The sequence below is a fragment of the Anabrus simplex genome, chromosome 12, assembly GCF_040414725.1.
Source record: "Anabrus simplex isolate iqAnaSimp1 chromosome 12, ASM4041472v1, whole genome shotgun sequence".
NCBI classification, from domain to species: Eukaryota; Metazoa; Arthropoda; class Insecta; order Orthoptera; family Tettigoniidae; genus Anabrus; species Anabrus simplex.
Genome location: NC_090276.1, coordinates 30,369,621 through 30,441,709, shown reverse-complemented (window position 1 = coordinate 30,441,709; position 72,089 = coordinate 30,369,621).

The window sequence follows — 72,089 nt, the reverse complement described above, 5'->3', positions numbered from 1 at the left end:
ATCTCAAATTCGGATTGATTGCGGAAAACAATACAGCCTGCCTCACACAGCCCGTTCCTAAATACTTCCTCTACAAAAATACAGCTTGTCTCAACACTCTTTCTCCTCGCTTTCCAGCGGTATTACTTCCATCTATCTCGTCTCCACATACATATCAATTCATCGCTCTCAATTCCTTTTCCTTCAAGATCCTTTTCATACATCGATCCCCTGGTGAAAACGACAACCATTATTAAACACATCTCTTACCTTACTATTATTAAGACTTTCGAACCTCAAAAATCCAAGAGCACACATCGACCTTTCGCAACACTGGTATACACGATGTCTCAAAATTTCTTTCCCATTAACGACTGTGACTCTAACAAATTTTATTGACATTATCTAAATATGCTTACGATCCTTGTAAAAATAACTGGTTAAATGTAATTTAACAGAGAGGAATTTCCTTATCCCGCGGTAAACATTATTATTATTATTATTATTATTATTATTATTATTATTATTATTATTATTATTATTATTATTATTATTATCGACCAGCATTTCTGAATGCAACTGACACCTGAAATTACAATATTCGCCACGACAAATTTACACTTATAACGTTCACAAATCCGCACTTTGAATGATATCTCATCTCAACACAAAATTTTAAGCGTCGCATTTGCCGTTCTTGACATGAACTTTACACACTGAAATTTTCACACGCTGACCAAAATTTACAACGCCTTTCGCCTGATAATTACGCATATCACCCGACAATCATCTGGAAAATTTGGTTAGGACAGACAGTAACTAACTAACTAACTACATAATATAAAATAGACAGACCTGCACATTGGTGACATTCTCAGCATTCTGATTACATCATCACCAGCAACCTCGTACTTAGCCACTCATTTTCACAGATAACATTTTCATTTTCAAAAACTCACTCATCCAAACACTACCCTTCACACACACGAGATTAAAATTACCATATAAATAATGCACTTTCTCTGTAACTTGCACCACGAACTTCCCTCGTTCTGCAGTCGACTATAACTGTCTGATGCGTTTCCCAGAGTGGTTTCTCTCCCCGTTGTTTCAATAAGAACAGGTGTTCGGCCGATAAGGGAGTAGAACTATTTTGAATCGCTTCCCCCAGACCCTCTTCACTTACAAGAGTACACGAAATGATAAAAATAAAATCTGCTGTGTATTTTTCAACCAGCCTACACCTTCCCAGTTCGTCTGCAAACGTTCACAGCTTCTCCAATCACTTTTCTTCTTAACTAAGTATATGGACCTTAGCCACGAACATGTATTGAATTATTGTCGGTCAATCTGGCGCGAATTTCTAATGACGACGGGCACAAGCTCCCGCGGCTTCAAGTTCCAGATCGACACTGAAAAATCTACGGTGGAGGGTTTCTTTTATAATTTCCGGAAGGACGCTATCCCCTCTATGAGGCTTGGTTGTGAAATCTGCCAAATTTGCTTCTAATAGACCAATTTTGATAAGATTTGTCCCAGAACTCCGGACAGACTTGCACTTATGTTCGATGTTAATTTTATAATTTTTCTACACTCACAACAGGAGAAATAAATTGTTTCTGCCCGTGCGTTTCGCGCGTTTTCTTCTGCCTATGACCTTGGCACGTGTAACTAGCTCGCTGATCTCACGCTACCATGTACTTGGGCTTAACTGCACTTAAAATTTTCCCTGGTGTCTCTACCTTCACAGAGGGTGCATGAATAATTTTGCTTATTTATTTCATTATTTACTACATTGTCCAAATCCCTCGTTGTGCAGAATTCCATTAATTTAAAGAATTGTCGGGCACTCGAGCCCCGCCGAGGTGTCCCGGCAATCCACGAGCTCGCCGGGAAGGAAGAACCTCCCCACGCAACATCGGGCTCTTGGGAGCGCAAAATGGCTGCCCTCAAACATACAGTAGTTTCTGAATACCAAATAAATATTTGAGAAAAATAAAAAAATTTTCTCACCGTAGAATTATGGGTTCATAATCCACCTACAACGACGAAATGTTTACCCAGAAAGGGGAAATATTTAAACAGATATATTCCTTCAAAATTCTGAATTGTACATGGGAATTTTGACACAAATGAACCATGATTCTACGTAAAATTTCCCAGCCGATCTCACTCTTGACGTAGGGCTCTGTTACTTTCAGGTATTTCCCTGTTTTCTTCTTCCAACAATAGGATTGCGTTACAGATGTCATCAACAAAGTCTTCTCTTAAGAATGAACATTGTAAACATTCAGCGTCTTCCTCTTCTTTACTCCCGCTGCTTGCCTGTCCTTGGATTGGTGCCTCGACCTGTCTTCCTCTCGACGTGACGATCATATTTACGGGTTGTACTTCTTCTTCTTCTCCTTCGGTGACCATTTCCCCAGCTGGTACGGCTGCGTCATCCTGTAGTGGAATTCTTTCTTCGGCTCTATGATAAACCTTTAAATTGGCTGCATCATCATTGAATTCGGAGTTGCTCGGAGTCTGTTTCTTGATGTTACTGATGTTATGTGCGTCATTTGGTTGTCTCTCCTTCAGAATCTGGGATGAAAGACTCTGAACCTTTTCCTACTGGGAATTTGAAGTTGTTTTTCTTCTATCAAGAGCCGACATTGACTCCTGCTCAAAATCTGGCGCAAACGGGTTCAGACCGGAGTTTCGTTGGTCTTGCCTATGTGCCTTCTGGAATTCCAAACTTTCAGCCCCGAAACAATCGGTGTTGACGTCCTGGCGCTGTATAGCCCCCTGCCATTTTTTCCTTTCGTGGTCCTTCCTTAACCCGTCGGTGTACTGAACACGTTCACGGTACCGTTCATCCTCATCACGGCGGAAGTTCTGGGTTCGATTATTTCCCCAGTCCCTGCGGTTATTAAGTCCATTCCTGAAATTCCTCTGGTTTTCTCTGTCCCCATCGTATCGCCTCCAGTAAGGGTTCCTCCTTTGTGGATAATTCCAATTACCCCTACGTCTTTTCCAATCCTCATTTCGTGGATGCGAGGGTTCCCAGTTATTGCGAAACTCACGCCTCCGCTCAGTCGGCTTTGGTTTCCCCTGCTCAGGTGCCTCTGGACTTCCCTCTGGAACCTGGCTAACAGTGTTTACATGTTGCTCGTGCGATCGTCCCCCTCTGGGTGCTATTTGATTATGGGTATGATCCAATTGCCTAAGGATCATTTCTGCCTGCATGGGGGTCTCTACCTTTGATGCAATGAGCATCCTTTGTACTTCGGGAGGTAACTGCTTTTGGATGGCCTGTACCAACTCTTGCTCCGAGGGCGGCGCCTCAAGTTCTCTGAACTTTACCATTTGTGCAATAAAGTATTCACTGAACTTTGTAGGGCCTATTGCAGTATACCGACGTGAGTATAGCTCTAATCTAAGACTCTGCTGAATTTCCGTACTCCAAAATTTATTGAGAAACGCCCTCTGGAATTCATCAAAGGTATCAAAGTGGTATCGGAAGCCTTTAAACCATAAAAGTGGTGCCCCCTCTAAATATCTTTCAGCTACCCTCAACTGACGTTCCTCAGGAATCTTGGCGTCCCGGATGTACTCCCTGAGATCCTTAAGGAATCCCTTCGGCGTGGTATGTGGACTTCCATTAAATTTCTTAGGCTGGTCCTCATGTAACTTGATCATGTTAATAACGTTGGTGACCCCTGAGCTTTGAGATCGACTGGTATCTACATTCGAGCTCTGACCGTTATTATTCACATGATTGATATTTGGCAACTGACCACTGAGGTCAGAGTTAACAGCTGTCGAGGTTTGACTTAATACTTTGTCCACCTTGGACTGCATATCTACCACGCTGCTAATCCAACTGCTCACTTCGCTCTTAATGAATCCAACTTTCTTGTCTGTCTCTTCCTGGGCTGACGTGATTTCCCTTAAGTCCTGTTCTATACTAATTTGCCTGTCATTGAATTCCCGGGTGTGTTCATTTTTCATTTCAACTAACTCCTCTTGAATTTCTTTAATTAAAACTTCGGAGTCCTCATTAGCCACTTGGAGTTTACTAATTGCTTCCTCATTAACTTGCAACAGTTTCTTCTCCATGGTTTCGGTTTTTGACAATACCTGACTCTCCAATTCCACACTAATTTTATCTACCTTGTTGTTCAGTGACTGAATGTCCGCAGATAATATTTGACGTTGTTCCTCTATTATGGTTAGCGTTTTCCCCTTTTCCTTATCACTGGAGATCCGCATCTCTACGACCTGTTGTGTAATGTCGTCCTTAAATTCAACCTGACTGTCAATCAGCTGTTTATGCGCCGCCTGGCTCTCCAGTAAATGCTTGTCAAGTTCCTTCCTCATCTCATCCTGACTATCACATAACCTACTGTACATGTCGTGGCTTTCGTCAAAACGCTTGTCCATATCGGTTTTTAAACTGTCATGGATTTTGGAAAACTGTTTGTCGAAATCGTTCTTTAAACTGACCTGCACTTCCGCAAATTGTTTATCAATCTCATTCCTAATTTCCACTTGGCTATCATCAAAACGCTGGTTGAGTTTACCTATCTCACCCCTAACTTCCTCTTTAAGTTCGGTGCACATAGTGTGTGTCTCCTGAACTACGTTCTTCAATCCAGCCTTCAACTCATCACTAGACTCTTTACACCTAGCCTGGGTATCCTCAATACTACTCTTTAACTCCTCACGAGTGTCTTTCAAACTCGACTGCAACTCCTCAATCTTACCATCCAAACTTTCATTATGAGCCTTCATGTCCTCTCTCAAATTCTCACTCTGGACTTTCGCGTCCTCCATCTTACTATCAAAACTCTCTAACATTTGCCCTTTCGTATCCTCCATCTTACTATCCAAACTGTCTATCTTACTATTTAAACTCTCATTTGTCTTAATATTTAACATCTCATTATGAACTTTCATGTCTTCCATCATCTGCTTTAGCAGATCCACGGTCACCTGACCTTCCATCTCACAATACCACAAAGAATACAATAATGAGTACGCTGGCTGTTGATGCAACCAGAATACTCCAAACTACTAAGGAAAGAATTCACTATCTACTGCGTTTCCACATACAAACGCTATTACAATTTAATACCGAAAATGACAACATTCCAACAGTTGTCTTATAAAATTTTGTTTAGGTGGCTGATATCACAAATTATTTAATAAAAAGAAAATTCTGAAGTTAACAAGTTACTATGGATAAATATCCCAAAATAGTTTCGCTTCCGTAAATTAATTAAACAAAGAATATGTTAACGCATAAACTTTGAATGTAATTCAGCGTTACCACTTCCAAAATTTATATTGGCAACATGACATAAGCTTCAATAAAGCTTTAAGTACTGATTTCCTAAAATGCATTGTGACTGTTATTATTATTATTATTTACCAAGTAGTTACGCTCCTCATTAAACGTGTTAATATCTAGCACTCTCATTGGGCATAATTCGTTTAACTGTGGCTCAACCATAATTTTCACCCGCTTGTATTATTTATAATGTGGCTTAGGCCTCAACATTATTTTATATTTTTCTAACATTTATTTTCAATGGATAATTTCATTATCGTTATCGTGGCATCGTATCGTTATCGTGACTTTGGGCTCCTCATCGTTATCGTGACATTAAGCCCAACAGTTGGTGCGTCACTTCTACTGATCCACCAACGTATAACAATCCTACAATTGGTCATCGTTTCACTGATGTCAACCAACTTAACTTGTAGTTCTTCTCTCGATGTACTTAGGCCCTGTCTTAAGTGACTGAAGCCACCACGTTGGAAGCCACTTCTACTGAACCCTTGAACTTACCATTCCATCGTTGGTCGGCCACGGCTGCTACAGTAGAACAATTTAGAACTCTTAAATCTTGGGTCGTTGCGGGAATAAATTCGGTCACGATCTTAACCAAACGATGGGGTTCAGAAGAGAGCCTAACTACTTGAAATGAGGAGCAAAAATGTGCTTACTAACTTTTATTAAACTGAAAGAGCACGATAACATCGTTAATTTAATATGCATTCTTGCCACAAAAATATAGAAAAATTTTAATTATTGATTTTTGAAAAGTTCCAAACACAGTCACATTACATAACGTCACTTCGTTTCTTCCAATGTCGAAGAGTTGCTTCGGAGAAGCTAATATGTTAGTGGACAGCGAAACTGAAAAACTGAAAAAGGGAAGACCTGAAAACCGGGCACCTATTATTCCAAACGAGAACTGAGAGTTAATCCACACGATCCGTGGAAAATCTGACTTTCAACAAGTAGAACGCCTGATTTTCTCTTAATTAAGGTTATCCACCAGTCAAATACCCTTCACGGATACGGAACATCCGCCGAATGGACCCTTAATCGAACCAAACTGACTATCAGTTGCTTTGGATAGGTTGCGAAATATTATGGGAAAGCATGGTGTTCACTACAAGTTAATGGCATCATTCACAATTGAAATAAAATTCCACCATGTATTTGTCATTCATGACACCCTTAAGTGATAAGGTAATCCCGATGCTAAACGTGCATCACCCCAAACAGCTGTTCGGAAGGAACCAACAACAACATGATCCGAGAGGATCTTACGTTATGTCGTTCTAAAGGAACAAAACCGCGAAATGCAGGAAACAAATACTAATCATGCATTTAGAAGAAATGCCAAACACTGAAGTTAATCAAAAAGTGAAAAGTCACTTGAAAATATTATTATTGAACCGATTTTCAGGTTAGAAATGGGTTTATTATGCTTAATAAATTTACCAGTCCACGCTAAAATTTACTACAATTTTAAGGAATTCTTTCCCTTGACAACAATGCTACCAGTACAGATCTCTCTATTTACTGTCTGTCCCAACACACTACTGGAAAGTGATTACTTACTTATTCTAACTAAGAATACGAATGAAAATACGACAAGATTAAAATAAAATAAAATACTGGCTGACGAATCGAAACCGCATTCGCAACTCAAGTCTCACTCTAAAACACTGAGTGTCAATGTGCACACTATCAACGAAAACGGACGTCAAGACGAGGAAACAATAAAGTCCGTAAAAAATAAATTAACATCTCGAAGTCATACAGCTTAACACGCACGAAGAAACACAGTAAAAATATTTAATCTAGATCGGGTCGATGTCCCACACTTGGACAGCCCTCAACTCGTCTGATAGCAGTCCCGTTATCTCAATGAGAGCTTCGCATAGACCCTCTACAATAAATCATATCGTACTGTAACGGCTACCTTCAACCAGGCCACTTCCACAAAAGAACAAACAAAAGGAACATCTTAACCGAGACTTGAGTGTGTACAGCTACCATCCCAGACCTATCGTCGGGCTCACTTGAAATCTGTACACCCTAAACCTAATTATTATGTACATGATGCCTTCCAAATTCTATCGTCGGGCGTGACCTAGGACGTCTCATCATCAATGACTCCAAGAATAAACACGTGACGTCCTAAATCTATCGTCGGGCGTCAAAGTGGGTCGTACTACGTCTCCCTTAACATATCAGGCGAAATGCAATTCTCAAACAACTCTGATATTTAACACTAGATTTCGTCAAACAAATACGCACGACGGAACCCACGTCTCTATTATCAAATGAATGCAAGTCGAAATACCGCAAGTGTCTACCTCATTATAATATGTGAACTCAAAATAAATAGACGTGACGAACGGTTCTCCACCTCGAACACAATCTCAGCCTGTGCGCTGACGTGTTAGGGAAGCAAATGAAAATTCCCAACACACGTGTACCCTTTTAGTGGACGCCTTCAAAATAATAATCATCACCATCGCATTCGAAATTCTCAGATCGCCTATCATCAATTCCAACCATCTTATCCATGACCTCTCCAATGAACAAATTAAATATAACCCAACCGTGTGTCCAAAGTACTCTTTGATCCTGGAGATCGTTCATTCTCTTATCATCCATGCGGGCTTTACGTAACATAGATCACTGGATGTGTACTACCCAGCCTTTAACATTTTACAAGAGTCGTTTTCACTTGGAATCTTTCTATAAATTTCACAATGCTTCACATCATAGTCATCTCAAATTCGGATTGATTGCGGAAAACAATACAGCCTGCCTCACACAGCCCGTTCCTAAATACTTCCTCTACAAAAATACAGCTTGTCTCAACACTCTTTCTCCTCGCTTTCCAGCGGTATTACTTCCATCTATCTCGTCTCCACATACATATCAATTCATCGCTCTCAATTCCTTTTCCTTCAAGATCCTTTTCATACATCGATCCCCTGGTGAAAACGACAACCATTATTAAACACATCTCTTACCTTACTATTATTAAGACTTTCGAACCTCAAAAATCCAAGAGCACACATCGACCTTTCGCAACACTGGTATACACGATGTCTCAAAATTTCTTTCCCATTAACGACTGTGACTCTAACAAATTTTATTGACATTATCTAAATATGCTTACGATCCTTGTAAAAATAACTGGTTAAATGTAATTTAACAGAGAGGAATTTCCTTATCCCGCGGTAAACATTATTATTATTATTATTATTATTATTATTATTATTATTATTATTATTATTATTATTATCGACCAGCATTTCTGAATGCAACTGACACCTGAAATTACAATATTCGCCACGACAAATTTACACTTATAACGTTCACAAATCCGCACTTTGAATGATATCTCATCTCAACACAAAATTTTAAGCGTCGCATTTGCCGTTCTTGACATGAACTTTACACACTGAAATTTTCACACGCTGACCAAAATTTACAACGCCTTTCGCCTGATAATTACGCATATCACCCGACAATCATCTGGAAAATTTGGTTAGGACAGACAGTAACTAACTAACTAACTACATAATATAAAATAGACAGACCTGCACATTGGTGACATTCTCAGCATTCTGATTACATCATCACCAGCAACCTCGTACTTAGCCACTCATTTTCACAGATAACATTTTCATTTTCAAAAACTCACTCATCCAAACACTACCCTTCACACACACGAGATTAAAATTACCATATAAATAATGCACTTTCTCTGTAACTTGCACCACGAACTTCCCTCGTTCTGCAGTCGACTATAACTGTCTGATGCGTTTCCCAGAGTGGTTTCTCTCCCCGTTGTTTCAATAAGAACAGGTGTTCGGCCGATAAGGGAGTAGAACTATTTTGAATCGCTTCCCCCAGACCCTCTTCACTTACAAGAGTACACGAAATGATAAAAATAAAATCTGCTGTGTATTTTTCAACCAGCCTACACCTTCCCAGTTCGTCTGCAAACGTTCACAGCTTCTCCAATCACTTTTCTTCTTAACTAAGTATATGGACCTTAGCCACGAACATGTATTGAATTATTGTCGGTCAATCTGGCGCGAATTTCTAATGACGACGGGCACAAGCTCCCGCGGCTTCAAGTTCCAGATCGACACTGAAAAATCTACGGTGGAGGGTTTCTTTTATAATTTCCGGAAGGACGCTATCCCCTCTATGAGGCTTGGTTGTGAAATCTGCCAAATTTGCTTCTAATAGACCAATTTTGATAAGATTTGTCCCAGAACTCCGGACAGACTTGCACTTATGTTCGATGTTAATTTTATAATTTTTCTACACTCACAACAGGAGAAATAAATTGTTTCTGCCCGTGCGTTTCGCGCGTTTTCTTCTGCCCATGACCTTGGCACGTGTAACTAGCTCGCTGATCTCACGCTACCATGTACTTGGGCTTAACTGCACTTAAAATTTTCCCTGGTGTCTCTACCTTCACAGAGGGTGCATGAATAATTTTGCTTATTTATTTCATTATTTACTACATTGTCCAAATCCCTCGTTGTGCAGAATTCCATTAATTTAAAGAATTGTCGGGCACTCGAGCCCCGCCGAGGTGTCCCGGCAATCCACGAGCTCGCCGGGAAGGAAGAACCTCCCCACGCAACATCGGGCTCTTGGGAGCGCAAAATGGCTGCCCTCAAACATACAGTAGTTTCTGAATACCAAATAAATATTTGAGAAAAATAAAAAAAATTTCTCACCGTAGAATTATGGGTTCAATATAAACGTCAAATATTCTGGGCCTAGTCCTACACTTATTTCCGTGACTGCAGAACCAACTGTCCACATGATTCGATTAATAATCAAATTAGGCATTAATCATTAAGTTAATCCCAAAGATAAGTTATTTTTTAAAGAATATTCAATTTTTCAAGGCCTAGTCCTAGATCTATTTCTGTGACCAGAAGACCAACTAGAAGTTCAATACAACCTTTTTCAGTTGTACAATACCTGAATATTCAGTAACACCAATAATCGGGAATAATTCACTTACTTTGGAACATTACAAATTCTTTTTCGGGAAAAAAATTTAGCTGAAACCTGAAATTTAATTATTTCGTTTCATATAATCAATTATTCAGAGGCTAGATATAGATATATTTCCGTGAAAACAGAACCAAATATCCACTAATTCGATGAATCATAGAATTTAGGCATTAATTATTAAGCTAATCCCAAAAATAATTACATATTTGAAAAAAAAATGGAACACAACCTCTTTCAGCTGTACACTACCTAAATATTCACTAACACCAATAATAAGGAATGATTAACTTATTGTGGAACATAATAAATATTTGTTTAAAAAATATATTTATTATTTTTAAGCTGAAAACTGAAATTAAATTATTTCCTTTCATATAAAAATCAATTATTCAGGGCCTAGACACAGATCTATTTCCGTGAACGTGGAACCAAATATCCACGTGATTCGACGAAAGATGAAATGTAAGCATTAATAATTTACCTTAAACCCGAAATCAAATGTTATTATTTATTACCTAAGTAACTGTCACTTATGTCCATGTCTGTGACTGAAGGACCAACCAGAGGTTTAACACAATCTCCATTATTATTTTCTGCACAGTTTTTATCTTTCAAGTCACGAATAGGTAGTAGGGGTGGTAGTACTCGTTGAAATAATCCTAGATCAATCTCTAACTGAGTCCCATCACAGGGTTTCATCTGTACAATACCTGAATATTCACCAACACAATCCATGGTATCACAAGAGCACTTGCATTCACCTTCACCGAAAAAGTTATAAAAGAAAGAATTATTCGGACAAAGCACAGCATTCACTTCGCTTACGTCATGACATTTCTTATCAAAAGACATGTAATGAGCAGACTGAGAGCAAGGTTTATCACGACACTTCGGTTGAAGAAGAAAACCGCTGGCATTCCGTTCGAATATCCACCATTCTCTATCCTGGCAGGGTCCTTGTTGGAGAAGATAGGAACAGTTCTGACCATCACAAACTTTACCGTCAGCAATATAACGTTCCGATAATATGTATGAGTTCGTTTTCCCACTGATATCACTCGTAGATGAATGAATTACTTGCAAGAGGAGTGTTACTGATAAAATAAGAGAAATTGATTCCATACTCTTGAGAGTATTTCTAGACACACTGTAGTGTATGTGCTTACGGCCCGAGTAAGAATGAAGAATGACTTCCACACCTGCACTCATCTCCTCCAATATTTTGTTTTGGCGGTCGCTCTTTCAAGGCTACTGCCAGAGGCTCGCCTGACACTGCAGAAACTGGTTTTAAAGCTTGTGAGAACATCATAAAGTACCGGACCTTTCCAATCCATGACGACATTCTGTACACCTGCTAGAAGGTCATCTTCAATCACAGCTGGAGCTTCTGGTTTTAAGTTAGACAATAGGATAATAATTGCAAAATATAGGATAATAATTGCAAAATTTCTTCAAGCCGTTGATAAAATTAAACGATGCGAATTCATTCTTCAAATTAATACAAACCAATATTATAATTATAATAATAATAATAATAATAATAATAATAATAATACCGAGTGAGTTGTCCATGAGATTAGGATCGCGCAGCTATGGGCTTTTATTCGGGAGAAAGTGCTCTCGAGCAGCCCTGAAGATTGCTTTCCGTGGTTTCCCATTTTCACACCAGCCAAATGCTGGAGCTGTAACCTTAATTAAGGCCTCAGCGCTTCCTTCCCATTCCTAGCCCTTTCCTATCTCATCGTCACCATAAAACCTATCTGTGTCAGTGTGACGCAAATAATAATAATAACAATAATAATAATACGGTACAACTAAAAATATCTACAACAACAAGTGTTTATCTAAATAATTAAAAAAACACTACAACACAGCAGTCAAACTGGAATGCCTATATGCGAGTGAATGTTTAGTACTGAATTACAAGTTGAATAAATTAGAAGTACTGGAAACAAAATATATACGGATAAAACTCGGCCCGCTAAGAATGGGTGACAACAGGTTAACCAAAGAGATCTTCAAATATCTTTGGAACAAGAAGTGAACAATAACCTAGATTCATGAATTCAAGAAAGATTTGGAAAGAAACAACATAAGGGAAGAAGAAGAAGAAACAGAGAATGATTTTTAGGAAGAAAGTGTTAAAAATGGAAGGATTCCAAGGTCGGGAGGAAAATAAATTAGGTTCAAAATGGTCCGAGGAGAGGAAAAGGAGGCGTAGTGAGCAGATAATAATAATAATAATAATAATAATAATAATAATAATGTAAGTCCAACTCTTGTCCCGTTTCTCTGTGGGGTCGAGTATTGAGTGAGGTGAATCTTCGTAGCGAGTTTTTATGGACCGTATGTCATTTCTGATGTCAACCTCATCAGAGGAGTTAATGAGATGAAATAAAATTAATGATGTGACATATGATAGTAGAAAGGGAGAGTGTGAAACCCCGTATCGGCACATAGCCTACCCCTGTCTCATAGCACCAAGGGCTATGCTGAAGTCTTAACGGCGCCATCCGACGGACGAATCACCATCAACAGCGTCATATGCCCTCACTCCATATGAGAACTGCGGAGAGGTTTGGAATTTAATCCACGCTTTTGGAAGGCAATCTAGCCATTAAAACTTGTAAACCACCACCTCCCCTACCCTGCCGGTCAACATTCTGATGGTGAAATTTTTTCGACAAACGGGACTCGAACCGGCTAACCTCGGTGTCAGACGATATAGTCTTCAACGCCTTAACGATCATGGCCACCAGGTGGAATAATAATAATAATAATAATAATAATAATAATAATAATAATAATAATAACAATAATAATAATATTTTTCGTGTGGCTATTTCAAACCGGGTGCAGCTCTTGTAAGGCAGACCCTCCGATGAGGGTGGGTGGCATCTGCCAAGTGTAGGTAACTGCATGTAGTTGTGGAGGAGGATAATGTTATGTGTGGTGTGTGAGTTGCAGGGATGTTGGGGACAGCACAAACTCCCAGCCCCCGAGCCATTGGAATTAACCAATGGAGGTTAAAATCCTCGACCCGGCCGGGAATCGAACCAGAGACCCTCTGAACCGAAGGCAAGTACGCTGACCATTCAGCCAACGAGTCGGACATGATAGTGATAATAATATATTTGCGTGGTTTCCCATTTTAACACCAAGTAAATGCTGGGGATGTACCTTAATTGAGGCATTCAGACTATGCCAGAACCCTTACAGATTCAAATCATTCTCCTATCAGGCCAAATTCAGGCATTACAGTACCGTAGGCAAACCCGGATGCTTATATGTAGGTGAGACAGTAGCCAGAAAAGGAACTCTCAAATATCGAAACAGAAAGAAAGTTCCTGAGAAAGATTCTTGGAGCCAGGAAACCAACTTTCCGTTTAAGATCGAACAAAGAACTATTACCAAAGATTTGAAAATATCACAACATGAGTGTTCATTAATAATTAAAGGGACTAGCAGTTTCCCGCTAGCTCCGCCCGCAATGTACAAAGTATGGTGTTGTTCGTTACTATCTTCAAGGATGTATTTGCAAAGTTTCGAGTCAATGAAATAAAGCACATGATCTGCTGTGGTAATAGAACGTAATATCATGTCAACAAAACACTTGAAAATACATCACACAAAGAAATTGAATTAAACGTTCCTTGGAACAACACTACACGCCGAACTGTTAAAAAAGTCCTTCAAAGATATTTGTCATGGAGACAAATGTACCCATAACTTTTCTCAGAACTTACCAATTTAAGTAGTCATTATCTCAAAAGAAAGCGTTTGATCCATTGAGTGTTTTTAGACTAAAACGAACTGCGTACCTCAATTAGAACGAAAGATATGATTGCTTCAATGAGAAAACATGTTGTAGAAATGAGACGTCAAATTGTATGTGCACTCATAATTTTCTTCAGAATCAACCAATTTGAATAGTTAAGAACTGAAATTAATAGCTTGATCCACTGAGTGTTCTTAGGCTAAAACGAACTTCGTACCTCAATTAGAACCAAAGATATTATTGCTTCAATGAGACAAAAAATTGAAAATATCAAATAATTTGAGGAAGGCAGAAGTTAAGTGATTTATAGTACCTGATGACAAATCTGTGCATGAATACCTTTCAGTTAAAAAAAATGAAGGAAATCGACCGGGTGGAATGGCCGTACTGACTGACTTTAGTTTTTTTAATATATAGATAATAAAACTACAGTTAAAAATAGTCATCATCATCATCATCTGTTTACCCTCCAGGTTCGGCTTTTCCCTCGGACTCAGCGAGGGATCCCACCTCTACCGCCTCAAGGGCAGTGTCCTGGAGCTTCAGACTCTTGGTCGGGGGATACAACTGGGGAGAATGACCAGTACCTCGCCCAGGCGGCCGCACCTGCTATGCTGAACAGGGGCCTTGTGGAGGGATGGGAAGATTGGAAGGGATAGACAAGGAAGAGGGAAGGAAGCGGCCGTGGCCTTAAGTCAGGTACCATCCCGGCATTCGCCTGGAGGAGAAGTGGGAAACCACGGAAAACCACTTCGAAGATGGCTGAGGTGGGAATCGAACCCACCTCTACTCAGTTGACCTCCCGAGGCTGAGTGGACCCCGTTCCAGCCCTCGTACCACTTTTCAAATTTTCGTGGCAGAGCCGGGAATCGAACCCGGACCTCCGGGGGTGGCAGCTAATCACGCTAACCACTACACCACAGAGGCGGCGGTAAAAATAGTATTCTTATTAAAATATTAATATCCATTATTTCCAAAATGTTCGTATATTCCTTTTTAAAAACAAAATTAATAAAGACGAAGCCAATTATAACAACTCTAAAGGAACCGTCAACTAATGATCGTTATAAGCAATAATCTCACAAATGGGTCTCTTTTGTTTGTTGCTAAAAAATCATATCTTAGTTTTAGGCTACACACATGATATAAATTTCAAAAACCTAAGTGAAATACGTAGCCGGCCCCCTGGTGTAGGTGTAGCGTGCTTGCCTCTTACCCGGAGGCCCCGGGTTCGATTCCCAGCCAGGTCAGGGATTTTTACCTGGACCTGAGGGCTGGTTCGATGTCCACTCAGCCTACGTGATTAGAATTGAGGAGCTCCCTGATGGTGAGATAGCGGCCCCGGTCTAGAAAGCCAAGAATAACGGCCGAGAGGATTCGTCGTGCTAACCACACGACACCTTGTAATCTGCAAGCCTTCGGACTGAGCAGCAGTCGCTTGGTAGGCCAAGGCCCTTCAAGGGCTCTAGTGCCATGGGGTTTGGTTTTTAAGTGAAATAAGTGTTGTAGCCTATTTGCGGAGTAGGTCTGAGAGGAATTTTTCTCTAATGTTTACACAGTACGTACAGCGATAACAAGTGAGCAAAGTATAAAATAATAAGCGAGGAAAGAAGTAGCAATAATGACGCACGTGGTCTTGACTAATAAATAATGAGTTCTCTCTGCCCTTCAAAATCGTAGAAATCGTTGAAATGAAATGGCGTATAGCTTTTAGTGCCGGGAGTGTCCGAGGACAAGTTCGGCTCGCCAGATGCAGGTCTTTTGATTTGACACCCGTAGGCGACCTGCGCGTCGTGATGAGGATGAAATGATGACGAAGACGACACGTACACCCAGCCCCCGTGCCAGCGAAATTACCCAATCATGGTTAAAATTCCCGACCCTGCCGGGAATTGAACCCGGGACCCCTGTTACCAAAGGTCAGCACGCTAACCATTTAACCATGGAGCCGGACGAACAGTGTAGTGATGCGTGCGCACATGTGCGAGTCAATGAATGGGACTTTGCAACACAGCTGTAAAGAGACGAGCTTGAAACCGTGAACCAGGCTGTTACCAATAAAAGGTGGGTAACGTCGAACGTTATTTTTAACTGTTACTTTTCACAGTTACTTTATTGTAGCGGTGACAGATGTAACAGTTAAACAATAACAGTTTCTCACACCTCTAACAGGCAGAATGATTTGAAATCTACACCACCCCGGTGAAAGTCTAACAAGGCTTATTGTTCCAATCTGTAGCTAGCTTCAGCTAGTTTCCGTCCCCGATTTTACATGGCGCTGGAGGTCAATCATAACGTGTAGGTAGTTGTAGAAAGGTTCTGTAGATGGCAGGCAAGTAGACATGAAAGGGGCGATATTAATAATTTAAGGCAGTTTGTCTCGAAGTGAAGTATTTCAAGTCTAACGTCAATTAGTGGGCCTTTCTAACAAAGAATTAGCCGTATCACGTCAAGTATTATGGAGATAATATTGCTGTATTGCATTGAATCCGACTTTATCCAATCGATTAATCTTGTTCGAACTTACATTGATTTTAAGCGATAGTTCCAATGATGCTACATTATTTGTGTTGTTTGAATTAAATTGCAAGTGCTCATGTGCTTGTGCTGTAAATCTTTGTTCCTTGTGCTTGTTTATTGGAAATATTGTGATGTTTGGGACATCACTGAATGTTTTTAATTATTGAACTATATATTTAATTGATAATATGTATATATTTAATCACTGATAGGTCATTTTAAATTAATATGTATATATTGAACCCTTTAGGTCCATATTGAGGGATACCTACCTTTCTTACCTATCAGCAAAGTTCATGAGATCTGTCTCTTGGGTCGTTTCGGGTTCTTCGTCACTTGCTGAGGTAAAGGTAGGGTTCAGTAATTCTAATCTATCTACTGGAATGAAAGGTCTATTTAAACGATTCCTATTTATTCAGGGAAATGAAGTAATTTACTATGTCAACGATGTCATAGTCAATTGTGTCCACTGGACACCACAATCATTTTTACATAAATGTCAGAACACTGGTGTGAGACTTTAACGTAATTGCCTGATGGGCATTCTTACTAGAAACCATTGTCTCAATTATTAATCATTTAAGAAAGGAAAGTCTGGAAATCCTTAAATTCGGCTTCCATGTGAGATCACATGTACCATCATAGTGATTCGTTATGGTCCAGCCCTCGTAACACGAACTCTGGACTCTGAGTATAATTAAGGCCGTCCAATCGGTGTGTGCCACACAGTGGTTCTACGGCATGGACCCTTAATTGAATCGATGTGACCTGCGTCTATGTCATGGACCGACCTCTAATCTTTAAGTTACTTTAAAGATCATTGTGGATGATGACCGCAAGGAAATGATGCTACGATGGCATATGGCCCTAATCTAAGTCACTGAGGTTGATGACCCCCTGACCATCCAAGTTTCTAGGCTGAAGGCTAAACACAATTAAGTTACATCGGTTGATGACCAAAGTTTCCACTTTACTATCCCCAGCACATTCACTGCTCAATCAATCAAAGTTCAATAATTACAACAACAACAATGCTCACAAACTTTGTGGCATAAAATCCATTTCCTTCGGATATGTCCCTTTTATCTTTACTTTATTTTTTTAATATTCCCCAGACAACAAATTAAAATTTCCAGAATGCATCTCCAAGTTATTCGCTTGATTAAAGTTATTTCAAAATGCGGTTTCACTGAATTCAATAATTTAATAAATTTAAATGATTTAACGAAATATTAACAAACAACAAATTTTATCTCCGCGGACTCTGGTTTCCTCACAAATTTCTACGCAGCTGTGATGTGAATTCAATATTGCGATGTTTATCTGGCTGGAAAAGAATTTGTTACATCATTCAAGTCCAGCTATATATCTCGTATCGTGATATCACACTTTAAAAATCTAATCTAATCCTAACCGTTATTAACACTTGGATATCCTAATAATCCACGTACAAACCAAACAACTCGCCATATAATTACGATGTCATATCTCGTCATTACCATTATGAATTTTGCACACCCCTCGCAGACAAATCGATCATCACGACCATCGCTCTATATTTTGGACAACCTTGAAATTGGGTTACTCTGTTCCTTATACTCAAAGTTCATGGTTTCGAATGTTCATTGCGTCCCCAATTACAGTATTTCACAAATTTAGATCATTACCGGCTATGAATTTTCAACTAAATCCAGCATTTTAACGTTTTCCTGGCCGAGAATTAAAGTACAATCTCGACTCCACTCCTATTCCCGTTATTATCCCCGCTGTCCGCTTAGGTCTCTCACCCCATGCTCGCTTGGCAGTTACAGGAACCACCTGGTTTATTCACAGATGACTGACTTCTCAAAATGCTCCCTTTAAACTCTGCCGACATGATTCAACAAATACGATATTCTAACCAACAAAATGCACAGATATGCTTCAAGATGCCCACACTAATTATACGCGTCGCCAATTATACCGCTATGGATTTCTATGAATTTCTTTCCATTCCCAACATTATAAATATTCCTCGGGTTATCATATCCCGGCTTCAATGACAGGACTCTAACCTGATTCGCACATCTCATCTCAACTCATATAAAACACTCCTCGGGCTCTGTATCCCGGCTTCAATGACAGGTCCAACCTGATTCACAAAACTAACCTCTGTTTCCCAGCTCCACAATTATCATCGACCAAGAACTGGAATGAAATCCCCACTAGAAATCCCAACATCTAATATCGCACAATGCATTACTCATGAATAACTTCGCATAAATGATATCGTATTTAATAACTTGATTTTTACGAGAAATGACTGAAACATTCTACTAGATCTTTTATTGTCAGTCAGACACAGTTTAAAATGGGCATTAAAAAAAAAGAACGTTTCTCTCCGTGACCAAATTCATCCCCTAGGTTCTCACCCGACAGCGCGCTTCCACTCGATTGAAAATGAGTAACCATGGATTATTATTATTAACGTCAAATTGCAGACAGAAGAATTTTACGTCGAATGAACATCTTACATTGACATCACAAAATACAGGCAGTACACTCACACGGATGACGATCTACATTGGACGTGATATCACTTCGGAACCCTATTCAATAACTTTTTACAACATTATATGGCACTCGCAAGACTTCAAAATTTTATCCAAGTGGAAAATAAAACAAATGACTCTTTTAGTCGTACTCTCACACTTACAAAACTTAGTAGGGGTGACCACTGCGTCGTATATCCCCATGCAAAATACACTTTTAGAAATCACGAGATGAGATATAAGAGGCAGTAAGATGGGAAGTCACCTACCTCATGTCTTCATGCCAGTATTCGTCTTAGGGCTCACCTGCGACCCTGGCATTTTATTTAGCCATTTTTACATTCATGGCTTTACAATTTATAATTATTTCTTCAGGTTTCCTGGAATAAAGCATTAAAAAAAAGAAAATACCCTTCACTTGTTTGCTTGTACGCACACGATGGACTATAATTATTCCCGCACACGAATTACTTAATCACATTAGAATATTTCAGTACTTTGACCGTCCTATCTGATACACTTATTTCTCTCAAGAAAACTATCTCCCCATGGAGTCAAGACTTAGCCGCAATGGCTAAAATCTGCAGTCGAACTCAGTCTACTTTCGTTGATTTGATTTCGCAGAGCAGCTCAACAATTTCGTCCGCTTTGTATCACAAATGCCGGAGAAGGAAGCTTCGTCATGGCGCCCCTTCATATTTATAGCAGTTACCTCCTCTCTTCGGATCTCTCCCTTTGCCGCCAAGAAAATTTCTATAAATTTTCTGACTTACCTAAACTGTAATTTCAAGAGTTTTGAAAGTGACTACATGCTTGCTACATTTCTGACGGTAGTGTTCATGGACATTTAAAAATTTTACGGGTTCGATTTGTGAGATGATTGACCTCCTTTGATAGGCACTATATTTTTTTGACTTGGCGTGGTCACGCCGTGTACACGCGCTTTGAAATAGTTCATAAAAATTACTTGAGAGTCTTCCGCCGTCGACACGTGTGGTTGACGTCACGTACCCCAGAGCGTGGGACCGAAGGTAATCACCCCCTCGTCACGTGTCAAATCCATGCTATCAAGAATCCAACTTTTAATTTAATTGTTATATAATGCATAATGTTCTTAGGGCACAAAGGTCATGGGTTCAATATATATATATATATATATATATATATATATATATAGGGTTTTTATCATCCATTTCAATCATCATTTCATTTCTTTGTATCGCGGCTATAACGTATTCTGAACGAACAAATTATTGGGTAAAGTATTTCAACATCACGCATATTTATAACTTGCAGTAAATTTTCCAATAGCCGTTGTGAGGTGACCAGAGTCAGCAGGCTAATTTCAGCCCAGTTCCAGGAAAAGTACGTCATCGAGGTTACGAGAGATATTACCCTCTCCACCTCATGAAAAGACAGTTGATACATTATTAACACCCACTTTTCAAACTCAGCTTCGAGACGCTTTATTTCAGCGGGAAAGTTCAGCCTATGTGAATGAACGTAATGAAGCAACGTGATGGATGCACAGCTATACAAGGGAGAAGGGATGAGACCTCGAATCTTACTGGACCATGTGATATGGCTGATGGAAGGAGACTTTTGAACCAATATATACCACCGACAAGGGCTGGAGAGGACACTAACATTCTCATTCAGACTCACATTCAGATTCGTATTCGGAGATTCGGACATTCTGATTCTGATTCTCACGCTTGGAACATACTCTTACTACGATTCTACGTCTACACATCGGAGAAGATTTTAACTTAGTTCACTTCGCATCGGAGTATATTCTACTCAAAAGTTACTCTCATTGGGACTTGATATCTCAATGACGAGAGGTAGTCAACGGGAGACCGGTTCTGACTGGTATAGGGCAGGAGAGCTTTTATTATGAGTTTAGCTACGCTACTGTTCCGTAATTCGGAAGAATACAAGTGTATTCTCTCCATGAACATAACCCATGGTGGTTTTGCACTTAAAATTAGGACTCATTACGACTTTATGTAAGGAGTACAATAGGAAGTGTTAAAGACAGGAAATGTGGATGTAGGACTGGAATCCAACAACAGATGAGGCAGCCTGTACGAGAGATCCACCCATCTTCAGCTTCAAGACAACAGAGTCTACATTTGGTGAGCTTATGGCATAAGTTACTGCAAGTCTTCGCGCAACAGTTCATTCTCTTAAAGTTAATTTCATTCACTTTTTCTTTTGCTTCCGTAAGTTCAGATTTCGTTAATATGCCGTTACGTCACGTTTTCATCTTAATAAATAGCTGTTTTAATTTGTATTTTATGAAATGATTATTAATGATCCTTAAATTCCAAGTTAGTGTACTTAATGATTTGTGTTCCGTTCACCCCACCCCTGGGAGTTTTTTGAGTCTCATTACGTATTTTTATTTATTATTATTATTATTGTTATTAATTATCTACTTTTGTTTTCAAGCCATAAGCTTGAAGACTGGCGCCCTTGGGATACTGTTTCTGGAGAAACCATGACATATCATTTATTTATTTTAATATTAAAGTGACCCGCCACGTTATAAATTTGTCATTAATCTGTGGGCCAAGTGGGTACGTCACAATATATCTTGGCCAGTTCTCCTGAAATCCTGTATTTCCTGTTTGAATACCTCAGGGGCTGAAAGCTGAATGATTCTATTAATGTAGTTCTATATATTTCCTGTCTCAGTGCATTTAATTCTGTTATTTTTATTTTCATGTGGTACAAGGATATTGATGTGATACCCCATTCTCTTGCATATGGTGTGCTCTGCTGTCTTGCTTTCGAAGGTATTTCTTATTTGTTATAATATCAGCTTTGTGTTAATGTGTCAATCATTCATTTGAAGTTAAAACTGCTTTGAGGTGTATGGTTATGTTCTCAGTAACATAGTATGCCATACGAACTAGGGGTATCAGATCATTGTTTACAACATAGTAAGTACTTGGAAATAAAAATATATGAATTACAATGTATTGGGCATGGAAGTAGTAGAACTGCATTATTATCGACGGGGTGTCGGAGGGGGGGGGGGTTGAGGAAAGGAGGCGGAGGAGCTGTAAGCATACCCGGATGTGCGTCACTGCGCCGGATGTCACTTCTCTGCAGTCGCTGTTGATAATAGCAGTAAGATAGTGCACAAAATGCGTACTGTGGCGCTATCTCCGATCGGGGACTGAAACTACTAGCGCCGAGTGGCTTGGTACCGAAATTTATCATTGAGTTTCATCCACTGATCTCTATACATGGATCGCTGATGGCAGCTCTCCGCTGCAGGAGAAAGTACGCCAAGTTGAGTGCGCGGTTCGCCATGCTGGCGTACCCATCCTAGAGCTCTCCTTATGGGGAAGCAATGATAATATAGTCAATTTTAAATCGCAATTAATGGCGCATTGGAATAACTAAAAATATAGGGACATGTTCACTCAAAGGATAAGGACATTGGAATCACTGACATGTCGTTCCGAGGTCAGTAAATCTCCGGGATAGCAATAAAAATGAGTGTATAATAACGGCCGACTAATATTAACTTAGGTGCTGAATACATGCAATTAGCGATCGGTAACACAATACGAGTGAAAATCAGTTTCTGGAAACATTGCTGTAAATTGTGTACATGTATGCCACGAAATTATGCATTCTTAAAATGATGTACCTATAAATGTAGCTCACTATACAGGCATAGATTCGACATACCATAATCGGTGCTTCATAATGAATTCCTGTTTCCTGTTTCTATGAAGTAACGCGCAGTTTAGCAAAATTAAAATATAATTGAAGCGAATGTACACATTCATAAAACCAGCAAATATTCAAAACTTGTCAATATATCACATTACCTGCAGCTTAATTTACTATTACAGACCTCTTTAATTAAATTCAGCTACCAAAGCAATATTGATGGTCATTGTTACGGAGATATCCGTGGTAGGTAGAGGTGAAAGAAGGTGCGGGTGTGAATGGGTTTCAAGCTACGAAATTAACGTGCAATGTACAATTAATTTAAAATTTAACTAGGTTATATTTTCTTTTCAAAAACAAGAGATAACAATCATAACAGGTACAGAGTAGCAAAAATGTAGGTACAAGATTACTGGGTTCGGGCTCAGTGCCCTTACTTCATAACTCTTGGGCAATCAGCCCCGCCTTACTCCCAAAGAAAATTTTAGCCAAGGGGCAGAAAACCCCATTCATGCCCAGGAGCACTGGCTCCAAACATTACACATAAAGCCTGCACGAGGCATACAGAAACAAATTTCAAAGAGCGATCCGCTCTCAAAATTGTAAGCCTATCACAAGGCCACACCAAACTCTACCTTCAAGCTGTCCTCTAAGGACGTATTTACAGGGGTAAAATACCCAAACTACGGAGGTCTATTACATGAAAAGAAGGTTGATTACATGACCTCTAAAATAACAATTTGAGAGGAGGCGAACTTGCACTCCTAATACACTTTGTTTTTAAAACCTAATCTGGCTCTGGGCCACTAACGCAAGGGCTAATCCCATACTACAGAGGTGACTTAGAGAAGAACACTTTACATTACATAAACGAAGAATAGTTTGAGAAAATAAGTTCACCTCAAAACAAATGTGAGTGGGAGCTCGAGAGGGTTAGCACTCTCTATCCCAATACGTAGCTTTACAAGAAAAGATGAAAAGAGTAATTACATTTTAGGAAAAGGTTACATGATGGAAATGCTTCGAACCCGCCGCGAGTGTTAAACTGCCGACCTAGCCAGAAAAGAAGTTATTAATAGGCCATTACCTGGTGTTGAACGGCAGAAGAAGAAAGAGGCACTTCCCGCCTCCTGCTATGTACTTAATACACTGAAAGATGGAACAGAAGTGGCCCGGAGACCCCAAAATCAGCAGTTTATATACTCTCGCGGAAGTTTCTAGGCGTTAGGGGAAAGAAAACACCCTCCCACAAAATCTTTATTGGTTCGGGAAAAGAAACCCCTACCCAGATGAAGAAGAAACACATTATTGGTGGAAAATTAATTAAGGAAATTCGGGGTTGGCTAGATCCAAAACAAGGGGAACAAGAGGGGTATACAGCCAACTTAAACAATAACAGAAAGAAATTTAACAAGAAACAAACTTTTGAAATAAAAATTTCTCCAACAAAATAGTTCTTTGACTCCGCACTAGGTCGCACTATTGTTGATCTTCAGTAGTGTCCTCTAGAAGAGAAAGTTCACACTTCTTACTTCAAGCGAAACAAAAACACATCAAAAGTGACACAGTTCAAAAACTCAAAATTTTCCACGTGGTGACATCTTCTGAGAAAGTAGAGAATTAATAGAATAGATAAAGTTCAACCTTCCTCCAGAAGAGGAGTTTCAACTGGCGCAACTTTTAAATAAACAGAGTAGAGGTGTACCGCCCGGTACAGACCTCCCCCCCCCCCAAAAGTTCCTCCAGGGGTGACACATGAAATCAGTTTGAAACAAAGTCCAAGTAATGATGTTGATACGAAGATAGATAGCAGAAGCATTTACAAGATTTCTTAATAATTTGGTTGGTTGCAATTTCAAAATTTTGTTGTTGCAGGTGCAGTAAAGTTTTTATGTTTGTAGAATTTGAATTTCTGAAGATAAACTTTTAATGCTTAAAAGTGAAGAAAAGTTTTGCAATGTCCACCAAATATTGTTGTTGAATTCCCAAGTGTAATTATTGCTTATGGTGACTGTCCATGTAGTTGATGTAGATTGAGTCGGATGGCCAGACCGGCCGTTGCAGCTTGCGTCCAACGGAGGCCGCTCGGACCCCTCAAGTACCCTGAGATACCGCTCGCCCGCACTATGAGGGGAGCAGAGGTGTTGAAGTACGCCGCGCCCGCGGTGAACAGATACAGGCTGCGGGCATGTAGTAGGTCGTGCGCCGCACATCAGCCTTGGCCGGGAGGAGAGCTCCGGTTCGCCGTGCACATGTCGTCTTCGCTGGAGAGGAGGGGGCCCATCCCCCTCCCCAGATCTGCACGGCGCTGCGCGGCTGCGGGGGCGCTGAAACATTAAAGCTAGGCGGCAGAATTGTGTTGGACTACCATCTTCTTTGAGGGTACAGGCTTGTGGAGAGTTTGAGGGGCCAGCGGCGTGTAGATATCCATGGCATTTACTATTATGAAGCCACAGTGTAAGGTGGAGCAGGAGACGGGAGCGTGGTAATGGCCGTGGCAAGAACAGGATGGCAGTTTAACGGGTCGGGGCAGGTTTTACACAAGGCTTACATCTAAAACCAAAATATTACAGAAGGGGCAGAAAGCCTTAAAAGTGAAACTCAAAAAAAAAATATAACCTTCATATCCTTTCAAAATAATATGGAGCAAGTTAACACAGAAATTACACCGGTTTCACCTGGGACAGGTGAACTCTAAATATCCTCTCGGTGGCTGGATTACTTAGCAATAAGGTAACCGGCGTAAGAAAATCGAGAATGATACAAGGCCCATGAAATCTGGGGGCAAGCTTGCCCGCGGGAACAAAATTTTTGACCATAACCTGGTCACCTACCTTCAAAGTGGTGGGTCTCCGTCCACGATCATACCTTTCCCTAACCTTTTCATGAGACACTTTAAGATTGGCTTTAGCCTTCTTCCAAAGATCTTTAATGTTATCCGGATCTATTGTCTCGGGTAGAATGTCATTCAAAGACCAGAGGTTAGAGAGCGGCGAGTTGGGAACAAACTTGAACATCAAAGAAGCTGGAGTAAACTTGTGAGATTCATGAACCGCCGAATTCAAAGCAAAAGCTATCCAATGCAGGGACGTGTCCCACCTGGAAGGATCTTCATGATGATAGGCAATGAGTGCGGACCTGAGATTACGGTTAACCCGTTCAGCCAGAGAAGGTTGAGGGTAATAAGCAGAAGTAGTTACATGAGAGATGGACAAGTCAAAACAGAATTTACGAAATAAATTTGATGTGAACGCCTTAGCATTATCAGATACAATATATTGACACGGACCAAAAGAAGCAAAAATAGAATTTAAGCAAGTAATTGTAGACTGAGCGGTAGCCAGCTTAGTCGGGAATAACCACGAAAATCTTGTAAAACCATCTACACACACAAAGATGAATTTGTTGGCATTTCCCTTTGACTGGGGGAAGGGTCCTACATAATCAATATACAGGCGTTCCATGGGGCGCGATGCTTGATGAGAAGACAAAAGGCCTACTTTAGTGGACATGGTGGGTTTACTGAGCAAACAAGATTTACAAGCTTTTACAAGTTCACGGATTTCACCGTCCATACCTTTCCAGATGAACATTTCACGAATCTTTTCACGAGTTTTAAAGATACCCAGATGCCCTCCCAATGGGGTCTCATGATAGTACTTGAAGATCATAGGTACAAGAACCGCTGGAACAACAACTTTCATCAACTTATCACGCCTCGAAGGGCAACATAGAACACCATTCCTCAGAACATAAGGGACAGCATGTTCCCCAGAAGAAAGGGTTTCCATTATAGGAGCCAGCGTCGGATCTTCACGTTGGTATTTCTCAATATCCCTAAAAAGCATGGGAGCATCTGTTAGGATGGCATTAACCTCGGATAGTATGGACTCGGAAGGTGATGAACTATCGACCGGTTCGTGGGTTTCGACGTCGTTATGAAACATACGGCTGAGTCCATCAGCAACAGCATTTTCGGTACCTCTGATATGTCGTACATCAAATTGGAAAGCAGAAATACGGATGGCCCAACGGGCTATACGACCAGTACGACGCGGCCTACCTAAGACCCAGCTTAAGGCTTGATTATCTGTCTCCAGGTCGAATTTGACATGTTCCAGATAGAGACGGAACTTTTCTAAGGCAAATAAGACTGCCAAACCTTCGAGCTCATAGATGGAATACTTGGCTTCTTGAGCCGACAATGTCCTAGACGCATAGGCGATGGGTCGCCTCCCTAGTTCAGTCTCTTGAAGAAGGACTGCCGCTACTGCTGACGACGATGCGTCGGTTTGGACAATGAATTTCTTCGAGAAATCAGGCATAGCAAGGACAGGGGCATTACAGAGAGCTAATTTCAGATCTTCAAAAGCGGCTTGTTGAGAAGGTCCCCACTCGAATTTGATGCCTTTCCTACAAAGAAGGTTTAAGGGCGCCGCTCTATTAGCGAAGTTAGGAATAAACTTCCTGAAGAAATTCACCATACCAATGAATCTAGCGATACCTTTGATGTCCTTAGGAGGTTTAAAATCACGGATGGCCTGTGTTCTAGAATGATCGACAGCTACCCCATCGGGTGACACAATATGCCCTAGGAATGACATAGAGGGCTTAGCAAAGGCAACCTTGGACAACTTGACAGTTAACCCAGCCTTACGAAGGCGATTCAGAACTTCTCGCAGATGATCTAGATGTTCTTCAAAAGTCTCGGAAAATACGACGACATCATCCAAGTAGTGATATAAGTACTCAAATTTGATGTCGGAGAAGACCCTATCTAGTAGCCTAGTGAGCACAGCTGCCCCCGTGGGTAGCCCGAAAGGCACGCGGTTGTATTCGTATAAGTTCCAGTCCGTGGCAAACGCTGTAAGGTGTTTAGACTCTTCGGCAAGGGGAATTTGATTATAGGCCTGATTTAAGTCCAAGATGGTGAAGAACTTGGCCTTACGAAACCATGAAAAGCAAGAATGAAGGTCGGGAAGGGGCACAGATTGCAACACCACCTTCCGATTGAGAGCCCTGTAATCAATGACAGGCCTGAAGCCTCCTTGGGGTTTCGGGACTAGAAAAATAGGCGAAGAATACGCTGACTTAGAGGGCCTAATAATACCATCCTTCAACATCTGATCGATGATTTCTTTCAGAGCCTTCATTTTAGGTGGAGATAGCCTATACGGTGGAAAACGGACAGGAATCGAATCCGTAACCTCAATCTTGTATTCAATAAGGTCAGTAACACCAAGAGTATCAGAGAACACCTCGGGAAACGACTGACACAGTTTGCGAATACTATCAGCCTGCTCCTCAGGTAGATGTCTAAGGTCTAACAACATCTCATCCTGGGTAGGCGAAATAGATGAACAGGATACAGAATTACACTTTAACAAGGGAATTCTACAATTGGACGCAAATTTGAATGTGCACGACCTACTCTGGAGATCGAGCACAAGACCAGTGTGAGAAATAAAGTCAGCTCCCAATATAATGGGGCAAGACAATTGCTTGGCCACAAACAATTTAACTTTCCATGTAAACTTAAAAACACGAATTTTGACCAGTAAGGAACCTAGAATTTCTAATGGAGATGAATTAGCCGAAACGTATTGAACAGGAGAAGAGACATAGTCAGGGAGTTTACAAACAGATTTCAATTTAGAATACCAATCAGCCGAAATAATGGAACAAACACTGCCTGAATCTAAGAGAGCTGTTATAGGCTCGTTATTTAACTCAATCTTAAGAAAAGGAACAGGTGCGGGGGTATCCGCCGCAATCCTAAGACACTCTTTAGGGCATTCAAAAGATGAATTTGAAGGCTGGTCGTTCTCTGCATTTACAACCTGTTTACTAGGGGCTGAGTCTCGGGAAGATGGATTAGTCGGCTCAGCCGACGCCACTAGTCACTTTTTATTATTGGCATAGCTGGAATTTGCACCAGAAGTTGAGCAGGAGGGGGTGCTATTTGAGTTTGGGCAATTCTTGGCGATATGTGAGAAGGCCCCACACTTAAAACAGCCTTGTGATGACCCTGCTCCATTCCTTGTCCCACTTGACTTGATCAGAGGACACTTATTCCGCAGATGGTCAGGTGACCCACAAGCATAACATTTACGGGGATTGACTGGTCGGCTAGGTGGAGGCCGAGTGTTACTAAAGGAAGGCGGGGGTTCTTTCGCGACACGCAAAGAATCGGCGTATCTAACTCCTTCCGCTGAGACTGCCAATGCTTCAAGTTCCGAGAACGTTTGCGGGCACGCCGCGAAACACAAATATGACCTGTAGGGTGGTGAAATCCCTTCGACAATAGCTTGCACGATCTGATCCTCAGGGAAGTGGAGAGCAAACACCCTAGTATAAAACTTAATATCTTGGATGAAGTCTGCCAGGTTTTCATCCAAGCGCTGTACCCGATAATAGTATTTCTGAATAAGGGAGGACCTGGCCCTAGCCGGGATGAAGTTAGCTAGCAAATGGGCATGGAAATCCTCAATAGAAGATTGCTCGGCGATGGCTCTAACTATTTTGTCAGATAGGACACCAATAGCATAAGGATAGATAATTTGCAAAATTTGACATGGGGAAAGAGAAAACACAAGGGCATGATCCTGAAATTCCACTAGAAATCTTAAAAATGAAATTACGTCACTGGTGGTGTTGACGGAAAACTTAGAGATACCTCTAAGCAACATTGCCAATGGATGAGGCAAGCTGCTGAACCCAGGTGACATAGTCGTTAAAGGTTTCAATGGCAAAGAAGTTAATTCAGAGCGGATGTTACTCAATGACGCACGGCGTTCAGATTCGTTGTTCGATGGGGCAGAGATAGTTTGAGCCGCAACGGTTATCCTATTGACTTCTCCCTGAGGAGGCTCTTCCTCGTTACCTACATTCACCGCGGCGGGTTGATCAGTTTTGGGAGGAGCTTCGCCGGTTAGCAATTGAGTGACCTTATTAGACAATTCAGAAATAGTTTCAAGGAGCGTATTAGCGTCCTTCCTCTGAACGTCATTCACCTTTAGAGACAACAGATCATTAACTCTATTTGCAAAGTGATACAGCCTGCCTTGCACACGCTTAATTTGATTAGGAGATGGATCGTTTTCATCAAAAAAGCTGACTACCGATGCTAGCCCAGTAATATTCTCGACAATCGTGGAAAGAGAGTCATCAATTTCTTTCTCTCCCAAATTGGGGATGGAAATGGGCAAATCAAGGGACTCTCTAAGCTTGTTAGTATCTATTGCAACCGTGCCTCCAGATTGAACGTTTCTGATAGTTAACTCATATATCAACTCCTCTTTGCGCAAGTAGTTAAGGAGGAGAACATCACGAGGGCCGGGCATGATGACAGAACAATTTTGAAAAACTCAAAAAATTCCAGCAACTGAGAAAATTGTTAGAGTTCGAATTAAAGCAATGTTTAGCCGTCAAAAGGGGCTAAATTGAGACCCATTCAACCACGCTCTGCTACCACTTGTTACGGAGATATCCGTGGTAGGTAGAGGTGAAAGAAGGTGCGGGTGTGAATGGGTTTCAAGCTACGAAATTAACGTGCAATGTACAATTAATTTAAAATTTAACTAGGTTATATTTTCTTTTCAAAAACAAGAGATAACAATCATAACAGGTACAGAGTAGCAAAAATGTAGGTACAAGATTACTGGGTTCGGGCTCAGTGCCCTTACTTCATAACTCTTGGGCAACCAGCCCCGCCTTACTCCCAAAGAAAATTTTAGCCAAGGGGCAGAAAACCCCATTCATGCCCAGGAGCACTGGCTCCAAACATTACACATAAAGCCTGCACGAGGCATACAGAAACAAATTTCAAAGAGCGATCCGCTCTCAAAATTGTAAGCCTATCACAAGGCCACACCAAACTCTACCTTCAAGCTGTCCTCTAAGGACGTATTTACAGGGGTAAAATACCCAAACTACGGAGGTCTATTACATGAAAAGAAGGTTGATTACATGACCTCTAAAATAACAATTTGAGAGGAGGCGAACTTGCACTCCTAATACACTTTGTTTTTAAAACCTAATCTGGCTCTGGGCCACTAACGCAAGGGCTAATCCCATACTACAGAGGTGACTTAGAGAAGAACACTTTACATTACATAAACGAAGAATAGTTTGAGAAAATAAGTTCACCTCAAAACAAATGTGAGTGGGAGCTCGAGAGGGTTAGCACTCTCTATCCCAATACGTAGCTTTACAAGAAAAGATGAAAAGAGTAATTACATTTTAGGAAAAGGTTACATGATGGAAATGCTTCGAACCCGCCGCGAGTGTTAAACTGCCGACCTAGCCAGAAAAGAAGTTATTAATAGGCCATTACCTGGTGTTGAACGGCAGAAGAAGAAAGAGGCACTTCCCGCCTCCTGCTATGTACTTAATACACTGAAAGATGGAACAGAAGTGGCCCGGAGACCCCAAAATCAGCAGTTTATATACTCTCGCGGAAGTTTCTAGGCGTTAGGGGAAAGAAAACACCCTCCCACAAAATCTTTATTGGTTCGGGAAAAGAAACCCCTACCCAGATGAAGAAGAAACACATTATTGGTGGAAAATTAATTAAGGAAATTCGGGGTTGGCTAGATCCAAAACAAGGGGAACAAGAGGGGTATACAGCCAACTTAAACAATAACAGAAAGAAATTTAACAAGAAACAAACTTTTGAAATAAAAATTTCTCCAACAAAATAGTTCTTTGACTCCGCACTAGGTCGCACTATTGTTGATCTTCAGTAGTGTCCTCTAGAAGAGAAAGTTCACACTTCTTACTTCAAGCGAAACAAAAACACATCAAAAGTGACACAGTTCAAAAACTCAAAATTTTCCACGTGGTGACATCTTCTGAGAAAGTAGAGAATTAATAGAATAGATAAAGTTCAACCTTCCTCCAGAAGAGGAGTTTCAACTGGCGCAACTTTTAAATAAACAGAGTAGAGGTGTACCGCCCGGTACAGTCATCATCAGAAATATGTAACACCCGTTAAATGAGCCACAAATACCACTAGTATAATGGGATAACCTAAAACACCCACCACACTTTGCCTTTTCCCACCACTCGTGTCTGAAACCCATAATTATTACTGATGTAAATAAGGTCTAGAATTCCTCCAGACTTCATTTTCTAATATTGTTATAAGGTCACGTCAATTATTTCATAAAAACCGTCAGTTTAATTATGACAAATAAATAAAAATAAAAGTAAATCTTTACTTGCAGTTAATGTTCAGTAAAATTGAATATAGTTGGCTATACATCACTTCTAAGGCGTGTGCAGTTTGTCCATTTTTATCTAAATAGTCTTCCTCAACGTGATGGGAGCAGAGAACAGCTGTTTAAGAAGGCTCCCGAGTCTCCCACCTGATACTCCTAATCCATGATCTTACATGTTCGGGTTTCGAGAAAGGAAACCTAGAAAAATTGCCATTTTGCTCCCAGAATATGCGAAATAAGATACAATAAACCTAAAACTCAAAACACTACCCTAGGAAGATTATTATGTACAGTATAAAACTCACCGATGAAATGATTTCTCCTTCTGCTGATCGTTTCTGTTTGTATATCCATAAGCTGAACACTGCGGTATGTTAATACCCGGTAGGATGCTTCTTCATTCGGATTTCACATAAATACATGCATATTTAAATTTAATTTTGTAATTTACAAGCAGTGTCCGCCTCTGTGGTGTACTGGTTAGTGTGATTAGCTGCCACCCCCAGAGGCCCGGGTTCGATTCCCGGCTCTGCCACGAAATTTGAAAAGTGGTATGAGGGCTGGAACGGGGTCCACTCAGCCTCGGGAGGTCAACTGAGTAGAGGGGGGTTCGATTCCCTCCTCAGCCATCCTGGAAGTGGTTTTCCGTGGTTTCCCACTTCTCCTCCAGGCAAATGACGGGATGGTACCTAACTTAAGGCCAAGGCCACTTCCTTCCCTCTTCCTTGTCTCTATCCCTTCCAAACTTCCCATCCACCAACAAAGCCCCTGTTCAGCATAGCAGGTGAAGCCGCCTGTGCGAGGTACTGGCCATACTCCCCAGTTGTATCCCCGACCGAAAGTCTGAATCTCCGGGACACTGCCCTTGAGGCGGTAGAGGTGGGATCCCTCGCTGAGTCCGAGGGGAAAACCAACCCTGGAGGATAAACAGATTAGGAACGAACGAATTTACAAGCATACTACAAGGCAACAAACCTAAATTCATAAAATACACTACTATTTCTTTTGAAATAACACAGCACAGAACACCCGTGGAACTACAATCAAGGGGTTTGGCGTCACTGAACTAAGCATAAACAAAGCAAGCGCGCTCCTCGTGGTCTATTCAATGGGTCTACTGCACGGTGCGCTCGCTGCCATCTTACTACGCCAGTCATCTTCTATTCGGCTTACTGCTACCCAAGCCACCAGCCATCCATGTATAGAGATCAGTGGTTTCATCTCTATTCTATTCTATCCTCTCCTCTTTGATCTACACTCTACTGAAAATAAGGGTTTGAAAATAAGCTTTACATTGTTGTCAGAAATTCACAAAGGCTTAACAAACAAAACTCAACATTGAACGTTATAGTCGATACATTTCTCCGAAAATATGACCAAATACGTCGTTTTATACGATTTTTAAAAATACAGTGTTCATATTGGATTTTGATGGGACCGTTATATTTCACCGTTTTATCGAATACCTCGTTAAAAGCGGTGTCACAATAAACGGTTTCGCGTGTGTTTATCTTTATTTAAAATTAATTAATTAATTAATCAGAACCTAGTCCTAGATCTGTATCTGTAATCGGATGGCTCTCCACATGTTTAACATAATCTCCATGATTATTTTGAGCACATTCTTCAGGCTTAATATTGCCAATAGGTAGTCGGACTGGAAATACTTGAACTGGTCCGAGCTCAATCTGTAACTGAGTCCCATCACAGGGTTTCAGCTGCACAATACCTGAATATTCACCAACACAATCCGCAGTATCACAGGAACACTTGCACTCACCTTCACCGAAAAAGTTATAAAAGAAAGAATTATTTGGACACAGCACAGCATTCACTTCTCTTACGTCATGACACTTCTTATCGAAAGACATGTAATGAGCAGATGGAGAGCAAGGTTTAGCACGACACTTCGGTTGAAGAAGAAAATCACTGGCATTCCGTTCGAATATCCACCATTCAGTATCCTGACAGGGTCCTTGTTGGAGAAGATGATCACAGATTTTACCGCCAGAAATATAAGTTTTCCACAATATGTATGAATTCATTTTTCCACTGACTCCAGTTATAGATGAGTGAATTAAATGCAAGAGGATTGTTACTATTAAAATTAGAGAATTTGTTTCCGGTCGCCTCTGTGGTGTAGTGGTTAGCGTGATTAGCTGCCACCCCCGGAGGTCCGGGTTCGATTCCCGGCTCTGCCACGAAATTTGAAAAGTGGTACGAGGGCTGGAACGGGGTCCACTCAGCCTCGGGAGGTCAACTGAGTAGAGGTGGGTTCGATTCCCACCTCAGCCATCCTGGAAGTGGTTTTCCGTGGTTTCCCACTTCTCCTCCAGGAAAATGCAGGGATGGTACCTCACTTAAGGCCACGGCCGCTTCCTTCCCTCTTCCTTGCCTGTCCCATCCAATCTCCCCATCCCTCTACAAGGCCCCTGTTCAGCATAGCAGATGAGGCCGCCTGGGCGAGGTACTGGTCATTCTCCCCAGTTGTATCCCCCGACCCAAAGTCTGAAGCTCCAGGACACTGCCCTTGAGGCGGTAGAGGTGGGATCCCTCGCTGAGTCCGCGGGAAAAGCCAACCCTGGAGGGTAAACAGATTAAGAAGAAGAAGAAGAATTTGTTTCCATACTGCTGAGAGTATTTCTGGACACACTGGAGTGTATGTGCTCACTCCCGGATTATTAAAAAGGAAGTATGAGGGTGAAGAATGACTACCACACCTGCGCTGAGTTCCTCCAAGACTTGTTTTGCAAGGCTACGTACTGCTAGCGTGCCTGAGAAGAAACTGGTTTTAAAGCTTGTCGGTGCGATAAAATCTAGTCGACCTTACCAATCCATGATGAAATTCCCTACATCTTCAGGAAGGTCATGAGTCGCATCTGAAGCATCTGTTTTTAGGTCAGACAAAACAATAAAAATATTGTGAAATTTTTTTCCAGCGCGTGTTTATTTTATCTGTCTGTGTCTACCAGAGATAGAGTAAAAGCTTGTGGATGCCTCTTTAAGTGTGTCTCAACCAAAAGGTTTTCGTTAATTTTGTTAATAAACAGTGTTAATGAGCAACGCTCATAAACATTTCTGTATGTTAATAAACAAAATACGGACCTCGATAGCTGCAGTCGCTTAAGTGCGACCAGTATCCAGTATTCGAGAGATAGTGGGTTCAACCCCCACTGTCGGCAGCCCTGGTTTTCCGTCGTTTCCCATTTTTTTTTTGCTAGTTGTTTTACGTCGTACCGACACAGATAGGTCTTATGGCGACGATGGGACAGGGAAGGGCTAGGAGTGGGAAGGAAGCGGCCGTGGCCTAAATTAAGGTACAACCCCAGCATTTGCCTGGTTTGAAAATGGGGAAACCACGGAAAACCATTTTCAGGGCTGCCGACAGTAGGATTCGAACCTACTATCTCCCGAATACTGGATACTGGCCGCACTTAAGCGACTGCAGCTATCGAGCTCGGTGTTTCCCATTTTCACACCTGGCAAATGCTGGGCTTGTACCTTAATTAAGGCCACGGCCGCTTCTTTTCCCAGTCCTAGCCCTTTCCTGTCCCATCGTCGCCATAAGATGTATCTGTGACGGTGCGACGTAAAGCCATTAACAAAAAAAATACCGTTTTCATTAACTTTTCGAGCATGTTGGTAAACAAAATCTCTTTTACTTTTGTGAATGAAACTTTTCATTAACATTTCGTGTTTTCGTCAACATTTCAGTTCGCACATGCGCAAGGACGCAATTAGAACACGCAGATTTGTAGCGCGGAATAAAATGATTTCATATTTCTTCTAAAAATTGACTATCAAATCGCAAGTGACAGTTCTAATATACAGTATCTTTAACTCTGTATGATATTCTATTAGTTGTGTTCTAATGTAGTTTCATTTCCAGCTTCGCTCCTCGCTGAATAACCTAACCGCCCATAATAGCAAGTATATCATCAAAATAATACTATCCTCAACTAGGTAGGTTAAATTAGGATTTTCTTTATTTCGTTCCTTTACCAATTCCTTGATATTTTTAACGGGATTTGAATGAAGAAGATCTGGGGTATTTTTAATGTTAAAATTGAAAATACGATTTTTTTGTCAAAACTCCCAACATTTAACACAAGACTTCCCTTATTCCTTTATGCAGACATGAAGAAACTGTACGTCGCACCTAACATGGAGAACAGACGCTACGTGGTGGATTCCAGTGTAATTTCTTTCTTTTTTCTGGCTGAGTGACTGAGATGGTTGAGGCGCTGACCTTCTGATCCCAACTTGACAGGTGTGATCCTCGCTCAGTCCGGTGGTATTTGAAGGTGCTCAAATACGTCAGTCTCGTGTCAGTAGATTTACTGGCATGTAAAAGAACTCCTGCGGGACAAAATTCCGGCACCTCGGCGTCCCCGAAAACCGGAAAGAGTAGTTAGTGGGCCGTAAAGCCAATAACCTTTTCCTTATTATTATTATTATTATTATTATTATTATTATTATTATTGTTACAGGCATACTGTAGAGCATTACCGAATTTCAAGTTCCTAGCTCACCTTCAAGGGTCTAACACAAAATTTCAGTCCGATATTTTGATTGGGTGGAAGGGGGGATAAATATGAAAAATTTCACCTTTTGGGAATTTTTCCTTGGGTTGCAGCCTAATATCTATCAGACTGCCGAATTTCAAGTTCCTGGTTCACCTGGAAGTGGGCAAACATTAATGTCTGTCTGTCAGTCAGTCAGTCAGTCAGTCAGTCAGTCAGTCGGTCGGTCGGTCGGTCGGTCGGTCGGTCGGTCGGTCGGTCGGTCGGTCGGTCGGTCGGTCGGTCGGTCGGTCGGTCGGTCGGTCGGTCGGTCGGTCGGTCGGTCGGTCGGTCGGTCGGTCGGTCGGTCGGTCGGTCGGTCGGTCGGTCGGTCGGTCGGTCGGTCGGTCGGTCGGTCGGTCGGTCGGTCGGTCGGTCGGTCGGTCGGTCGGTCGGTCGGTCGGTCGGTCGGTCGGTCGGTCGGTCGGTCGGTCGGTCGGTCGGTCGGTCGGTCGGTCGGTCGGTCGGTCGGTCGGTCGGTCGGTCGGTCGGTCGGTCGGTCAGTCAGTCAGTCAGTCAGTCAGTTAGCCTTGTGGCTTTACATATATAAGATAAGAATAGAGCCAGGCAATGTTCACGCTAAACAGTGCAACTTTCATTTGGAAATTCATTGCGGCCAAACGGTAAGTCGTATCGAGGTAGGGATTGCGCCATCAGACGTCCCATTTAGTCGCCTACAGTACTGTCTGAGGTATTTTCTTGTATCTCGCCTATTTATACTATAGAAAGGGGTGAACGTTTCGATCCATATCAAATTTCGTCCGCTTAACAACAGTTGAAAAGTAATTTCGCCAACTTAGCAGACAGATACAGTCTTAAAACTTGGCAGGCAGGTCGGTGATAAGAGGTGTAAGAATATGCGGACATGAATGGATGGATAGGGAGAAGATAAAATTTTAATTTAAAACTTTAATATTTGGGTTTTATATCTTCCCTTTTTATCTCTTTTCCTTCCAGATTTTAAACTTTAAACCAATAACAATGGACTGGATCAGGTTACCTCATGAGCTTAAGAAATAATTTAGGAAAACAATCAAACAAAACGATTTAAGAAATGAGCTTGAAGCTCCCAAGTTACAATTTTATAAAAGCACCATTGCTCCCTTCAATAAATCCACAAGGAGACTGAGTTCTCGAAATCTATTACATTCACACGGAGCGTCTTTGCCTTACATAATTAAGTAGGAGACTATTCTCCGAAATTTACAAGTTTCAAGCCTATCCAAGGCACAACCTAACTTTTACAAAACAAACCGTATTCACAATCTTATCTGCACAACAGTTGAATTTTCATATGAAATGGAATAATAGTAGTTAACTTTAACAGGGGCAGTAAGTACACATTCTACGTGGCCTTAGTGAGAAAGAAAAGAAGAGGTTAACGTCATTAGCCAAAAAATCAAAATGTTAGGAGACGAACTCTTGAACTCCTTTGAAATTCACCAGAACATAATTAAAAACCCTATGTGGACATATGGCCCGACGTTACAGAGGCTAAGCCTACACTAAGGAGGTGACCACATGGTGAGAAATTTAAATTACAAAAGGAGGAGATACATTTTAAAGTTTACGAAGTCATAGTCACCTCAATACACAGTCGAAGAGGAATACAAGAGGGTTCCCACTCTTTATTCCATAAGTCAGACTAAGATCTTTACACAATGTTTAAAGTTTTACATGGACAGAGTTACATTAAGAACGGATTTGAAACCTTTCCCTAAAACTAGCTTTCTGACACCATTCCATGATTAAAAGATGTCTGTCATTACCTTGAGCTGGTGGACCTTTAGGAGATGGATGAGGCAAGCCCTCCCCAGCCTCCTCTACGGACACACACTACTACTGGACTGGAGCGATCGAAAGACAATATGGCCCAAAAGGTTCCAGCCAGCTTTTATAGCAGAGAGGAAAGTTCCAGAATTATCTAGGCCGAAGCCTAGACACACCCTCAAATATCATTGAATAATCAAACAAATATAAAAAATTTCTGATTGGTCGAACATTGGAAGCCGGCGAGAAGAGATAGAACTGCTGATAACCTTAGAATACCAAAACAAATCACTTTTACCAACTAATGACAATAAAACTTCTCTTGAAAATCAATTGTCCATCCTCTCACCAGAGGAAGCACATAGGTTGACAGTAGAGACATCTGACGATAAACGTTCCAACATTTTCCACTAGAAGTTTCGCAGTTCATATCACAGATGGCCTCTTAAAACGCGCTCGTTTTACATGCACGGAGCGGATGTACCTCCAGTACAATTACAATTACTATTATTAATAATAATTTCCTCCACTTCGGAAACCACCACCCCACCTAAGGGGCCGGGTTATTCGCTACTCATTATAATATAACTAACCGATAGTGTTCTAGCATCTCAATATTTAAAACCAGCGTTTCACCCCATTGTACTTTTATTTATTTATTTATTTATTTATTTATTTATTTATTTATTTATTTATTTATTTATTTATTGGTTTTCGGAAACCAAACCAGCGAGATGTCGAATTACAGAGTTACGCACTGAAAAATATGTTTATGATGGTGTAGCACAATGCAACTTTAAAAAAATAAACGTAAGAGCAATGAAGCAGAATAATCTAATGACAAAAATGGCGGAAGCAAATTAAAAACTAACAAGAAAACTCTAGGGGCACAACAATTAACAAAAAAGAACAAAATAAAGAACGATGATAATTACAGATTGAAAGTAAAATAAAGAGAAGAACTTATAGCTAGGCACAGTAAGAAAAATACAACGACACATAATTAATGGTACAGTACAGTTAAAAATAAAGAACACATAAGTAATTGTACAGTACAGTTAAAAATAAATAACAGATAAATAATGGTACAGTACAGTTCAAAATAAATAACACATATATAATGGTACAGTACAGTAAAAGATGAATAACACAAAAATAATGGAACAGTACAGTTAAAATAAATAACGCATAAATAATGGTACAGTACAGTTAAAAATAAATAACACACAATTAATGGTACAGTACAGTTAAAAATAAGTAACACGTAAATAATGGTACAGTACAGTTAAAACTAAATAACACATAATGGTACAGTACAGTTAAAAATAAATAACACATAAATAATGGTCCAGTAGAGTTAAAAATAAGTAACACATAATTAATGGTACACTACAGTTACAAATAAATAACACATAAACAATTGTACAGTACAGTTCAAATTTAATATTACATTGCAGTATGTACAATAGAGGGTACAGCAATGAGAAGAGAAAAGAAAGAATATCAAGGAGATGAGCTAGGTTAAGTGGAAGAATTTATTAAAATAGGCATACGAAGAAAACATGTCCAAGTTCCTGTCAGAAGATAAATAGTTAAGGAGGGTTGGAATACAGATAAATTTCTCTGAACAAGATAGAGGCGGCGATGACGAATATGAAGGGGTAGATTTATCCTGGTCTTGTGGGTCGGAACATGTATGGCAAAGAAGGATGCAGGTTCAGGAGAACGAAATAAACCTTTAAGAGAGTTATATGAGAATCTCTGCAACCTCGTCGGGTGGAACACCACATTTCTACAATATTTGCTTTTCCACGAAGGTAAGAAATCCAAGAGAACTGAATGTCAGATTGGAGATACAAAGTTGGAACATGTAGATCATTTCAAATATGTATGACGTGTGTTCTCGCAGGATGGTAACATAGTGAGTGAGATTGAATCAAGGTGCAGTAAAGCTAATGCAGTGAGCTCGCATTTGCGATCAACAGTATTCTGTACGAAGGAAGTCAGCTCCCTGACGAAACTGTCAATACATCAGTCTGTTTTCAGACCAACTTTGCTTTACGGGAGTGAAATTCGGGTGGAGTAAGGATATCCTATTCATAAGTTAAAAGAAACAGGCATGAAAGTAGAACTAGTTAAAAAAGAGGATTGTGGCGGCGATTAGTAAATTCCTAGAGGCTTGCAAACTGAACGCTGAAAGGTACTGGAAGGTTGAACTCCGGCTCGCCCACGAAATTCAAAAAGTGGTACGAGAGCTGGAACGAGGTCCACTCAGCCTCCGATGATCACCTGAATAGAGGGGGATTCGATTCCCACCTCAGCCTTTCTCGAAGTGGTTTTCCACGGTTTCCCACTTCTCATCTACGCAAATGCCTGGTTGGTACCTAACTTACGGCCACGTCTGTTTCCTTCTCTCTTGCTTCCTTATCCCTTCCGATTTCCACATTCCCCTCCCCACAAGGTCCCTGTTCACCATTGTAGGTGAGGTCACCTGGGCGAGGTACTGGACCTCCTCTCCAGTTGTATAAATCCGATCCAGTGTCTCACGCTCCAGGACACTACCCTTGAGATGGTAGAATTCGGATCACTCGCAAAGTCCGAGGAAAAAACTAACCCTGGAGGGTAAACGTATTAAGAAAGAGTATGATTCTATCGCGGATTACGTTTGACCAGCTGTAATTATGACGAAATATTTGTGACGAATTCTTCTGTGTTAACCGAACGGTCAATAGGTCCCAGAGACTATACAAATCCGAACTTTATTTTCCAGCCTCTATGCAAACAACCCTCTCGCAGTTTAATGAGCACAGCAAAGCAGAGCAGAGCACTGCACTAAATGGCCCCAAATCAACGATAAACAGGAGTGAAATATTTTATGACCATTAAAAGCGTACCTGCGAAGTTACTCGTGCGTAATCAATAGTTCACACAGCACAGTGCCATTCAACGATGAAAGCCTCAAACTTCCCACGAAAAGAAACAGAGAATAAACATTTTTCCACTCATAAATGTGTTTCATTTTCGGTGAAACCAGTGCGGTTTCGGATTACAAAGGGGCTGTCAAGACTAGATTTACGGTATGCGTTTACGAGAGCAATAAACAGTTGAAAATTATCCGGCTTACAAGTTCGGAGGATTATGTTCTCGACTATTGTGACACATAGCAGGCAAGATATACATTGACCATGAATGTTCCCGACTAGTTCAACACATGTTCCGTTAAACTACTATCAAGTTCCTTCAAAGTAGACTTACCTTCTTCGTCAACGGGTACACAGAAATAAATATTTCAAGACGCTTTTAGTGTTTGAGTAGAACGCGCATATCACTCAGAGTATTTAACTTAGTATGTTTGGGTAGAACGCGCATATCGCCCAGAGTATTTAACTTACTATGTTTGGGTAGAACGCGCATATCGCCCAGAGTATTCAACTCACTATGTTTGGGTAGAACGCGCATATCGCCCAGAGTATTTAACTCACTATGTTTGGGTAGAACGCGCATATCGCCCAGAGTATTTAACTTACTATTTGGGTAGAACGCGCATATCGCCCAGAGTATTTAACTTACTATATTTGGGTAGAACGCGCATATCGCCCAGAGTATTCAACTCACTATGTTTGGGTAGAACGCGCATATCGCCCAGAGTATTTAACTCACTATGTTTGGGTAGAACGCGCATATCACTCAGAGTCTTTAACTTAGTATGTTTGGGTAGAACGCGCATATCGCCCAGAGTATTTAACTTACTATGTTTGGGTAGAACGCGCATATCGCCCAGAGTATTTAACTCACTATGTTTGGGTTGAACGCGCATATCGTTGAGAGTATTTAACTCACTATGTTTGGGTAGAACGCGCATATCGCCCAGTGTAGTAACTTACTATGTTTGGGTAGAACGCGCATATCGCCCAGAGTATTTAACTCACTATTTGGGTAGAACGCGCATATCGCCCAGAGTATTTAACTCACTATGTTTGGGTAGAACGCGCATATCGCCCAGAGTATTTAACTCACTATGTTTGGGTAGAACGCGCATATCGCCCAGAGTATTTAACTCACTATGTTTGGGTTGAACGCGCATATCGTTGAGAGTATTTAACTCACTATGTTTGGGTAGAACGCGCATATCGCCCAGAGTATTTAACTCACTATTTGGGTAGAACGCGCATATCGCCCAGAGTATTTAACTCACTATTTGGGTAGAACGCGCATATCTCCCAGAGTATTTAACTCACTATGTTTGGGTAGAACGCGCATATCTCCCAGAGTATTTAACTTACTATGTTTGGGTAGAACGCGCATATCGCCCAGAGTATTTAACTTACTATTTGGGTAGAACGCGCATATCGCCCAGAGTATTTAACTTACTATTTGGGTAGAACGCGCATATCGCCCAGAGTATTTAACTTACTATGTTTGGGTAGAACGCGCATGTCGCTCAGAGTATTTAACTTACTATGTTTGGGTGGAACGCGCATATCGCCCAGAGTATTTAACTTACTATGTTTGGGTAGAACGCGCATATCGCCCAGAGTATTTAACTCACTATGTTTGGGTAGAACGCGCATATCGCCCAGAGTATTTAACTTACTATGTTTGGGTAGAACGCGCATATCGCCCAGAGTATTTAACTTACTATATTTGGGTAGAACGCGCATATCGCCCAGAGTATTTAACTTACTATGTTTGGGTAGAACGCGCATATCGCCCAGAGTATTTAACTTAGTATGTTCGGGTAGAACGCGCATATCGCCCAGAGTATTTAACTTACTATGTTTGGGTAGAACGCGCATATCGCCCAGAGTATTTAACTTACTATGTTTGGGTAGAACGCGCATATCGCCCAGAGTATTTAACTCACTATGTTTGGGTAGAACGCGCATATCGCCCAGAGTATTTAACTTACTATGTTTGGGTAGAACGCGCATATCGCCCAGAGTATTTAACTTACTATATTTGGGTAGAACGCGCATATCGCCCAGAGTATTTAACTCACTATGTTTGGGTCGAACGCGCATATCGCCCAGAGTATTTAACTTAGTATGTTCGGGTAGCACGCGCATATCGCCCAGAGTATTTAACTTAGTATGTTCGGGTAGCACGCGCATATCGCCCAGAGTATTTAACTTACTATGTTTGGGTAGCACGCGCATATCGCCCAGAGTATTTAACTTAGTATGTTCGGGTAGAACGCACGTATCACCCAGAGTATTTAACTTACTATGTTTGGGTAGAACGCGCATATCGCCCAGAGTATTTAACTTACTATGTTCGGGTAGAACGCGCATATCGCCCAGTGTATTTAACTTACTATGTTTGGGTAGAACGCGCATATCGCCCAGAGTATTTAACTCACTATGTTTGGGTAGAACGCGCATATCGCCCAGAGTATTTAACTCACTATGTTCGGGTAGCACGCGCATATCGCCCAGAGTATTTAACTCACTATGTTTGGGTTGAACGCGCATATCGCCCAGAGTATTTAACTTACTATGTTTGGGTAGAACGCGCATATCTCCCAGAGTATTTAACTTACTATGTTTGGGTAGAACGCGCATGTCGCTCAGAGTATTTAACTTACTATGTTTGGATAGAACGCGCATATCATCCAGAGTATTTAACATAATATGTTTGGGTAGAACGCGCATATCGCAGAGAGTATTTAACATGCTGTGTTTGGGTAGAACGCGCATATCGCCCAGAGTATTTAACTCACTATGTTTGGGTTGAACGCGCATATCGCTGAGAGTATTTAACTCACTATGTTTGGGTTGAACGCGCATATCGCTGAGAGTATTTAACTTACTATGTTTGGGTAGAACGCACGTATCGCCCAGAGTATTTAACTTACTATGTTTGGGTTGAACGCGCATATCGCTGAGAGTATTTAACTTACTATGTTTGGGTAGAACGCGCATATCGCCCAGAGTATTTAACTTACTATGTTTGGGTAGAACGCGCATATCGCCCAGAGTATTTAACATACTATGTTCGGGTAGAACGCACGTATCACGGAGAGTATTTAACTTATTATGTTTGGGTAGAACGCGCATATCACGGAGAGTATTTAACTTACTATGTTTGGGTAGAACGCACGTATCACCCAGAGTATTTAACTTACTATGTTCGGGTAGAACGCACGTATCACGGAGAGTATTTAACTTACTATGTTCGGGTAGAACGCACGTATCACGGAGAGTATTTAACTTACTATGTTTGGGTAGAACGGACGTATCACCCAGAGTATTTAACTTAGTATGTTCGGGTAGAACGCACGTATCACGGAGAGTATTTAACTTACTATGTTTGGGTAGAACGCACGTATCACCCAGAGTATTTAACTTACTATGTTTGGGTAGAACGCGCATATCGCCCAGAGTATTTAACTTACTATGTTTGGGTATAACGCGCGTATCGCCCAGAGTAGTAACTTACTATGTTTGGGTATAACGCGCATATCTCCCAGAGTATTTAACTTACTATGTTTGGGTATAACGCGCATATCGCCCAGAGTATTTAACATACTATGTTTGGGTATAACGCGCATATCGCCCAGAGTATTTAACTTACTATGTTTGGGTATAACGCGCATATCGCCCAGTGTAGTAACTTACTATGTTTGGGTAGAACGCGCATATCTCCCAGAGTATTTAACTTACTATGTTTGGGTAGAACGCGCATATCTCCCAGAGTATTTAACTTACTATGTTTGGGTAGAACGCGCATGTCGCTCAGAGTATTTAACTTACTATGTTTGGATAGAACGCGCATATCATCCAGAGTATTTAACATAATATGTTTGGGTAGAACGCGCATATCGCAGAGAGTATTTAACATGCTGTGTTTGGGTAGAACGCGCATATCGCCCAGAGTATTTAACTTACTATGTTTGGATAGAACGCGCATATCACCCAGAGTATTTAACTTACTATGTTTGGGTAGAACGCGCATATCGCAGAGAGTATTTAACATGCTGTGTTTGGGTAGAACGCGCATATCGCCCAGAGTATTTAACTTACTATGCTTGGGTAGAACGCGCATATCGCAGAGAGTATTTAACATGCTGTGTTTGGGTAGAACGCGCATATCGCCCAGAGTATTTAACTTACTATGTTTGGGTAGAACGCGCATATCACCCAGAGTATTTAACTTACTATGTTTGGGTAGAACGCGCATATCGCCCAGAGTATTTAACTTACTATGTTTGGGTAGAACGCGCATATCAGCCAGAGTATTTAACTTACTATGTTTGGGTTGAACGCGCATATCGCTGAGAGTATTTAACTTACTATGTTTGGGTAGAACGCGCATATCACCCAGAGTATTTAACTTACTATGTTTGGGTTGAACGCGCATATCGCTGAGAGTATTTAACTTACTATGTTTGGGTAGAACGCGCATATCGCAGAGAGTATTTAACTTACTATGTTTGGGTAGAACGCGCATATCGCCCAGAGTATTTAACTTACTATGTTTGGGTAGAACGCGCATATCGCCCAGAGTATTTAACTTACTATGTTTGGGTAGAACGCGCATATCAGCCAGAGTATTTAACTTACTATGTTTGGGTTGAACGCGCATATCGCTGAGAGTATTTAACTTACTATGTTTGGGTAGAACGCGCATATCACCCAGAGTATTCAACTTACTATTATGTTTAATTTCTCAAATGACAGATAATAGAGAAGGCCACCTATTAAAAAAGATTTGAAATGTAGCTTTCATGATATAGCACTTGAAATCAAGCCAACATTTGTGCTAAATATGGAAGTCCCACGCATACTCCTTTATAAGAATGCGATGTGTTGATTCCCGCGCTTAGTTGGATGTTAGCTGTCGTTGTGAATACATCGTGTATACCTTAACAAATTTAATAATGGAAAATAAATATTTGATTAGGATTCTTTAATAATGTGCAGAAGAAGATTTGAAACGAGAAAAGTGAATAATGCAGGAAGAAAAGAAATGAAACGAAAATAACTTAATATGAGAAACTGCAACAGAGAAAACAATTTACGACAAGTAACTCATAAGTTAAGTACCGGTATTTTATATCATAGACCCATTCAACACCCACGTTCCAAGTGTATCACGTTCTATTGAACAAAATAAAATTTATTATCCACATAATATTTCTCTTCAATTTCTAATCAGTAATACTACGAAACCCCCATAACCCTGCGGCAGTTACAAGATGGTTTTCCGTGGTCTCCCTTTTTCACACCAAACAAATGCTAGGACTGTATCTTAATTAAGCCAGGGCATCTTCCTTTCCACTCCTAGCCCTTTTCTGTCACAACGTCCTCATAAGACCTATCGTGAATACACTGCAGTATTTTTTATCATACCAAATATATTATATAATGAGCCCATAATGGCATTTATTAACACGCAAATATATTTGTGAAACAAACGTAAGCGAATTTCATAATTTTCATAAGGGCGTCCTCATTACCAATATAGGCAAAATGGATACAACTGTTTCTGTTGGACCATAATTAAATGTGGAAGTTCAGAGTTCTTAAATTGTTACTTTACACTACGCGCTCCTGACTGCTACCCACAAGGACTAAGAGTTAACTGCGAACAAGTTTCTCCGGACAAAGTTTTACGACATCAGCCGTGCAGAATGTAGCGAGATGCGCGCGCATGAGTAATGAGCAGAGAATGCAATCTGTTGTTTGGTTTCAAAGCAAAATACGCACTGCTCACACTCCACTAAATTAAAAAGAAACCAAGACGTATTGATGTTCATGCAAAGAGCGGCGACTGAGTCCGACAGAACATGCATCACGCTAGGTTCCGAACGTAAATGACCTCATTACAAATACAGTCGAAACCGGTTATAACGACTCCGAAGGGACGGCCATTTAACGGTCGTTATAGGTGATAGTCACACAAACCGGTTATAACGACTCCGAAGGGACCGCCATTTAACGGTCGTTATACGTGATAGTCACACAAACCTGTAATAACGACTCCGAAGGGACCGCCATTTAACGTTCGTTATAGGTGATAGTCGCACAAACCGGTTAATATGACTCCGAAGGGATCGTCAATTAACGGTCGTTGCAGGTGACAGTCGCACATACAGGTTATAACGACTCTGAAGGGACCGCCAATTAACGTTCATTATAGGCGATAGTGGCACAAACGGTTATAATGACACCGAAGGGACCACCAATTAACGTTCGTTATAGGCAATAGTGGCACAAACGGTTATAATGACACCGAAGGGACCGCCAATTAACGTTCGTTATAGGTGATAGTCACACAAACCGGTTATAACGACTCCGAAGGGACCGCCAATTAACGTTCGTTGTAGGTGATAGTCACACAAACCGGTTATAATGACTCCGAAGGGACCGCCAATTAACGTTCGTTGTAGGTGATAGTCACACAAAAAGGACTTTTTTCTTGCTAAAAATGTCATATCTGTAAGTTTTTCATTGCACACTTACATCATTAATCAACAGAAAGAAGTGAAAACTCAAAAAACATAAATATTATAAGTAATGCATTTGTGGAGTGGAAGTGAGAAACATTTCTCTTCTAATGTTTACGCAGTGCGAAGAGCAATGATATGTCAGCAAAATATACAATAATAAAAGAGGAAGGAAGTATCAACAATGTGAATATTAATCAATAATGTGCACGCGGTCTTGGCTAATAAATCAGATGTTCTCTATGCCCTTCCATATCGTAGAAATCGTGGAGTGTTGTACACCCAATTCCTTGGCGACGTTCATGTTTGTTTTCCCATTTTGTAATCACCAGATTATGTGTGACTTTTCGTCTACATTAAACACTTTCCCTTTCTCTTGAGACATCTGCACAGTAATGATTGGCTTGACTATTAAACACACAGACAGATTTTAAATCTACAATATACTAAAACCGAATGTTTGCAAATAAGCTTTACATTGTTGTCAGCAATCTACAAAGGCTTAAAAAACAAAAATCAACATTGAAGGTTAGAGTCGATACATTTCTCAGAAAATAAGTTACTTTTTAAATACATTGTTTATATGGGCTTTACATTGGACAGTTGGATTTTGCCGTTATATCCGATACGACGTTATAAACGTTGTCACAATAAAAGATTTCCATTGTATTAATAATAAAAGTATGAAGAAGAAGAAGTAGAAGAAGAGAAGAAGAAGAAGAGAAAACTATCAGGAAAAATCATGGCCCAACGCGAGAGAATGCATTTGGATCAAGTGGAAGCCTGCTACAGTCTAACGAATTGGTTCATTTATACCCCAAGCTAGACGCACTTTTAATTCTATAGATGTATTTACAGAACGAACAATATTAGACAGTATTACCGATGTTTAATACAATAAACGCCAATATAAGGTGACTACAAAACGCACAGGAAGTCTGAGAAGAAGTGAACATCACATATCACATCTTAGGAAATCGCAGTGGTAAAATGGGTCCAACTAAAAAGTCCAAAACGCTCTCTAAATGGGCAAAATGAATAATAATAAAGAATAATAATAAAAATAATAATAATAATTGGGAAGCTGAGGGCAACATGAAATGGGGAAGACCTAGAGAAAGCTGGATGAATGGTATACGGAGGAGCATGGAAAGAAGAGATTTAAATGAGGAAGATGCACAAGATAAGGAACTATGGAGGAAGAAATTATATGGACATTGGTTGATGGAATACTCTCTTGTATAACATTCCTAAATAATAATAATAATAATAATAATAATAATAATAATAATAATAATAATCTGAAGTGGTCATTGACAACTTGATAAAGAATTCGTAAACAGGTCACCCTGACACTGTTCCACTTTGCATTTTAAAAAACCCTCACTTCATCAATATTTTCTTTTTAATATTATTCCGTAGCGATATGCTGCTGCTGTTGCCTTATTCCCTCGGCCATACCGAGCTAAACAAATACTGCCATCCGATATTCTCCGCGCGTCCTCCCCCTGGAGAATGCTCGCGCTGCAACCCTGTGTAACCTTTTGTACCAAGCAGGGCAAAGCAAAGAAATCTTTTGCTTGTGTTATCTGAGAACACTCATGGCTGATGCTGGACATAACAATGATAATACGAAACGTGCCAAGCTTCTGGAAAACGTGACCGTATCTCGACTGCCATTGCTAGGTCATTAGAGCGAACATTTAATTGTTATCTCCTCTGCTTTAATCAATTACTTTATACGTCTTACCACATAGACCTATTTGTACAACATTTCTACTACTATTTTTAGAACATTCTTTTCTGCAACCTTAACTTATTGGGAATACCGTATTTACGCGAATAATCCCCGCACCCTACTTTTAGGAAGGCTCATTTTGAAAAATGAAATTGACTAAAATTCCTTGCATTGAAAGAGTAACTTAGGCATAAGCAAATATTTCATGTCACTCCGCGAGGTTCACGTGGTCTTTACATATTTGAACTTTTACGCAGATGAACTTTTAAATCAGCTGTACGAATTTATGCCGTTCCATTTAAAAATATGGAGTTAGTATCAATATCTCGGTGTTTAATCACCCCGTGAGACTAAGTAGCACGTCATTTTACAAGACCCTGTGTACCATTTACGAATATGAAAACAGAATGCTGATATCTTTAATGGTTTAGAAGTTATTTCCGTGTAACATGTTAGGTGAATAACGCTGTATATTACGTACCTTTATCTCACTAACTAATGCTTCTTTTAAGCGGTCTTGCCGAGATAACGCATTAAATATTTAACCAGCTTGTGTGAATGTTAATATGAATGAGAGAATGAATGTGCTTAGGATATTTTTTTAAAATTTCAAAATTTGACCATAATTTAACTTCGTCGATGGCAAGTGTTAAAAAATATTTAAGCTCCTTAGGCTTTTTCAATCGTGAAATTACCAGCGTTACGCCCCAGTGTAGCAGTTGAATCGCTACACACTTACAAGATGCTGACGGCTAATACGTCGATGAGACACCACTACAAGCCTCCTATGTAGGAAAATTCAGTGACGGTGCACTAGGGGAGGATGTGCCTCAACTTGTATAAATACCTACTTTTGGCCTTTATACTAAAAATTAAGTTCCCAGCAGGTAAAGAAGGAAATATATATATTTTTTATAATTTCATTATTCGGGTTTCAGAAATTTATATTAGTTATTATGCGGTTAAGTGTAAGAGAGGGCCGTCGGCCCTAACGTCGCCAGAAATGGAGGCATAAAATAAATAAATAAATAAATAAATAAATAAATAAATAAATAAATAAATAAATAAATAAATAAATAAATAAATAAATAAATAAATAAATACAATTTTTAACGCTTCGATATAATAAAAAACTAACTTATTAAACCAACATTGAAACAATATCTATCATATGACCTGATTTAAACTCATTTATATAATCATAGTTTTATACAAATTTAGTTTTATATGCTTTAGTTGAAACCTCCAACTTTATAAACTAATTGACGAAAGGCTAATGTTTTCACTAATTAGTAAATAAATCTTCCTAATCTACTGTGAAAACAATGTCGTAACGAGTATAGCTGCCCAGAGTGTGGTGTGTGCTTGTTGTGAATATTCATAATGAATTACTCTGAACATATTTATAATATATTATGTAGGCCTACCTTTATTTCAAGAACTACAGATAGAAAAATATTTAAATTGAAAAGTAGAAACAATATCTATTACATTGACTTTTTTGGACTCATTGGGTATAAAGCTAAATTTAAATTTAAATTCAGTTTTGTATGATTCTCTTAAAACCTCCAACGAAGATACGTTAAATCTGTTAAATGATAAAAATATCTCACTCAAGATAAAGATAAAGAAGCAACGGACCATTTACATGTAGTTCATGTTCACAACCTTTGAACATTTCTTCTTCTTCTCCTCCTTACTATTATTATTAAAGTCAACCATCTATAGCAGGGCCTCTCAGGGTGCATGCGCCGTGCAATGCACGGGCGCAAGGTGCAGGAGACGACTTCACTAGGTTGACCAGAGTGCAAACTCCCACTCCACTTCCCCTACACCTGTCTCACCCGTTCGGCCTGTCTTCGCCTTCTCCACCTTCCCCGCTGATTCTCCCCCTCACTGCGAAATGTTTATGTGCGGTGAGCGGGGACACTGTTGTATGGGACAACGTTACCGGTGTTAAAACACTCTTCTTTCAATTTGGTTTGAGCAGACCATTTATCTCCTTTACTCTTCTTTTCCTTTATCTTTGCAATGATACTAGTTATGCCTGAAACAAGGGACCGGCTGACAGCAATTTGAGAGCCTTCTTTAAATTACAATCAGAAATAGGCCTACTCGCACGCAATCTAGTTTTCGTACAAGTCAAAGCAGGAAAAAATACCTTTCATATGCATGTGGAACCAAATATAGAAATAAACTTAGCTGCTTCTCGATGCAGCTTAGGAAAATCTTCCTTCGACAAATTCTCGTAGAATTTGAGCTAAGCCTTTGTATTGGAAAATATTTTTGAATAACTTATCACATAATTATTGTCCCATGGATTAAGCATTTGGCTTTATCGTCACTAATGACAAAGAAATACAACGTTCCCAGGTCGATTGAAATGGACTTTCGGAAGTCTTTGCTTTCTTTGAAACAGGTTGCTCCATTATTGTGTTGTTGTCTTGCGCTTATCTATTTCACTGATAAACAAGCCGTCTATCACGGAACGCTTCGTCGCTCTCAGCGCACTACACCATCCGAGTCAAGCCGAGTTGAACCGAGTTCGGAACGATGCACAGTGCACGGAGTCTCTGCACCTCGATATGCACGCGTGAAATTTTGAGCGTTTGAGAGGCCCTGATCTATAGACTGGTTTGATGCAGATGTGCATCTCACCCTATCCTATGCTAATCTTTTCATTTCTACGTAACTCCCATATCCTCCATCTGCTCCGATCTGCTTGTCATATTCATACTATGGCCCACCCTTCTCTTCACACCACTCAAAGTTCCCACAAAAACCAGCTGAACAAGTTCTGGGTGTCTTAAGATGTATCTTATCATTATATCTCTTCTTCTCTTCAAATTTAGCCAAATCGATCTCCTCTCGATAATTCAGTTCCGTATCCCTTCATTCGAGATACGATCTACGTAGTTCACCTTCAGCATTCTTCTGTAACACCACATTTCTGAAGCTTCTATCTTCTTTTCTTTTCTGAACTAGTTGTACTCCTTGTTTCACTTCAATACTATGTCACGCTTCTGATGAAAGTCTTCAAACACACCCTTCTAATGATGTTCGAAGCGAGCACATTTCTTTTCTTAATAAAGGCCTTCTTTGTTTGTGCTGGTCTGTACACTATGCCATCCTTACCTCTGCCATCGTTACTTTCTGTATTTTACTGTTCAAGTATACCAGGCTTTTCATCTATGCCGACGATACTGCAGTGGCTGCCCAAGGAAAGACTTTTGAAGAGGTGGAGGATTGTCCAACACCTGTGTACCTAGGTGTTACTCTTGACCGAACACTGTCCTTCAAGAAACATTGCCACAACACCAGGCTGAAAGTTAGTTCACGGAACAATCTTTTGAGAAAGCTCACAGCCACCACCTGGGGAGCAAGCCCTCACGTCCTGAGAACCTCTGCTCTTGCTTTGTGTGTGTCCGCTGCAGAGTACGCTTCACCTGTGTGGAGTGCATCCACTCACACCAAGGAGGTTGACATTGCAATCAACGAGACTGTACGTATCTTGTCGGGATGTCTGAAGCCAACCCCAGTTGACAAACTCTACCCGATTGTTGGAATAGCTCCCCCCGCTATCAGAAGGGCTGTTGCTGCTGATGCAGAGAGGACAAAGCAGACTAATGATTCTCGCCACCCACTGCATGATCACCAGGCTGTAGTCTGTCGACTGAAGTCGAGAAAGAGCTTCATCACCAGGACTCAACCACTGGTAGGAACACCTGAGTCTAACCGCATCACCAGGTGGAAGAGCGTGCTGCCGCCTGATACTCCTGCAAAGGAAGAGCTAGCTCCAGGAAATGACCTGCCCTACCCTATTTGGAGATCACTTAATCGTCTTAGGGTGGGTGTACCTCTTTGCAAGACCAATATGCAAAAATGGGCCATACTTCCAGCTGATGGAGACGCATCCTGCGAGTGTGGTGTAACACAAGATCCGAACCACCTGCTCATCTGTCCCCTACTAGAACATCCCTGCACTACACAGGACCTGATCGAGGCGAACAACAAGGCCATCGGAGTCGCTACATTTTGGAAATGCTGACCGGACACGGAATGATGATGATGACTGTTCAAGTAAGAATATTCATCTACTTCCTTTAAAACTTTATTTCCTAATCTTTCCTGCATCACCTAACTTCGTTCGATTGCATTCCATTACTTTTGTTTTGGGCTTATTTATGTTCATCTTGCGCTATTTCCCCAAGACCGTGTCCGTACCATTCATCAGTTTCTCCTGATCTTGTATTGTGATTCACTTTCCAATTTCCTCTTTGATTTCATTTACCGTCTGTTCTATATAAACATTGAAAAGGAGGGGGCAAACTACAGCCTTGTCTCACTCCTTTCTGGATTGGTGCTTCTTTTCCAAAGTCCCCTATTCATATCATTGCAGACGGACTTTTAAATATTCTGAAACTCCTTAAAGTTTAGTTTTAATGTTGTAAACAGTTCTTAGCACACAAATTAGAGGTCTCCATTCTACGAAAAACGTAATATTACGCAATTTCCTCAATTATGCCCAAAGTTGAAGGGCTAAAGGGCCAGGAAATATTTCAAGTCATGAGTCTTTGATAGCTCTATCAAAATAAAAAAAGAAGAATTTCGAAAATCACTTCCGGCCTAAATGCACTTCCGGAAAAGTGTCTAAAATAGCTTGTTTCTTTACTTGCTTTCTCTTTTATTCAAATCATGGCCAAATTAACTTAATTACATAATTTTTATGTAATGTATTCCTTGGTTCAATACCCCCAAGGAACTTTGATTTTTTTTTAAAAAATGTCCACACCGAATGTAGTGAAGTGAAACTCTGCAGTGACTCACATTAGCGCTCATAGTGGTAGAAAATGGGAAAACTGCTAATCTGATCGACCGAATAAGGATGATTAAGATAATGATTGTAATTTTTAGGGATAAATAAAGAATATATTCTCATATGTTTCTTCTTTTCTCCGTTAGGGTGTTCTAGGGACAACGTGGCAATTTCAATGCTTCATCGTTTGTGGTTCATTCTTCTTCCTCTAATACTTCTTCATCTGCTCACTATTCCCCCTTTGCCTCTCCTTGAACCATTCTGAGCCTGTTTTCTGTTCTTCCCGACCTTGGAATCCTTCCAATTTAACACTTTCTTTCTAAAAATCTCTCTCTCACTGTTGCTTCTTCTTCCCTTATTTTGTTTCTTTCCAAATAGGTTTTGACCTCATGAATCCAGGTTGTTGTTGACTTCTTGTTCCAAAGATATTTGAAGATCTGTTTGGTTAACCTGTTGTCATCCATTCTGTATAAATGTCCAGAAAATAAAAATCTCCTCTTCCGCATTGTATCTGTTATGTTTTCTATGTTCCGGTATATTTAATAATTACTCCTTGATTCCCAGAGTTCTGTAGTTCTTAGCGGGCCGAGTATTATCCGTATAATTTTTATTCCCAGAACTTCTAATTTATTCGGCTTGTAACTCAGTACCAGACATTCACTCGCGTACAGGCATTGCGGGTTGATTACTGTGTTGTAGTATTGTATATCGAGGTTTTTAGATAAACACTTTCTGCTGTATATGTTAATAGTTACTCTAGTTATTCTCATAGTAAATCATACATTATTTACCTAAAATTCGTAGCTAACTGGAAGATTGTGAAGACCTTGATAAGTGCCCTCTCTTGTAATATCGCGTCACCATTGAATTATGGTTAAGGTAATTAAAGTCAACCCTAGAAATAGGAGGGAGTTGTCATATTGTTTTAATCATTTAATTTTTCCTATTGTTGTTGATATATCCCCAATAGCACATTCTCTAGGATGTTTTCAATATTGAGTTGCTTGCCTGAAGTGTTAGAACTGCAGATTTCGTTTTTGAGGCCTGGAAACACTGTTTCGTTTCTTGAATAAAACAGAGGTGTAGAATCCCTGGTTTAAATCCCCCAATACTTGGGCTAGGGAGCGAACTCCAGTCTCACTTAGATAGGCAGGCAAATAGCAGGCAAACTGTGAATCAGCGAATGTCATTTCGCTTGATGCATTTTTCGCAGGAGGTATTCTGAAGTTCAGTGCTCTAGTGTCAGAGGTGGAGGGTTAAAGCGAAAAGGCTGCTGTTTCTATTTCCTTCGACCGGAAACGAATTAGCAGAATTGGAAAGGGCAACCGGTTCAGGATTGCCTATCAGACGTGTTGGGGGGCGGACTGGAAGTGACAGTGTCGGCGGGAGGTGGACATCTAACTGGTGACGCGGGGGCGGGACAGGGAGGGTAGACAGAACACAACATTCCCATCCATTACCATCACTTCCACCGGAAAATATCGGATTTGTGCGTGAATTCTTAACCAGAAACGAGCTGTTTTTGCTTACTTGATTTATTGTGAAGAAGCCAATCATAAACAAATTCAACTCTTTTAAATATCATTTTGACGTAATTTTATTCTCAATTTTGCATCATTATCTCGTTACAATACAGTTTGTCACTCTTCACTCTGGATTAAAGAGGAAAATACAGGCAAAAAGCCACAGTTCTAGCTCGTCAGGCAAGCAACTCATTGTTGAAAACATCCTAGGGATACGAACTACGAATTTTAAGTAAATAGAATATAATAAAGTATGAGAATATATTATTTATTTATTTATTAATAAAATTTACAATCCTTTATCTTAATCATCGTTATCCGGTCGATCAGATTAGCTGTTTGCCTTTTTCTACCACTACGAGCGTTAATGTGAGTCAATGCAATGTTTCACTTAAGCACCACTACGAGTGCTAATGTGAGTCAAAGAAAAGTCTCACTTAAGCAGCACTACGAGTGCTAATGTGAGTCGATGCAATGTTTCACGTAAGCACCACTACGAGCGCTAATGTGAGTCAATGCAATGTTTCTCTTAAGCACCACTACGAGCGCTAATGTGAGTAAATGCAATGTTTTACTTAAGCACCACTACGAGTGCTAATGTGAGTCAATGCAATGTCACATTTAAGCACCACTACGAGTGCTAATGTGAGTCAATGCAATGTCACATTTAAGCACCACTACGAGTGCTAATGTGAGTCAATGCAGTGTTTCACTTAAGCACCACTACGAGTGCTAATGTGAGTCAATGCAGTGTTTCACTTAAGCACCACTACGAGTGCTAATGTGAGTCAATGCAGTGTTTCACTTAAGCACCACTACGAGTGCTAATGTGAGTCAATGCAATGTTTCACTTAAGCACCACTACGAGCGGTAACGTGACTCAATGCAGAGTCCACTTAGGCACCACTACGAGCGCTAACGTGAGTCAATGCAGAGTTCCACTTAAGCACCACTACGAGCGCTAATGTGAGTCAATGCAATGTTTCACTTAAGCACCACTACGAGTGCTAATGTGAGTCAATGCAATGTTTCACTTAAGCACCACTACGAGCGCTAACGTGAGTCAATGCAGAGTCCACTTAAGCACCACTACGAGCGCTAACGTGAGTCAATGCAGAGTTCCACTTAAGCATCACTACGAGCGCTAATGTGAGTCAATGCAATGTTTCACTTAAGCACCACTACGAGCGCTAATGTGAGTCAATGCAATGTTTCTCTTAAGCACCACTACGAGCGCTAACGTGAGTCAATGCATAGTTCCACTTAATCACCACTACGAGCGCTAATGTGAGTCAATGCAATGTTTCACTTAAGCACCACTACGAGCGCTAATGTGAGTCAATGCAATGTTTCACTTAAGCACCACTACAAGTGCTAATGTGAGTAAACGCAATGTTTCACTTAAGCACCACTACGAGCGCTAATGTGAGTAAATGCAATGTTTCACTTAAGCACCACTACGAGCGCTAATGTGAGTCAATGCAATGTCACACTTAAGCACCACTACGAGTGCTAATGTGAGTCAATGCATTGTTTCACTTAAGCACCACTACGAGTGCTAATGTGAGTCAATGCATTGTTTCACTTAAGCACCACTACGAGTGCTAATGTGAGTCAATGCATTGTTTCACTTAAGCACCACTACGAGTGCTAATGTGAGTCAATGCAGTGATTCACTTAAGCACCACTACGAGTGCTAATGTGAGTCAATGCAATGTTTCACTTAAGCACCACTACGAGTGCTAATGTGAGTCAATGCAATGTTTCACTTAAGCACCACAACGAGTGCTAATGTGAGTCAATGCAATGTTTCACTTAAGCACCACTACGAGCGCTAATGTGAGTCAATGCAATGTTTCACTTAAGCACCACTACGAGCGCTAATGTGAGTAATGCAATGTTTCACTTAAGCACCACTATGAGCGCTAATGTGAGTCAATGCAATGTTTCACTTAAGCCCTTAAAACTACATTCGATGTGGATATTTAAAAGAATCAAAATATGCTTGAGGGTATTTAACCAAGGAACACGTTACTGAAAGAATTATGTAAATAATATAAATTGGCTAATATTTGAATAAAAAGAAAACGAGTAAAGAAACTAGCGATTTTAGGCTAATTTTCCGAAACTGCATTTAGGCCGGAAATGATTTTCGAACATTTTTAAAACTCTGATTGAGTTATTGCTAGGGGCTTTACGTCGCACCGACTCAGATAGGTCTTATGGCGACGATGGGATAGGAAAGGCCTAGGAGTTGGAAGGAAGCGGCCGTGGCCTTAATTAAGGTACAGCCCCAGCATTTGCCTGGTGTGAAAATGGGAAACCACGGAAAACCATCTTCAGGGCTGCCGATAGTGGGATTCGAACCTACAATCTCCCGGATGCAAGAGATCCACAATTTAAAACCTTTCCAAGCCCTTTAGCCTTTTAACTTTCAGCGTATTTAAGGAATTTGTTTAAGTTTACGTTTCTCCATGTATGGGGACCTCTACTTTGTCTGCAAAGAAATGTTTCCAAGATTAAAACGCTGTGAAACTCAGTTTGGGCTTAGCAGCTGTCTTAGTACTGGGATGTCTTGGTGTCTGTCCAAGTTTTAGACCTGAAACAGACACTCTTTGCTCGCTTCACTGGTTATGAAAATCTTTTTGACATCATTAAACATCAGCTGAAAGATTATTTGTTTGACAGAAAAATATCTGAACAGCATTAAGCGGCTATGTTGGTACAAATCAGGTCACATCGAAAATTAAATAATAGTAATTTATTGCAGCCAATGGCCATACACACAATAATACACAATAATTAGTACAGCCCGGATTTTTATGCAATAACAGGTTAGATTGCAAACTAATTTGGTTAGTAGGAAGTGTTGGCCACCCGCTCTTCCATAATGTAGCAAGAGTAACATAAATTATAGGGGTTCTGATGGGCCGTACCCCTAATGTTTATGCAAACCCCTAGCATAGTCGTTATGAAGGTAGACTATACTTGCTACTTGCTTCAGTAATTTTGCACTCTAACCTATTAATGCATAAAAATCCGGGCTCTAATGATTAGGTTACATAGGTAGTTAAATTCCATAGAGTTACAATGTACACAGTCAGATAGTCATTGCCACGTACTCACTAGCAGTCATAGTGGGGATCTACTCCCGTTCCGTTTGTGGGATCTCTTATAAAACTCTTTTGGAGCTCATTTAGGTTAAATCCTCGCTTGGTTCGCGTAGAGTTACACATAGCGGGGGTTGGTCCTTTGGTTGTTCTATTTGTGAGAGTGCATTTAAGCGATCGTTGTTCTTAGGAGACACATTGATAGTCATAATGGTAGTAGGCTATTCCATTGTCTCACGTGTGGGGTGGCTTTTAAGAGGCGAGAGAGAGAGAGAGAGAGAGAGATTGATCATGACTTACATGCCACTGAGGCTGAAAAGCCCCTTTATGTAGCGTCTTCTTATAATACAATACAGATTTATGACCACAGTAACTACATTTTTATAATATTAAAGTGTTAAACTAAACATGAAACATTAAAAAAAATGAAAATACAGATACCAAATCCAGTAAGGTTAAGACATACATTATATAATAAGTAAGAAAGAAAATCATTAAGCCCTTCTGTTATTTTGGACTACGTGGATTTAAAGAATATAAAGCTAAGGCAGAAAAACAATTTTCTTCGAAATATACATATGTCTGATTGTTCGACACAAGAATGCCTGATGTCAGCCTCTTGCGTATTCCTCCAGAAAGATAGATGTTAAGAACTGCTTTAGTTGTGTACAGTTAGTGTTATTTGCGAAACGGTGAAGATTAAAGACGTTAAAGATACGTGATGCAGTGCAAACAAAGGATTTGTTAAATCTAGTGGTACGATGAAGGGGAATTTGAAGGGTGGTTTTTGTAAACCTATTATCTCTGTTATGTACCGACTCCATAGGTTTAAATGCATTATAAAGGTAGGATGGTGTCTTCAGTTTGAGAATTTTCTACGTGGCAACAGCTACTGAGATTTCTCGACGTTCATGGAGTTTCAACCATTGTAGCTGTATGTAATAGGGTGTTATGTGTTCATCACGCCTGGCATTTGTAACGTAACGAACACATGCGTTTTGTACACTCTGTAGTTTTATGTTCAAAGTTTCAGATAAATCGTTGTATACGACTACACCATAGTCAATTATTGGAAATATAAGACTTTGAACAAGTAGTTTTCGCATGAAAGGTGGTGTACATGACACGTTACGTTTCAAAATATGCATGGATGACACAACTTTTCGGATTACATTTGACGTATGATCAGACCAGGATAAGGTTCTGTCGAAAATTAGACCTAGATTGTTAACGGTGTCACTATAATGAATATCTGTCTCTAGAATTTTTATTGCTGGGAGGGATTTGAGGTCAACAGTTTTCAGGAGTTTTGTGTAACCTATGCAAATAAGAGAGAGAGAGAGAGAGAGAGAGAGAGAGAGATGGCCTAAGTGCGTTTGCTGATCATAATGGGAGAAAACTATTCTAGCGTTCAGCTTGTATGCAGGTCCGTACGGTGGTGTTCGTCTGTTCTTGTGTTCCATCTGTGAGAGGACATTTACGACTAAACATCAAAATTAAAAATAGCATGTTACTGAAGAGATCACAATCCAAAAAGCATGTTTGACTAGGTTGTGTTTAATGTCCAATCTTTTTAAATTAATACTATGAAGGTACTTTTTGATATGCCCTTGATGAAGTTGCTAAAAAAAAAAGGAAACAAAATCAACTGGAAAAAATTAAACACCATCCATTATGGAAATTACACTGTGAGAGATGTACTTCCTAACAATATAAAAAACGTTCGCATCTTTTGAACAACACCAGCATAAAATAAACACAATTCATGGCAATCAGCTAACATAAAATCACCAACGCTGTTATCAACCTGGACAGAAAAATCATGGACAGGGTGTCACATAACCTATAAACCTTACCATATTAATGGCCTATAGTGATCCGCATTGGCTACTTGCAGTCACATTACACTGAAGAACAGAATATAATATGATCCGCCTTGTCAATAGAATTCAACAAACTATTTAATAATACCAGGTGTAGGCATAAGTCTTTTCCGGTTTCACTAAGAGATAGCGCCAGCGAACAGTACGCAGCTTAAGAATTTGACACATACGTCAGTTTGTTCGTCTGACATTAACCAACCTACACACACAAGTTGAGTCCACCAAACACTAGCATCTGTGTTGTATCGTTCAGTGATCATGTCGAAGTTTGTACCTGGAAAAGAACATTTAATCAAAAGAAAAAGTCTGTGGAAAGTCATCGTTTTTTGGTAGAAACATATGGTGAACACGCTCCTTCGATTAGAACATGTGACACATGGTTTAGACAATTTAAACGTAGTGATTTCAATGTGAAAGGCAGAGCGCGCTCTGGTAGACCACAAAAGTTCGAAGACGAGCAATTGCCCGGCGAAACAGTTAATGCTCAACGCTACCGCCAACAAATATTTAATTTAAACCACGCATTGATCGAAAGACTATCGGAATGGAACAGAAGACATGGCAAAGTGATTTTGTTACACGACAATTCACCGTCTCACATAGAAGAACCAGTGAAAGATACCTTGAAATCGCTTGTATGGGACATCCTTCCGCACCCGCCGTACTCTCCCGACCTGGCGCCATCTGACTATCACCTCTTCGCATCAATGGGGCACGCGCTCGCAGAGCAGCACTTCAGCAATATCGAGAAAGTTGGAAAATGGCTCGGCGAATGGTTTGCCGCAAAAGACAAGCAGTTTTTCTAGCATGGTATTCATAACTTAGTGAAAGATGGCGAAGTGTGTAAAAGCCGATGGCCAATATTTTGAATTTAAAAAAATGAACTTCCCTTGAAAATTACGTGTTTTCCTTACCACAAGAACCGGCAAAATCTTTTGCATACACCTGGTGTTATCATTCCTACATGTTGCGAGATAACAAAATTTTAATAACTTTTTTTCTAAAATCAGATTTGTCCAGTCCGTCCGGCCGTTCTATCGGACCGATTTACTTCATTTCTGTTTTATTCCTTCTCGAATTACTTGCCGGTGATTCATCAGCCATTGAGCGGTCTCTAAGTTTAGTCCACATTGAGTAATCTTTAATCAAATCACTAAATGACCACTCCAATAATAATTCCAGGCGAAGACTTACCATAGCCCGCAATACATTTTGTACTTAGCGGGTTTCTAAGCGATTGACACTTTCATTAATATTCTGATATACAGAGAGTATCCGTGATGATATTACAAACTTTCAGGGATGATGAAGGACGGTAAATGGACCAATGTGTGATAAAGAATCGTAGTCCAGAAACGTTCAAGTCAAAAGTTATTAATAATCCATGTTGTTTAACGTTTCCTAACAGACGCCGTTATGTCGCAACTTCACCCCGTAGTAGTTGTTTAATGTGCCGAAAGCCAACGACATGGGCTTGTCACCTATAAACACCCTTTAAAGCCACCGACCTCAGTCAGGTTCGGTCCCGTTATCTCGGGATTATTAGACCAACGCCGTATCCACTACAACACTACGATGACGCAATGCCTGCAGTGACGCAGGAAGACGCCATTTTGAACATTTGTTCTAAATGGAACAGCTTGTGAAACTTGCGCAGGTAACCGGACTTTTGTTGAACATTTGGCTCGATCGTTTCCGGAATATGGTTCCTTATCTCGAATTGACCCGCATGCCTTCCTCTATCACACCTGAAAAATTTTGACATCATCACGTATACAGCCTGTATATATGATTTTCATCCTTATATTTATGATTGAATGCGGCCATATTGGATTATTACCTGTCAAGCCAGAGATTGTACACTTCTTCTGATCACGGAAAAAATGCTATTCTCTGCTAGATACTCTCTGATTCTCTGACCTTCCCCAGCTTCTAAATATCCTCAACAGATGGCAGACCGTACCTAATAACTCACATACTGGTAAGAGAAAACAGTCGAAGTACGCGTAGACGAGAAGGCATCAAGTCGACTAGACTTCTGTATGAGCATTAATAAAGCGTGGGGCTAGGGACACACTCTTGAAAAAGAGGGTGTCTTCTTACCCGAACAAATATTCATTCACGGCCAATTGTATGTTGCACTATATTGAAGAGTCTTTGGTTGTGGTACCATACACAACCATTAACCCGGCTCAAGGGAGATAGGGCCACCTTCCCTATTCTCCACTTGAGTAACTCCTGCCTGGCGCATCCACGTTGTGGGGGTGGGCATCCTCTAATCCAGTAGGTCGGTGTAAAAGGATGGCTAGGTTAACGTGGGAACCCAATCCCACGGGGTATAACGTTGAACCCATGCCCAGGGTTACGGGTGAAGACCTTAACGGCGGATCCAGCAGAGAAGGAGACCTTCGGAATGGTGGAAAAGACGGATGAGGCAACCCATCCTCACTGAGGTTAATTAGTTGAGGATATAAGACGGGGTAGACGGGACTCCTTAGTCGTGGTGAAGACAACCTGTCTAGAAGTAGGATGCTCCAAAATCAATGTCTCCACCCAGTGGATAGGGTTAAGCGTGGGGTTATTATTTTTTTTTTTTTGGTAGTTGCTTTACGTCGCACCGACACAGATAGGTCTTATGGCGACGATGGGACAGGGAAGGGCTAGGAGTGGTAAGGAAGCGGCCGTGGCCTTAATTAAGGTACAGCCCCAGCATTTGCCTGGTGTGAAAATGGGAAACCACGGAAAACCATTTTCAGGGCTGCCGACAGTGGGGTTCGAACCTACTATCTCCCGAATACTGGATACTGGCCGCACTTAAGCGACTACAGCTATCGAGCTCGGTAAGCGTGGGGTTAAAGGCATCACCTTGTAAAAAAAGGATTTTTCAGAAGACTTCTACGAGAAAACCGCACGGATATCAAAGACGATGGTGAACTATCGTAGAAGAGGCCAAGGCTCACACAGAGCTGTAGCGCCGGATAAGTAAGTAACTATCTTGAAGAGGATCGTGAGCAAATGTTAAAATCCAGATTCGCTCGAATGGTCGAAGCACAGTGAATTATGTACGGAAAGATGTGTTACAAAGTACATTACGATTGTATTAATTATGTACTGGTATTAAATGTTCATAAAGCTATTGAAAAAGGGCAGAGAAAACATTATGAGTACTGCAGGCACAACAAGACGAGATATCCTACCCTTTTTTTTTACAACTACCGGCAATGCTGTGGAGCAACACGGGTATATTGGTATGTACTAAACGGTACTTTGTATTGACAAGGCGGATGATATTATCTCCTGTTTTTCAGAGTAATGAGATTGTCACACGGTGTTATACCTTTCTAACACAAGAATGGGATGCAGATGTACCTCATACATGAAAACCAGAAATAGTTTTGAAGAACTCAGTTTCTGAAATTAAAACATTTTGTACCGAGCTCGATAGCTGCAGTCGCTTAAGTGCGGCTAGTATCCAGTATTCGGGAGATAGTAGGTTCGAACCCCACTGTCGGCAGCCCTGAAAATGGTTTCCCATTTTCATACCAGGCAAATGCTGCGGCTGTACATTAATTAAGGCCACGACCGCTTCCTTCCCACTCCTAGCCCTTTCCTGTCCCATCGTCGCCGTAAGACCTATCTGTGTCCGTGCGACGTAAAACAACTAGCAAAAAAAAAAACGTTTTGTGTGCAGCCGAATGACGCCAGTATGAAGACATATTCTCTGGTAACACAGTCCATAACGTCTCAAAACACACGGATTCCACCAGAAGAGGTCCAGTAGAGTTTAAACTAGTTTCAAACCACGCGAGCCGGGCCGGCACTCGTTTTGAATGCCGGGCTGAGTAGCACAGACGGCAGAGCTCTGGCTATCTGACTCTAAGATTGCAGGTTCGATCCTGGCTCATTATTTGAAGACATTCAAATACGTCAGCCTCGTGTCGATAGATTTAATGATATGCGAAAGAGCTGCAGGATTCTCTGTCTAACAAGAGTGAAAATTCTATCTATTATACTACGCTCTTCGATTATGGAGAAGTTAGAACTTTTCTCCCTCCAAAATGTTCGTATCATCCTCCGCCAGCACCACATTTCAGATGCGTCGATGCGCGTTTTATCCATCGCCTTCACTGTCCAAAATTCACAGCCATAGAAGAGGACTGAAAATAGTAAAACACTGCGTATACAAGGAAAGGAACTTAATTAAATTTCTAAAGTTTTACAAGCTGAAGCTGGCACTGAAACTTACAGGAACTTGGAAAACTACCTCTGACAGTGCTTGATGAGTCCGCACCGTCACCGTTAAAAAGTAAAAAAATGGCACTCGGTCTTGGGGCGGCGAAGACGCTCGGCTATGATGCCGTGATGTTTGAATTGTTTCGCTTTTATAACATTTCGCAATAACCTTCTAATGGGCGATGACCAACACTCAGTGGTGGTGGTGATAACTGTTTTAAGAGAAAGTACAACTGGGCAACAATCCTTTATTAACACCAATAAGGGAGAAAAAATTGAAGGGATCTGATACTTCGAAAAATGAAGGTATCGGCCAAAGGAAGACAAAGCCACGAAGTGCGTAAAAGCCGAGCTGAGTTGCTTACACGGTTGGGGCGCTGGCCTTCTGACTCCAGTTCGGTTATATTTGATGTTTCACATATACGTCAGCCTCGTGTCAGTTTATTTACTGGCACGTAAATGAATCCTGCGGGACAAACGTTTGGCAACTCGGCGTCTCCGAAAACCGTCAAAAGTAGTTGGTGGGACCTAAAAACAATAATATTATTGTTAAGGGCGGGAAAATGAAAGACTCCCAAGCCCTACAACCTACTACAAATTTTGGCAACTCGGCGTCTCCGAAAACCGTCAAAAGTAGTTAGTGGGACCTAAAAACAATAATATTATTGTTAAAGGCGGGAAAATGAAAGACTCCCAAGCCTCACAACCTACTACCGTCGGGGTCGGAAAAGAACAAGAGTTGACCAAGTGTGGTCGGACAGTATAGATGAAAGTGAGGAGCCTGGCACAAGTAACTGGAAGCAATGTCAGGATTAAGCTAAGGTCTCGTGGTCACCAACCCACGTTAAGTGCCCCTGGGGCCCCGTTTAGTCGCCTCTTACGATGGGTCACCCTGTGGGTGGGGGCGGTAGAATAACACCCACTGTATCCCCTGCCTGCCGTAAGAGGCGACAAAAAGGGGCCTCAGGGGCTCTGAACTTTGGAACGTGGGTTGGCGATCACGGGGCGCTCAACTGAGACCTGGCATTGCTTCCACTTACTTGTGCTGGCTCCTCACTTTCATCTATCCTATCCGACCTCCCTTGGTCAACTCTTGTTCTCTTCGACCCCGACGGTATTACGCATGGAGGCCTAGGGAGTCTTTCATTTTCACGCCCTTCGTGGCCCTTATCTTCCTTTGGCCGATACCTTCATTTTTCAAAGTGTCGGATACTTTCCATTCTTTCCCTCTGATTAGTGTTATATAGAGGATGGTTGTCTAGTTGTACTTCCTCTTAAAACAATAATCCCCACCACCTCTTACGATGGGCAAGGGACACCGTGAATGTTATTCTATTACTCCCAACCTACAGCGGGAAAAGAACAAGAGTTGACCAAGGGAGGTCGGATAGGATAGACGAAAGTGAAGAGCGAAAAGCATCGCCAGGACTTGGCTAAGTGCCTCGTGTTCCCCACCCCTGCTCCCAATTTTAGAGTCCTTAAGGCCCTTTAACTCACCTTTAAATCACCTATAAATCGGCTTTTAAGATAGGCAAGCGACACCGTGGATGTATCCTACTACCCTCACCCATAGGTGGTGGTGGTGGTGGTGGTGGTGGTGGTGGTGGTGGTGGTGGTGGTGGTGGTGGTTACTGTTTTAACAGGAAGTACAACTCGAAAAACATTCTCTATAAAACAATAATCAGAGAGAAAACAAGAGTTGACCAAAGGAGGTTGGGTAATATGGATGAAAGTGAGGAGCCTGGCACAAGCAATGCCAGGACTCAGTTAAGGACCCCCCCTGGTTGTCAACCCACCCTCCCAAGTTAAGAGCCCTGGGGCTCCTCTTAGTTCCCTATTATGACAGGCAGGGGATACGGTGGGTGCTATTCTACCGCCCCCACCCACTCAAGGATTGGGCACAGTGCGGTAATGTGTGTCCCGATATTTAAAACGGGCACCGTACGCAGGTCTCAAGCTATAATAATTAATCAAACGCGGTTAAAATTCTCAGTCTGGGTAGGATTCGAACTCAGGGCCGTATTAACCAGATATTTCAGCCAAGGACCGAGACTTGTTTAAGATAAATGCACTGTATGAATATTTAAAGCTACTTTAGAAACCAGAATTTAATTAATGTTTATATTCTTGACAGATAAAACAACTATAGATCAAATGATAGCAGGACTGACAAGATTGTAATAAAAAGTTAGATATTCCTACGTGTTGTAGAAAGAAATTGAATAAAAATTGTGAAATCCATTTATCTTATTTCAACGCTGACATCTGGGACATTAAAGAAATAATGTATTGTGAGACTTTTAATAAAGAGCAGAGAACACAATTTCTTCTCTTTTTTTTTTTTCCTTCCTCAAGGAATGCTCCCGCCAGATGCCGACAACTCTAGGCAGGGGTGGGTAATAGGCCCGTGCCTGTACGTGTTTCAATGGTAGCGTTCAAAATTTCTTCTTCGCTATTACAGATAAAGAAAACTTTGTCTTTGGTAAATAAAGTCGAACTATGTATTATTATTTATTTCTTAATCCGGTTACCTTTCAGAGTTGGTTTTTCCCTCGGACTCAGCGAGGTATCCCAAATGTACCGCCTCAAAGGCAGTGTCCTGAAACGTGAGAGTATATATTAGGGGATAAAACTGAGCAGGAGGACCAGTACCTGTTATACTGAACAGGGGCCTTGTGGGGGATAGCAGAATTAGAAGGGATAGACAAGGAAGAGGGAAGGAAGCGGCCTTGGCTTTATGTTAGGTACCACCCCCGACATTTGCCTGCAGGAGAAGTGGGAAACCACGGAAAACCAATTCGAGGATGGTTGAGGAGGGAACAGAATCCCCTTTTACTCAATTGACCTCCCGAGTATGAGTGGACCCCGTTCCTGCCCTCGTACTATTTTTCAAATTTCGGGCCTCTGGAAGTGGCACCTAATCACACTAACCACTACACCACAGAGACGGACATTATTAGTGTTTTTTTTTTGCTAGGGGCTTTACGTCGCACCGACACAGATAGGTCTTATAGCGACGATGGGATAGGAAACCTAGGAGTTGGAAGGAAGCGGCCGTGGCCTTAATTAAGGTACAGCCCCAGCATTTGCCTGGTTTGAAAATGGGGAAACCACGGAAAACCATCTTCAGGGCTGCCGATAGTGGGATTCGAACCTACTATCTCCCGGATGCAAGCTCACAGCTGCGCGCCTCTACGCGCGCGGCCAACTCGCTCGGTATTTTAGTGTTATTATTAGGCCTATTATTATTATTTATTCTCACAACATTGTGCCCAAATAAGGAGCGGGATCGAACTTATTCAGCAGATGAATTCGCTTTATTCTATTCCTAGAATCTCTTCATCTTCCTTGTGTGTCTTTTCTTCCGTTCATGCAATGGTGCTTCTTAGCAAAATGATGTTGGTTCACCAACGTTCTAAAGCTCGGCTGTCGCATATAATTTCACCTGTTATGTTGATTTATTGAAGGTCTTTTTCAATTTCTATTATCCAATGATTGTTGACTTTTATTGAGGAGGCATAATTAAATATCTTTTTAGTAAGTCTTACACTGTCCATTCTTTGAATATGGACATAAAATTTCAGTCGTCTTTATCTAATAGTGTGTGATATTTTCTCAGAATGCTGATTTAATTCAGGAGACCCACTTTTCATCCAGACTCCTTCTATGCATGCTGGGCCAAAGATTTCTCAAATGATTTTCGTTTCTTGCTTTTCTAAAGTTTTAGTAAGGATTCTGATGCTTCACGCTTAATTACAGTGTTTTAGTGTTTTCATTTAGCGTTCCGAATTTTTCTTTTTGATGTTGTTTTACCTGTTCCATGTGATTCTGTAGGCCTCTTGTAATTCAGAATTCCTCTCTCTGTTTGCGTCTCGATTTAATACGGAGGGTTGGATGATTTTCCCGAAGTATTTGCAATTATTTACCTGAGGGATTTTGCCAAACTGAGTTACCAGATGTTGTTTGTCTATGTATGGAGGAGATCCCTCCATGTATCGGGTTATCTCATATGATATATAAAAGAGAAGCCACAAAAGATATTGAGTCAGTCTCTGAGGCTAAATACCGTAGGTGTGCTACTGAGATAGATTAAAATCGATCTCTCCCCTATCTTCAACGTATTATTATTTTCATCTATACATTAAAAGAGTTTACTGAAAACAGTTTTGACAAATCCGTCCGTCCGTTCTACAGGACCGATTTGATTCATTTTTGTTTTATACTCTCCAGAATTACGAGACATTGATAGGTCTCTAATTTCAGCCAACTTTGTGTAATCACAAAATCAAGTCACTAAATGATCACTCCAGTAATTGCAGGCGAAGGCTTTTCCTAACCAGCAATACATTCTGTCCTTAGCAGGTTGCTAAGCGACTAACACTTTCATTAATATTCTGATATGTGTGATTTTCATCCTTAGTAATGCCTTTGCATGCAGCCATGTTTGATTACAACCTGTCCAGCCAGAGAGTATACACTTCCTCTGATCACGGAAGAATACTATTCCCTGCTAGATGCTCTTTGATTCTCCAACTTTTCTCAGCTTCCAAATATATTCAGCAGATGGCAGAGCGTTCCTAATAACTTACATGCTGCTAAGAGAAAAGTCTACGTACAAACAGACCCCATCATGACATACACCTTAGACATTATCTGGGAACACGTTTCGAAGGATAACCTAGCTTCACTAGAAAGAGTGAAGGTCGCGCACCTTAAACAAGTTCTCTGCCTGGAAAAAATGCTCCTTCCCGACTAACCTATGAGCACACAAGACAACCGTTCTATACAGAAGAACTGCGATGAAAGATACTATTCCCTTCTACGACGCAATACCAAGCTTTACATCAAGAACTGCAGGATAAAAAAGCTAATATATTGATAGATTTTCGCCAAACAGACGACATGACGACGTCAGAACGGTTGAAATCTGTCTACTAAGTGAGGTATACCATCACGCTCTTCTTATTAAATGTTCAAAAAATCATCGAAAACGGCAGGCAAAACAATATAAATACGAAAGGCAATATCAAGACGAGTTACCTGACCTATTAATAACGAGTGCTGCAGATCTTTCTTGCTAGTTGCTTTACGTCGCACCGACACAGATAGGTATTATGGCGACGATGGGAGAGGGAAGGGCTGGGAGTGGAAAGGAATTGGCCGTGGCCTTAATTAAGGTACAGCCCCAGCATTTGCCTGGTGTGAAAATGGGAAACCACGGAAAACCATTTTCAGGGGTGCTGCAGATCAGCACGGATCCTCTGGTTATTAATATTATTACATTACTATTAAAATATTAATTCCTGTTGGAAGATATCGTGGCGGTACGACAACATAAAACACACAAGAGTCCTGTTTATCATGGTGCGAACGAATTTCATTTCTGCTGGCTAAACTTTAGAATTGTCCCTACTGGTCATTGTGATGGGTTCAAGGGTGAATAGCTGCTATGGCTGCTCAGGTGGTCGGACAAAGGTCTTGCAGGTGAGGAGGAGAAGGGAAGAGTTACGACGAACCAATCGGGCACGTGTGACAGTCTTGATTTTCTTGAAATGTAGCAACAATTTGGTGAAATATACCTTCGCCAGTGTGTAAAAGCCCTTAAGTGAACAATAATATAGCTTAATTTTTCTGAAAAGAAATTAAATCATGTCCACTACCACAGTTTAACAGATTGCCAACTCAGTACTGAGTATTCTCTACTGTGAGGAATTTTTAGGCAGTCTCCAGACGCACGTTTTAATAACGTTATGAAGTCGAGATTATTTTGTACTGCTTCGGAGTGACACCCCATTTTCTTCCTCCTCCACTCTCCTCTCCCCACATCATCCACACCAGGCCACTCCCACCTTCTTGCCCTCTCAGGACTTCCCGGAACTGCCAGCAGAAAAGGGAAAAGAAAATCTAATTTTCCTTTCCGAAATTACTCGGTGTAATAACAGCTTAAGAGAATAGGCGTGGGTTCTGTCTCACAGTATGAGATGAGAATGTGTCGCGATTGTAACGCGAGATATGAGATTGCAGACTTGGGGGAGATGGTGTCTTATTCACAGATGGTTTATGCAATTTTGATTGGAGAAGATTGTTAAGCATTCCTTGAGATATTCTGAAGCATGGATGGCACTACGCTTTTGGAACGAACGTATTTATGATATCCAGACAGCCAACACCAACTTCTGGAATATAACGACTGTTCAGAAAGTCTAAAACTTACTATTATCTGCAGTGAAAGAGAGATACCCGTACGCAAAAAAACTACATGCCGGAGTTGTGCCCAAATTATGCAAAGTGAACATTATAGTAGTACATAAAATCGAAAGGTAGGTTTTAAAAAAGTATGACCTTTTTCATTTTATTTCATTACCAGAAATTACAGTTCTGTTCTAATTTGCAAATATATATTCTTTCTTTCTTAATTCGTTTAAACACCAGGGTTGGTTTTCCCTCGGACTCAGCGTCTCTACCGTTTCAAGGACAGTGTCCTGGAACGTGAGACTTTGGGTAAGAGGATGAAACAGGGAAGGAGGACCAGTACTTCGCCCACCCGGCCTCACCTCCTATGCTGAACAGGGGCGTTGTGGGGGATGGGAAGATCACAAGGGATATGCAAGGAAGAGGGAATGAAGCGGCCGTGGCATTAAGCTAGGTACCATCACGGCATTTGGCTGAAGGAGAATTGGGAAATCACGGAAAACCACTTCGAGGATAGCTGAGGTGAGAATGGAACCGTCTCCCGCCTCTACTCAGTTGACACCTCCAGAGGCTGAGTGGACCCCGTTCCAGCCCTCATACCACTTTTCAAATTTCGTGGCAGATCCAGGAATCGAACCCGGGCCTACAGGGGTGGAAGCTAAACTCACTAACCACTGCACCACAGAGGCGGAAAAATATATATTCACGTACAGAAAATAATCCATTTCACTAATTTCAAGAGAT